The 67,904-nt window shown below is 39.2% G+C and overlaps 1 protein-coding gene and 1 pseudogene across 1 annotated transcript; one reads left to right on the top strand and one right to left on the bottom strand.

Annotated features, from left to right (window-relative positions):
• Positions 1–7,339: 7,339 nt before the first annotated feature.
• On the top strand, positions 7,340–40,764 carry LOC102139623 (pantetheinase). Its single transcript, XM_005551860.5, has 7 exons — positions 7,340–7,569; positions 9,566–9,696; positions 27,879–28,071; positions 28,753–29,044; positions 29,479–29,840; positions 37,830–38,000; positions 39,025–40,764. Exons 1-7 carry the CDS (start codon positions 7,360–7,362, stop codon positions 39,205–39,207), a joined length of 1,542 nt encoding a protein of 513 aa, XP_005551917.3. The 5' UTR covers positions 7,340–7,359; the 3' UTR covers positions 39,208–40,764.
• Positions 22,312–23,407, bottom strand: LOC102139234 (cyclin-G1 pseudogene; annotated as a pseudogene).
• Positions 40,765–67,904: the final 27,140 nt, after the last annotated feature.

Here is a 67,904-nt window from a genome sequence, read left to right as displayed (position 1 = left end):
TCGTGGGATGGAAAAGACCCGACTGTCCCCCAGCCAGACACCCGTGAAGGGTATGTGCTGAGGAGGATTAGTAGAAGAGGAAGGCCTCTTGTAGTTGAGATAAGAGGAAGGCCTCTGTCTCCTGCATGCCCCTGGGAATGGAATGTCTCGGTATAAAACCCGATTGTACATTTGTTCTATTCTGAGATAGGAGAAAACCGCCCTGTGGCTGGAGGCGAGACATGCTGGTGGCAACGCTGCTCTGTTACTCTTTATTACACTCTGGCCTACGTGCACATCCAGGCATAGTACCTTCCCTTGAACTGATTTGTGACACAGTTTCCTTTGCTCACATGTTTTCTTGCTGACCTTCTCCCCACTATCACCCTGTTCTCCTGCCGCATTCCCCTTGCTGAGATAGTGAAAATAGTAATCAATAAATACTGGAGGAACTCAGAGATCAGTACCGGTGCAGGTCCTCCGTATGCTGAGCGCCGGTTCCCTGGGCCCAGTGTTCTTTCTCTATACTTTATCTCTGTGTCTTATTTCTTTTCTCAGTCTCTTGTCCCACCTGACAGGAAATACCCACAGGTGTGGAAGGGCTGGCCCTCTTCATCCCTGGTTCAAGTGATTCTCCTGCCTCAGCCTCCTAAGTAGCTGGGACTTCAGGCACACGCCCCCACACCTGGCTAATTTTTTATATTTTTGGTATAGACAGGGTTTCATCATGTTGGCCAGGCTGGTCTTGAACTCCTGACCTCAAGTGATTTGCTCTCCTTGGCCTCCCAAAGTGCCAAAATTACAGGTGTGAGCCACAGGGCCAGCTAAAATGGAAATTAAAAAAAAAAAAAAAAAAAACTATGTCGGCCGGGTGTGGTGGCTCACACCTGTAATCCCAGCACTTTGGGAAGCTGAGGTGGACAGATCACCTGAGGTCAGGAGTTTGAGACCAGCCTGGCTGACATGGAAAAACCCCGTCTCTACTAAAAATACAAAAATTAGCTCATCGTGGTGGTACGTGCCTGTAATCCCAGCTACTCGGGAGGCTGAGACAGGAGAATCACTTGAATCTGGGAGGTGGAGGTTGCAGTGAGCTGAGACCACATCATTGCAGTCCAGCCTGGGGCAAGAAAAGCAAAACTCCTTCTCAATAAATAAATAAAATAAAATAAATAAAATAAAATAAAATAAAATAAGTTATGTCATTCAGATCACATCTCATTTCCTTCTGAAATTATTCTGTTCTAAAATCTACCCAATCTTGGTTGAGCCCCTCTCAGTGCTCAGGCATTTATTGCAGGCTGTGCCAGGCTGGGAGCTTCCTAGACAGGACCACCGTGTCACCTTTTCCCCAGATACCTCTGGCCCACTGTCCTGGCTCTCTTAGTCATTTTTCTGGTTGGTCACTGATTAACTCTGGAAAGAGACATACTGAAGAGCAGCTGGGTTCTCTGGGTTATGTAGGAGACACCTCTTACGTCCACAGAATGTTTGGCAAATGCATTCCTGAACTCTTCCTAAGTGTTTATTTCTACCTGCTGTAATGCAGTCCAGGACCAGGAAGTCAGAGATATTCTGGGCAGCAGAAAACACACTCCGTTTCCCCCTCCCATCTTTCCTTGATTCTCCCTTCAGGGACTATCGCTCTCAGATCTTAGGTTTGTGCCCCAGATTCCTCTGTGTGCAGGAGGTGGCCATCTTCCCTCTTTATTGCCTCACATTGGTTCCTTCTAGACTTCTTTCTTCTCTTTCCTAAGCCAGTTGTCTGGAGGCTGCATTACGCGCTCTGGTTGCCCCAGTTTCCTCGGCACCTCTCACCTCATGCATTTTTATGTAAGCTGACTCCTGCCCCCCTCTCTTTATTAAAAGGAACTTTAAAATCCAATCTCGGGGCAGGCTACCGTAACTCACACCTGTAATCTCAGCACTTTGGAAGGCCAAGGCAAGCAGATGGCTTGAGCCAAGGAGTTTGAGACCAGCCTGGACAATATGGCAAAACCCTGTCTCTACAAACAATAACAACAACAACAACAAATTAGCCGAGTATGCTGGTATGTCCCTATGGTGCCAGCTACTGGAGAGGCTGGGGTGGGAGGATCACTGGAGCCCAGGAGGTAGAGGCTGCAGTGAGCCAAGATTGTACCACTACACTCCAGCCTAGGCAACAGAGTGAGAACTTGTCTGAAAAAAAAAAAAAGGCAAATCTCGTGGTCAGTTTTCAGCTCTTACTAAGCCTATACTTCTTGGAGTAATTTTCCCCCCACATTTTAATACCTTTTGCTTTTTATTTTCTTTGATCTTTTTGTCTCTTCTCCCTCCCCCAACCACACTTATTTTGTTTGTCATTGATAAAAACGATCGCTCTGCTAGACTCAGCTCTCACAGCTGTATCTTCCTCATCTGAAATCTTTCTACGGAGAGTGAAGCCACTCTTATGGCTTGACTTAATGTTTCTGATACAGCAGAGTATAACTCACTGGTAAGCAAACAAATTTTTTCTTTCATGAGAGCAAGTTCAAGCTACATCATCATGTTTATAGGCTACATTAACAATGCAAAAATAATTTTATTAAGTCCTATGCAACAATATGTATTCTTGTAACATTAACAACTTGTGATATTATAGTTCCCGGCTTATAAATCCCATATCCTTTGTTAGGGTTTTTTTGTTTGTTTGTTTGTTTGTTTTTTTAACATTAGGGGGTTTTAGGCCTCAGGAGCAGGCCTGATGAAACAGCATCTCCCTCTCTGACATTCCCCTGTCCTCCCTAAGGCAGGACTACAATCTGACTGTGGCTCAAAAGACCCTCATTTCAGAGAGGGTCCCACCCCATACCCTAGAGGAAGAAGTGCTACAAAGAGATGTCAAGACAAACCTGAACAGACAAACTCTACTGGGTTTCCCCACTCAAACTGTTAGTATGGGATCATATCCTTTTTGTCCAATCGCATTTCTACACGGTTGTCAATCGTGACTATGTAATGAAGCTTCCATAAAAACCCAAAAGGACAGAGTGCAGAGTTTCCTTACAGCTGAACACGTGGAGGTTCCTGGAGGGTGGCATATCTAGGGGTGCGTGGAAGGCTCTCCAGTCTTTCCCCCATACCTCGCTCTCTGCACCTCTTCATTTGTATCCTTTGTAATATCCTTTACAATAAGCCACTAAAGGTCAGTGTTTCCGCGAGTTCTGTGAACCACTCTAGCAAATTAATTGAACCCAAAAAAAGGGGTCATGGAAACCCCAACCCAGAGCCATTTGGTCGGAAGATCTGGAGGCCCAGACTTGTTACTGGTGGGAAGGAGGGGGCGGTTTTGTGGGACTGAGCCCTTAGTATGCGGGATCTGATGCTATCTTTGGATAAATAGTGTTTGGATTGAACTGGAAGATAGCCAGCTGATGTCTGCTACAGTCAATTACTTGCTTTCTAGTGGGGAGAAATCCCCACCTACTTGGGGGTAACCAGTCTTTTGTGTTAATTGTTGAGGTGTGAGAGCAGAGGAAAAACGAATAGTTTTTCCTAAATATCAACAAAAGAATTGACATCGTGTTGTAGATACTAAACATGAAAATATGTGCATATATTTTGAGTGGCAATGCAGAGGCCGACTGCCAATCAATCTTTTATCGGACACATGTATGTGGACACACTTTTACACGCTGTGCACATGGCTTTTCAGAGTTCACCGGGTGAAGTGCCAGAGGCCGTGCTCACTCCACTCAGTCCTTGCTCTCCTCTCCTTTTCCCTTGTTTCTGATTCTCTCTGCGTAAGCTGGGCAGGACTTTCTTCTGAGTTCCTCTGGGGGTCTGCTGCCTGGGTTGGGGTGATCACTGCTCTGCTAGCAAAATCCAGAACACTGTGGGTCTTGCTCTGTTCTGGACGGTGCGATGTTATGTTTTCCTTGCAAAAGGCAATCTGCTCCATCTATGCAAATTTGGTTGAAGGAGTCTGGAGGTACCAATTAGGGCTTTTGTCTACACTCAAAGTCATTTCCTTGGAGACAATTCTCCCAGTTTCTACTCTGTGTGAGCAGAAGGGTTGCATTTGGGGACCTTGGCAGGCTGTAGCAGCAGGGTTAAGGATCCAGAGAACCACCCTAGGAGTTGTAGTAGAGGCTGTTGGTGCCTCCCAGGTCCATGTCCTGCTGATGATACTCTACTGCAAGAACTGCACTGTTTGTATTTCTATTTATTTTTCTCTCTTTTTTTTTTTCTTTGAGATGGAGTCTCACTCTGTCACCAAGCTGCAGTGCAATGGCACGATCTCGGCTCAAGACAAACTCCACCTCCCGGGTTCAAGCAATTCTCCTGTCTCAGCCTCCCGAGTAGCTGGGATTACAGGCGCCCCCCACCCCACTCCCTCCATCCCAGCTAATTTTTGTATTTTTAGTAGAGACGGGGTTTCTGCATGTTGGTCAGGCTTGTCTCAAACTCCTGACCTTCGGTGATCCGCCCGCCTCAGCCTCCCAAAGTGCTGGGATTATAGGCGTGAGCCACCACACCTGGCCGAACTGCAGTATTTCATCTGAAGATTTGCTCTCAGCTAGTATATGCTAGGTAGGCCAGAAAGGCTAGATTCATGTGGCAGTGACATGCTGGAGGAGGGACAGGGTTATTGGTCCCATGATTCAGTCTCAGTCTTTTAGTGAGCCTGTACCCCTGGGTTTATGAACTTCACTTGGCTTTTTTCTTCTGCCATTAGTTGGCATAAAAACAAGACAGAGCTGAGATTTTCCCTTTCCCCATGTTAAAGATTAGAGTGGCTGGGGTTGGAGTTTTTCCTTCCCCTAGGTAGGTTAGGCTCTGGTAAAATACTTTACTTTGAGGGCAGGCTTTTATTTAGAAGAACAGACCAGAACTCTCAAGGTTGTCCACCCTGAGCCTCCAGCAATTCGTCAATTACAGTTCAAGTGACCCCATGGTACTGGCGCCAGCCATAGAGGACTCTGCTCCCAGTACACTCTTACCCTCTGTGTTTGCCTGTCTCTTCAATTTTGAGGACCGCAGTTTGTCCTGTGATCTCAGTTCTCTGATGCATCTTAGAAAAGTTGTTGATTTTCATTTGTTTAGCTTTTTTCTTGTTGTGAGCATGGGAAAAATGACTGCCAAGCTCTTTATGAGTTGGACTAGAAACTCCATGGGAGGTTCAATATTTTTAATCTAAGAAGGGCAAATAAGTAATTTTTTAACTTCTTGGCAACTCATCTCAGTTTTAACTTTTATTTCAGTGCTTCCTTTTATAAATTGTTACATAATAATGACATCTGTTTGTGAAATATGTGGTATTCCCACCCACCTGGGCATGAAAAGGCCCTAAGAGGTCAGCAAGCAGTCAGAGAAGCTGGTGTTTACCGGAGACTCAGGAGGACCAGCCAAACACAACCGCTGGGTTACCTTGGCAATTGCAGAATAAATGCATTATAGTTACTAAAGTAAAAAATTAGATATGCATGTTTGCATATTGAATTATAAAAATACCATTCAAAGACAAACAGATCTAAAAATAAAATGGAAAAACATAAACACTAATTCTGTAAATATTACCCTTAATGCACAACTGAAACAAAATTTGCCAACTTAGTATCAAAATCTACGAACAGTTTTTCTATTTGATATAATTTCCCTCTCCTCGCTCTGGATCTCCCTCCCCAGCTCCCAGTATTTTATTTTATTGTTTTTGCTCTCATTCTTCGTACACTTCTGTTGCCTCTGTGATAAGCAGCTTCAAAGTTGGTTCCTAATGTTTTATTGGATAGAATAGAGCAAAAGTGATGAAGTGTTGCTTCCCCGATTACATTACGAAGCATCCGTGGCTTCCTTCTCAAGTGGGTTCACTTGCTCTCTGGGAATCTCTCCTCTAAGGGAATCCAGATACCATACTGCTGGCTGCCCTGTGGTGAGGCTTGCATCACTAGGAACTCATGTCTCTGGGTAGCAGCCAATGAGGACCTGAGCTCTGCCGTCAGCCACATGAGGGAACTTGGAGCTTGGAAGTGAATCCTCCTGGAGTCAAGCCTTGGTGTAACTAGCCTTGGCGGCTGCTTGACTGCAGCCTTGTGAAAGAGACTTTGGGCCAGAGGCACCAGCTAAACTGCCCCTGGATTCCTGACCCACGGAAAGTGGGAGATAATGTATGTTTGCTTTTTGAAGTTGCTGAATTTGGGGATAATTTGTTATATAGCAATAGAAAATGTGTAACTCTTTTGTATTCCTCTTTGTCCTGGCTTCCCCATTTTGAGGAAACAAAAGCAAATCCAAGTGTAGAGCTGAAATATTCACATGAAAATAATAATAAAAGTTTTAAAATTATTTGAACGTCTATGTGCTGACATTCCAAAATATATGAATTCCAAAAATTTATAAGTTGAAGTCCTAACTGCCAGTATCTTAGAATGTAATCTTTTTTGGAAACAGGGTCATTTCAGATCTAGTTAATTAAGATGAAGTTATACTGGAGTACAGTGGGCACTAAATCTAATGGGTCCTATGACTCAGTCTCAGTCTTTTAGTGGCCTGTAGCCCTGGGTTTATGACCTTCACTTGACTTTTTTTTTTCTGCCCTTAGTTGGTATAAAAACAAAGGAGGTGGATCACCTGAGGTCAGGAGTTTGAGACCAGCCTGCCCAACATGGCAAAACCCTATCTCAACTAAAAATACAAAAAATTAGCTGGGCATAGTGGCAGGCACCTGTAATCTCAGCTACTTGGGAGGCTGAGGCAGGAGAATCGCATGAACCCGAGAGGTGGAGGCTGCAGTGAGCTGAGATTGTGCCACTGCACTGCAGCTTGGGTGACAAGAGTGAAACTCTGTCTCAAAACAACAACAACAAAAAACAACCAACAACAACAACAACGATAAAAGAAGCTAGAGCTGGGATTTTCCTTTTCCTCATGTTAAAGATGAGAGTGGTGTCCTCACAAAAAGGGAAAACTTGGACACAGACACACACATGGGGAGAATATCATATGAAGAGACACAGGGAGAAGGCAGCCATCTATGGGTCAAGGAGAGAGGCCTGGAACACATCCTTCCCTCACCGCCCTCGGGAGGAACCAACTCTGCTGACACCTTCCTCTGGGACTTCCTCTAGCCTCCAGAACCGCGAAACAATAAATTTTTTTTATATTTTACACCACCCAGTTTATTGTATTTTGTCAGGCAGCGCTAGCGAAATAATGTACACACAGTTCTTGATTTACTCTTCACAAATTACTGCAATAAGGGAGGGTCCTTTGTTAACTAACCATGCTGTGAAATCATAGAGTTTTCTTAATCAACTTCCATAGTTTATTTTTAAGGTACTAACTCTGGACACCACGTGTCTTCTCTCTATAAATACCAGGACATGCTCTGTTTTTCAGCAGTCATTGGACTTCAGCATGACTACTCAGTTGCCGGCTTGTGTGGCAGTTTTGCTTTTCTATGTCTCAAGAACCAGCTGCCAGGACACTTTCACTGCAGCTGTTTATGAACATGCAGTGATATTGCCCAATGTCACCCTAACACCAGCGTCTCGTGAGGAGGCTTTGGCATTAATGAATCGTAATCTGGACATTTTGGAAGGAGCGATCACATCAGCAGCACAGCAGGTACCATCTCTCCACTGTACTGGATTCTATGAGAAAGGAGGGGGGTCCTAGGAGACAGGGCCAGTGTCAGGGTCCTTTATACTTTTAGATGACATATGTATCAGAGTAGCCAAGAACCTTTATTTTACAGTTAGAATTCTAGTTTCCTCTCAAAATTAGAGCAAGGGCACTACCCTAACAGTAAGAACAATGTTAAGAAAAGAACAATTTGCTCATTATCAAGAAGCAGCAGACCTTTGAGGAACTGGCCATAAATTCAACAACTTTGTTCCCTTTTTCTGGTACAGATGGAGGATGGAGGATAAATGGATCAGGGACCAGGTGCTATTTTTGGAGTATTAGTGGCCTTCATGTACTCATGTGCTATTAAGGGTTTGCAGGTTTTGGAATAAATTTATAATCTGAAAACAAACAAGTTTTCAATTCCTTGCCAGCATGCATTATATACTTCATACTTCATTCTAATTACAAGATAAAAGTATATGTAATGCATTGTGAGTCCTTAAGTTGAGTGAAGGTTTCAGTTTCAAGTTAATCATACAGTATAAATTGTGGTTTATATGAATATTATTTTAAAAGCCATTAATCGATTAGGTGTAGACCAGGGATATATGAAGTGTGATAAAAGTCATGGATAAATGTGTATTACATATATCCATAAATATGTATTCTTTTGTGTTGTTGTTGAGACAGGGTTTCACTCTGTCACCCAGGATGGAGTGTAGTGGTGTGATCACGGCTCACTGCAGCCTTGACTTCTCGGGCTCAGGTGATTCTCCCACTATAGCCTCCAGAGTAGCTGGGACCACAGGTGCATGCCACCGTGCCCAGCTAAGTTTTGTATTTTTTGTAGAGATGGCATTTTGCCATGTTGCCCAGGCTGGACTTGAACTCCTGACCTCAGGTGATCCACCCGCCTTGGGCTCCCATAGTGCTGGGATTACAGGCATGAGCTACTGTGCCTGCCCTATATTCTTATATATACTAATATTTAAATGTTATCAGGAGTTCTGATGTTCTTTTTCACCCTTAGTCCAACTATTTCCTTAAAGATCACAGAGCTTTTTAAGGTGACTCTCTAATCAGAAGGTGCCCAGGTTAGCTCAGGCAGTACTTGCAGGCATGGCACAGTTCAAGTAACCAGTTTGTGGCTCCTCTTTTTCTGAGAAGCAGGAATCATGTTTGCAGGGGAAGGCTGGGGCACAGGAGGAAACAAACAGACCATTTATTAGTCAGTCCTGACACAGGCACAATTATCAGCCAAAGTTCAAGGAGAGGCTTGGTTCCAGGACAAGCTAGGTTTATAGTTAACAACTGCCATAGGAAACAACAATGGCAGGATTAGAAAATTAAAATGCTTGACTAAGTCGGGCGCAGCGGCTCATGCCTGTGATTCCAGCACTTTGGGAGGCTAAGGCGGGCGGATCACCTGAGGTCGGGAGTTCAAGACCAGCCTGATCAATATGGAGAAACCCCATCTCTGCTAAAAATACAAAAATTAGCCAGGCGTGGTGGCAGGTGCCTGTGATCCTAGCTACTCATGAGGCTGAGGCAGGAGAATCGCTTGAACCCGGGAGGTGGAGGTTGCGGTGAGCCGAGATAGTGCCATTGCACTCCAGCCTGGGCAACAAGAGCAAAACTCCATCTCAAAAAAGAAAAGAGAGAGAGAGAGAGAGAGAGAGAGAGAGAAAATGCGCCACTAGAAGCCCAAACCTCACCATATCCATGTAACATATCCATGTAACAAACCCGCATATATACCCTCTGAATCTAAAATTAGAAATAAAGAAAAGAAAAGAAAAATGAAAAGAAACAACACTGCACTGAAAAAAAAGGAAATTAAAAACCTTTGGAAAAGAAAATAAATTATAAAAATATAGAAAACAAAATAAGATTTAAGGGGTGTGGGGGGAAGCCCAAATGGTTGTTACTCTGCCACTCAGTTCCTCAGCTCCTTTTGCAAGTCCCCCTTTTGATTAAGGTGCATTTTTAACAGGGTGCGCATATTATTGTGACTCCAGAAGATGGTATTTATGGCTGGAACTTCACCAGGGACTCTCTCTATCCATACTTGGAGGACATCCCAGACCCTGAAGTAAACTGGATCCCCTGTAATAATCCTAACAGGTAAAGAAACAACTTGTGAAAAATTCACTAGTGAATATCACCTTGATTTACCGGGGAAAACTTTGTTGATGATCATTGAATAGATCCACGATCAACTCTTAAGTTTCAGTATAGCTTATTTTTCATCTACTATGAGTATATTTACTGGGAGAGTAAATATGAATTATGAAGTCACAGAAATCAGAGCTAGAAGGTAGCTTAGAAATCATCACATTTGGGCCGGACATGGTGGCTCACGCCTGTAAATCCAGCACTTTGGGAGACCGAGGCTAGTGGATCACGAGGTCAGGAGATCGAGACCATGCTGGCTAACATGGTGAAACCCTGTCTCTACTAAAAAAATACAAAAATTATCCGGGTGTGGTGGTGGGTGCCTGTAGTCCCAGCTATTCTGGAGGCTGAGGCAGGAGAATGGCATGAACCCAGGAGGTGGAGCTTGCAGTGAGCCGAGATCGAGCCACCTCACTGCAGCCTGGGCGACAGAGCGGGACTCAGTCTCAAAAAAAAAAATAAAATAAAATAAAGAAAATAAAGAAATCATCACATTCAATGTGAACATCTCTGGTCTCTGACTCCTCACCAGTGAACAGAAAAATATTTCCCTGTGTGGGTCTGTGATTTGAAAACTATATGAGTAAATGGCAAAATAGAGTCACATCGGTTTAAGATTAACAGTTTTCTTTTCTCATTGATAAGATAGCTGGTGAGATTAATGTAGTAAAGTCCTTAAAGTGTAAGCTGATTGTAACCTAAGAGGTGATATGTCAGGATTGTAAGTGGTTTAAGTCAGGTCTAGACTAAAGAGATATTAAGTATGATGAAAGCAGCACTATTAATTTTAATGTAAGGAAACCAACATCTTATACACCTAAGAAAATCATGTCGGTTCACATACTTCTTTCTGAATACACAAGGCTAAAATTGTTTTAGGAATTCCTCTTTTGGAACTATTCTCAAAACCACACAATGCCAGTTAGAATGGTGATCATTAAAAAGTCAGGAAACAACAGATGCTGGAGAGGATGTGGAGAAAGAGGAACGCTTTTACACTGTTGGTGGGAGTATAAATTGATTCAACCATTGTGGAAGACAGTGTGGTGATTCCTTAAGGATCTAGAACCACAAATACCATTTGACTCAGCAATCCCATTACTGGGTATATACCAAAGGATCATAAATCATTCTACTATAAAGACACATGCACACTTATGTTTACTGCGGCACTATTCACAATAGCAAAGACTTGGAACCAACCCAAATGCCCATCAATGGTAGACTGGATAAAGAAAACGTGGCACATAACACCATGGAACACTATGCAGCCATATAGAAGAATGAGTTCATGTCCTTTGCAGGGACATGGATGAAGCTGGAAACCATCATTCTCAGCAAACTAACACAGGCACAGAAAACCAAACACTGCATGTTCTCACTCATAGGTGGGAGTTGAACAATGAGAACACATGGACACAGGGAGGGGAACATCACACACCAGGGCCTATCAGGGTGTGGGGGGCTAAGGGAGGGATAACATTAGGAGAAATACCTAATGTAGATGATGGGTTAGTGGGTGCAGCAAACCACCATGGCACATATATACCTATGTAACAAACCTGCACGTTCTGCACATGTATCTCAGAACTTAAAGTATAATAATAATAATAATAATAATAATAATAATAATAATAATAATAGAAAAAAAACCACAGAAACTGGCTGGGTGCGATGGCTCACGCCTGTAAGTCTAGTACTTTGGGAGGCCGAGGTGGGAGGATCACCTGAGGTCAGGAGTTCGAGACCAGCCTGGCCAATTTGGCAAAACCCCATCACTACTAAAAATACAAAAATTAGTGGGGCGCAGTGGTGGGCACCTATAATCTCAGCTACTTGGGAGGCTGAGGCAGGGAGAACTGCTTGAACCTGGGAGGCAGAGGTTGCAGTAAGCCAAGATAGTGGCACTGCACTCCAGCCTGGGTGACAGAGCTAGACTCTGTCTCAAACAAACAAACCAACCAACCCACAAAAACTACTTACAGAGACACCTTGATTTTGATAAGATGGATTTTGACAAATTCCAGTGTTATATATCATAATCTTGTACTCTATTCTTTTTTTTTTTTTTTTTTTGAGACGAAGTCTCGCTCTGTCGCCCAGGCTGGAGTGCAGTGGCCGGATCTCAGCTCACTGCAAGCTCTGCCTCCCAGGTTCACGCCACTCTCCTGCCTCAGCCTCCCGAGTAGCTGGGACTACAGGCGCCCGCCACCTTGCCCGGCTAGTTTTTTGTATTTTTTTTAGTAAAGACGGGGTTTCACCGCGTTAGCCAGGATGGTCTCGATCTCCTGACCTCGTGATCCTCCCGTCTTGGCCTCCTAAAGTGCTGGGATTACAGGCTTGAGCCACCACGCCCAGCATACTCTATTCTTATTTAATTGTAGCATAATTATTTATTATTTAATCATGTCATATGTCAGTGCTTTAGTTTCTAGAAGGCAAGCACTCTATTATTACTTCCACTATGAACTAAATTGACTTATTTCCAAATGGCCTTTCCCTACAACCTCATCTCCAAGGGCCTCCTGAACATCCCCACAAGGATGTCCCATTCACTTCATTTCAAGGAACCCAGTCGCCCCTTTATGTTTTCCATCAACTAATGATGTCTGAATTTCTTGCCTCCTTAATTCTCTCACTCTCTCCACTTTTTTTTTTTTTTTTTTTTCCGAGAGAGAGACTCTGTGTCACCCAGGCTGGAGTGCAGTGGCATGATCTCAGCTCACTGCAACCTCTATCCCCCAGGTCCAAGCAATTCTCATGCCTCAGCCTCCTGAGGATGACAAGTGTGAGCCACAACGCCCAGCTAGTTTTTCGTATTTTCAGTAGAGACAGGTTTCACCATGTTGGCCAGGCTGGTCTTGAACCCCCGGCCTCAAGTGATCCACCTGCTCGGCCTCCCAAAGTGCTGGGATTACAGGTATGAGCCATCACACCCAGCTGCCTTAATTTATTAACTCTGCAATTTTTTTTGACTACCTATTATGTCTAGACATTGTTCTTGGCAATGAAGTGAACAAAACAGATTAAAAATTCCTGTCCTCTTGAAATTTATATTCTAGTGTGGGGAGGTAATACATTTTTTTAAAAAGATAATTATCTATCTATCATCTATCTATCTATCTTTATATAGATATCTTTCATCTGTCTACCTATCTACGATATGAGGTGGAAGTAAATGTTATGGAAAAAATAAAGTGGGGAAGGTGAATAGGGTGGCAAGCATGGGGCTGAAATTTTTAAAAGGTCATCAGAGGGCATCGCAGTGAGATTTCAGTGAAGACCTGAAAGAAATTAGGCGACAGATCATATGAGTACCCAAGAAAAGTGCATTCCAGGCTGAGGGAATTCTAAATTCCAGGATCCTGTGGTGAGAGTATGTGTCTAACCTATGGAACAGAAAAAGGGTTAGTGTGGTTACAGTGATGTGACAGAAGAGGAGAAAAGCAGGAAATAGAGGCAGAAGGGCAGGAGGATTGCAATGTAGAGAATAGATTCCAGGGTATAGGTCACCAAAGAAGCAGAGGACAGTTAAAAAGCTGTTGTGATAATTTTGGCAGAGAGATGATGGTGTCTGAGATCAAGAGACGGTAGACGTTTAGGTATTGAGAAGTGGACAGATTCCAAATAAAGTCTGAAAGTAGCACTGGCAGGTTTTGCTGAAAGACTGGATGTAGGATGTGAGAGAAAGGGAGGACTCAATATCCTTCCCTGCTCTCATAGAATCATATCTCATCCTATTGAGTATGTTTGAAGTATGCACAGAGTCGATTGCTTCCTCTTCTCATAGACACCAAACTTTTGGGACCACATCACCTCTTAGACTGAGTGTTAAAGGAACAGGCTGTCATCACTCTTCTTTTTTATTTAATTAATTTATTTAGCATTTATATGTCATATCATTCCAGAATGATTTGAAGTTTCTAATTATATCTAATATAATTAAAAATAGGATAGTTTAGTCTTAACAACAAACTAGAAACCATATGAATAGAGGAAGCAGTTGTTATGAGGCATCATGGTTAAGAGCTGCTCATTACAATTGGACATTAAGTATAGTTCTAAGAGTTTCTGAGCAGTTAAGAGAAGTACAATTTTGTTCAGACATTTTCATTGCATCATAGAAGAAAGTTTGCATATTTCTTCAGTGACAAACTATGTCTAATAACCTAACTTAAAGATGAATTTACTTATTCAACTTTTTTTTGTTAATTATTTTATTCTTAACTTTCATGGGTACGTAGTAGATGTATATATTTACAGGGTACACGAGATGTTTTGATGTTTGTACACAGGCATGCAATGGTAATAATCACATCATGAAGAATGGGGTTTCCATCCCCTCCAGCATTTATCCTTTGTATTACTAACCATTCAATTATACTCTTCTAGGTCTTTTAAAATGTACAATTATTATTGATTATAGTCACCTTGTTGTGCTATCGAATACTAGACCTTATTCATTCATTTTAACTATTTTTTTTGTACCCATTAATCTCACTTTCTCCCCCACCCCTCCCCTAACTACCCTTCCCAGCCTCTGGTAACCATCTTTCTATTCTCTATCTCCATGGGTTCAATTGTTTGATTTTTAGATCCCACAAATAAGTGAGAACATGTGATGTTTGTCTTTCTGTGCCTAACTTATGTTATTTCACATAACCTAATTATCTCCAGTTCCATTCATATTGTTGCAAATAACTGAATCTCATTCTTTTTGTGGCTGCATAGTACTTTATTCTGTGCATGTACCACATGGTTGTTTCCAAATTTTGGCTATGTGAACAGAGTTGCAATGAACATGAAAGTGTAGATATCTTTTCTATATACTGATTTCCTTTTTGAGGGGCATACACCCAGCAGTGGGATTGCTGGATCATATGGTAGCTCCATTTTTAGTGTTTTGAGAAACCTCCAAACTGTTCTCCACAGTGACCGTACTAATTTACATTCCCACTAACAGCATACGAAGATTCCCTTTTCTCCACATCCTCACCAGCAATTTTAACCGGTGCGAGATGATATAATTGTAGTTTTGATTTGCTTTTTTACTTTCTTATTTTTTTTTTTTTTTTTTTTTTGCAACAGAGCCTCACTCTTGCCACCCATGCTGGAGTGCAATTGGTGCGATCTCAGCTCACTGCAACCTCTGCCTCCTGGGTTCAAGTGATTCTTCTGCCTCAGCCTCCTGAGTAGCTGGGATTACAGGCGCCCGCCACTACACCCAGCTAATTTTTGTATTTTGAATAGAGACGAGGCTCCACCATGTTGGCCAGACTGGTCTCGAACTCTGAACTCAGGTGATCCGCCCGCCTAGGCCTCCCAGAGTGCTGGGATTACAGGCGTGAGCCACCGTGCCCTTGTTGATTTGCATTTTTCTGATGATCAGTGATGTTGAACACCTTTTCATATGCCTGTTTGCCGTTTGTATAACTTCTTTTGAGAAAAGTCTATTCAAATCGTTTGCCCATTTTTTAATTGGATTATTTGATTTTTTTCCTATAGAGTTGTTTTAGCTTCTTATATATTCCGGTTATTAATCCCTTGTCAGATGGGTAGTTTGCAAATATTTTATCCCATTCTGTGGGTTGTCTCTTAACTTTCTTGATAGTTTCCCCTGCTATGCAGAGACTTTTTACCTTCATGTGATTCCATTTGTCCATTTTTACTTTAGTTACCTGTGCCTGTGAGGTATTACTCAAGAAATCTTTGTTCAGACCAATGTCCTGGAGAGTTTCCCCAAAGTTTTCTTTTAGTAGTTTCATAGTTTGAGGTCAAATATTTAAATCTATAATTCATTTTTATTTATATGGTGAGAGATAGGGGTCTACTTTCATTCTTCTGCCTGTGGATATCCAGTTTTCCCAGCATCATTTATTGAAGAGACTGTCCTTTTCCCAATATATGCTCTTGGCATCGTTGTTGAAAATGAGTTCACTGTAGATGTTTAGATTTATTTGTGGGTTCTCTATTCTGTTTCATTGGTCTATGTGTCCGTTTTTATGCCAGTACCATGCTGTTTTGGTTACTAGAGCTCTGTAGTATAATTTAAAGTCAGGTAATGTGATTTCTCCAGTTTTTTTCTTTTCGCTCAGGATGGCTTTGGCTATTCTGGATCTTCTGTGGTTCCACATAAATTTTAGAATTCCTTTTCTATTTCTGTGAAGAATGTCATTAGTATTTTGATGGAGATTGCACTGAATCTGTACAATGCTTTGGATAATATGGGCATTTTAACAATATTGATTCTTCCAATCCATGAACATGGAATATCTTTCCATGTTTTGTGTCCCCTTCAATTTCTTGCATCAATGCTTTACATACTTCATTTTAGAGAGCTTTCACTTCTTTGGGTAAGTTAATTCTTAGGTATTGTATTTTATTGATAGTTATTATAAATGCTATTCCTTTCTTGATTTCTTTTTCAGATTGCTTGCTCTTGGCACATAGAAATGCTACTGATTTTTGTATGTTGATTTTGTTGTCTGCAACTTTACTGAATTTGTTTACCAGTTCTATTAGTTTTTCGGTGGAGTCTTTAGGTTTTTCCAAGTATAGGATAATAGCATCTGCAAACAAAAATAATTTTACTTCTTTCCTTCCAATTTGGACGTCTTTTATTTCCTTCTCTTGTCTGATTACTTTAGTGAGGACATCTACTACTACGTTGAATAATAGTGGTGAAAAGGGACATCCTGTCTGTTCCAGATCTTAGAGGAAAGCTTTCAGTTTTTCCTCATTCAGTATGATACTAGCCATGGGTTTGTCATAAATGGCTATTATTGTGTTGAAGTATGTTCCTTCTATACCCAGTTATTGAGGGTTTTTATTATGAAGGAATGATGAAGTTTATCAAATATTTTTTCAGTGTCAATTGAAATGATCATACGGTTTTTGTTCTTCATTCTGTTGATATGATGCATCACATCAACTGATTTGTGTATGTTGAGCCATCCTTGCACCCTTGGGATAAATCCGACTTGGTCATGATGAATAATTTTTTAATGTGTTTTTGCATTTGGTTTGCTAGTATTTTGTTGAGGATCTTTGCATCAATGTTCATCAATAATTTTGGGCTGTAGTTTTCTTTTTTATGTGTCTTTGGTTTTGGTGTCAGGGCAATACTAGCCTCATTAAATGAGTTTGGAAGTATTCCCTTCTCTAATTTTTGGAATAGTTTGAATAGGATTGGGATTAGTTCTTTAACTGTTTGGTAAAATTCAACACCAAAGCCATTAAGTCCTGGGCTTTTCTTTGCCGGGAGAACTTTTATTACAGTTTCAATCTTATTATTTGTTATTGATCTATTCAGGTTTTGGATTTCTTCATGGTTCAATCTTGGGAGGTTGTATGTGTCTAGGAATTTATTCATGTCTTCTAGGTTTTCCAATTTATTGGTATATAGTTGCTCATAGTAATCTCTAATGATCTTGAGAATTTCTGCAGTATTGGTTATAATGTCTAACTTTTCAACTCTGAGTTTATTTGTCTTCTCTCTTTTTTCTTAATCTCACTAAAAGTCAATTTTGTTTATCTTTTCAAAAAACCAACTTTTTGTTTCGCTGTTCTTTTGTATTTTTTTATTTCAATTTCATTTATTTCTGTTCTGATGTTTATTATTTTTCTTCTACTAATTTCAGATTTGGTTTGCTCTTCTTTTTATAGTTTTTAAATGCATCATTATGCTGTTTATTTGAAGGTTTTCTTCTTTGTTAATGTAGGTACTTATATCTACAAACTTTCCTCTTAGACTGATTTTGCTGTATCCTGTAGGTTTTGGTATGTTGCATTTCCATTTCCATTAGTTTCAATAAAATTTTTAACGCTCTTCTTAATTTCTTCATTAACCCACTGGTAATTCAGGAGCACATTCTTTAATTTCCATATGTTTGTATAGTTTTCAAAATTCCTTTTGCTATCGATTTCTAGTATTATTTCATTGTGGTTAGAGAAGATACTTGATATGATCTCAATTTTTTAAAAATGTTTTAAGATTTGCTTTGTGACCGAGCATATGGTCTCTTCTTGAGAATGATCCATGTGTGGAGAAAATGTTTATTCTGTAGCCATTGGATGAAATTTTCTGTAACTATCTATTAGGTCAGTTGGTCTATAATGCAGATTAAGTCCAATGTTTCTTTATTGTTTTTCCCTCCAGATGATCTGTCCAGTGTTGAAAGTGGGATGTTGAAATCTCCAGCTATTGTTGCATTGGGGTCTATCACTCTCTTTAGCTCTAATAATATTTCCTTTATATATCTATGTGCTCAAGTGTTAGGTGCATATGTATTTACAATTGTTGTATCTTCTGACTGAATTGACCTCTTTATCATTATATAATTAATTTCTTTGTCTCTTTTTATGGTTTTTGTCCTAAAAACTATTCTGTCTGATAAAAATGTAGCCACTCCTGCTCCTTTGGTTTTCCACTTGCGTGGAATATCTTTTGCTATCCCTTTATTTTCAGTCTATGCGTGTCTTTATAAGTGAAGTGTGTTTCTTGTACACAACAGGTCATTGCCTTTTATTTGTTTTTAATCCATTCAGCCACTCTATGTCTTTTGATTGGAGAGTTTAGTCCATTTACATTTAATGTTTTATTGTTAAGTAAGGAAATACTCCTGACATTTTGTTTTTTGTTTTCTGGTTGTTTTGTGGTATTGTCTTCCTTGCTTCCTTCCTGTCTTCCTTTTCGTGAAGGTGTTTTTTCTCTGATGGTATGTTTTAATTTTTGCTTTTTATTTTTTGTGTCTCTGTTGTAGGTTTTTTGATTTGATGTTATCATGCAGTTTGCAAATAACAACTTATAATTCTTATTTTAAACTGATGACAACATAACATTTATCACATAAACAAACAAGCAAAAACTAATAAAAGCTCCATACTTTAACTTCATCCCCCATACTTTTTAATTTTTAAAATTTCTATTTATATCTTATTATGCTATCTATGCCTTAAAAAGCTTTTCTCGTTATTATTTTTGATTGGTTCATATTTTAGTTTTTCTACTCAAGATATGAGAAGTTTACGTCACAATTATAGGTTATAATACTCCATGTTTGCCTATGTACTTACTATTACCAGTGAGTTTTGTACCTTCAGATGCTTTCGTATTGGTTATTGACGCTCTTTTCTTTCAGTTTGAAGAAATTTCTTTAGCATTTCTTATAGGAAACGGCAGTGGGTTCTTTTCTGGCCCACAGTGGGTCTAGAAATGCCACCCAGGAACTAAGTCTTGGAATTGAGAACTTTAGGATTCTGCTTGGTGCTTTATGTTACTGTGGCTAAGTTGGTATCCAATTTGTAAGACAAAGTCCTTTTACTCTTCCCTCTCCTTTCGTGAAGCAGGAGTCTCACCCCATGGCCACCACAGCTGGGAAGGTGCTAGGTCACACCTGAAGCCAGCATGGTACTTGGACTCACCCAAGGCTTGTAGTGAGTACTGCCTGGCTATCACTGATGTTTATTCAAGGCCCAAGGACTCTTTAGTTAGCAGGTGATGAATCTTGCCAGGACTAGGACCTTCCATTCAAGGCAGAAAGTTCCCTTATAGCCCAGTATATGTCTAGAAATGTCATCAGGGAGCTAGGACCTGGGTTGGGGGCTTCAGTACTCTGTTTGGTGCTTTATTTTACTGTGGGTGAGCTGTTATCCAAGTTGCAAGACAAAGTCCTTTCTATGCTCCTCTCTTCTTTCTTAAGGTAGAGAGATGGAGTTTCTCTCTCAAAGCTGTGAGCTGTGCTGCCTGGAATTGGAGGAGGGGTGATGCAAGCACTCCTTTGACCACTCCAGCTGGTGTCTCACTAGGTTATGGCACTCCAAGGCTACTGGTTCGGAGCTCAGTACAGCACTAGGACTTACCTAGGAATTGTAGTCCTCGTGGCTTAAATCAGTGGTCCCCAACATTTTTGGCACCAGGGACTGGTTTTGTGGAAGACAATTTTTTAATGGGCAGGGTGGAGGATGGTTTCTGGGTAAAACTGTTCCATCTCAGATCGTCAGACATTAGTTAAATTCTCATAAGGAGCATACAACCTAGATTCCTCAGATGCACAGTTCGCAACAGGCTTCCACTCCTATGAGAATCTAATGCTGCAACTGATCTGACAGGAGGCGGAGCTCAGGCAGTAATGCCACTCACCTCCTGCTGTGCAGCCGGTTTCTAACAGGCCACCGACTGGTACTGCTGTGCAGCCCAATTCCTAATAGGTCACAGTCTGTGGCTTACGGATTGGGAACCCCTGGCCTAGACTGCCTTTCGAGTTTATTTAGAACCCCAGAGAACTTTAACCCACACTGGTGATGCTTGGTGGAACTCAGGTTCTGACTGCTGGGAAGGACAATTCCCCTCTGGCTAGAGCTGTTCTAAATGTGCCCTCTGTGGGCACTGGCTGAATTCTGTGCCATGTTGCTTTCTGCTGTTACACGGCATCACTGACTTCCAGTGCAAAGTCCCACAATCACTGTACTTTCCTTCTCCCAAGGGCACAAATTTTCCCTCCACACCATGTGGTGACCTGGAGGATGGGGGAGAGTGGTGTTGGCAATTAAAGACTTTCTTTCCTACCTTCTTCAGTGCCTCTTGTCTTGATATGATTTTAAAGCAAAGTATTGTGATTACTCTTCTGATTTTTGGTTCTTATGAAGGTGCTTTCTTGTGTGGATGGTTGTTCAGTTTGGTGATCCTGCAGGAAGACAATCGCTGGAAGGTTCTATTTGGCCATCTTGCCCTGCTTCCTCCTCATCCTTTATTTCTTTCTCTTGCCGATTGCTCTGGCTAGCACTTCCAGTACAATGTCAAATAGAAGTGGTGAAGGTGGGCTTCCTTGTCTTGTTACAGTTCTTAGAACAAAGGCTTTCAGCTTTTCCCCATTCCCTAGGATGTTAGCTGTGGGTGGTGACATAAATGCCATATATAGCCTTTATTATGGTGAGGTATGTTCCTTCTGTATAATAAAGTGCACATCTCTGAATTATGTATTACTTGCATGGTGGGTGCCAAGAAACTATTTATACTGCCTAGAATATTAACCTTTATTATGCCTAAAGAGTTCGTTAGTCAAATGTTGGTTTTGATGTAGACCTCATAATTTAAAATTCAACATTTAAATTAAATAGTTTAGCATTTTTTAATACCACCTAAATACAATATATTGATCTAGAAAGTTAGATCAATGTTAGAAATGAAGTTTCACGGTGTACCTTTCCAGACTCATCATTAGCATTTCATATTTTTACTTTTAGCTTCGATTTGAATGTTTCACAGATGAATTTAAATCTACACATGGTTACACCATAGCATAATATTAATAGGCAGTTCCCCTAAATTTGGGAACATCGCCTTAATGTAGTTGTGATGTTTTGAGGCTTCATAGTTTAAGCCCATTATGCTATTATGGAGTCTATAGAGCAGAGTTATGGGGAAAGGCTTCAGAGAAGAGCTTTTTGTTGCTACTATAACCTTATTTACAGAAACAACAAAAAACCCAAACTTATTTGAAGTCTGCTTAAATATTACTGTTAAATGTGAAGTATTTATATCTAAGATTCATAATCATATGAATGTCAACATTTAGTTTTGAGTAGAAAAAGATAAATCATTACTGTGGGTTAAGAAATTTAAATGGCGATGCGTGAGGGAGCTCGTAGCATGTCCATTCCACCCTTTCCATCTCCACCCTCCCCAGAGTTTCTTCCCCAGGGTGCCCTGCTTGTTGCTTTATTTTGGTATCTCCAAGATGGTTGGAGATACCTGTCCGGCCTCTGGTGTTCTGCATGGGGTCTTGTCTTCTTCCCATTCCACTCAGGCTCAACTCCAGACTGGAACATGGTTTGGGAAGCAGTGGGGATAGCCAAGATGGTTGTCAGTGGGTGGCCCAGCAGTTCCTGTCCCAGGAGTGGCCACAGACCAGGAGTAGTGGTGGCTGTGCATGTGGCCAGCCTGCTGCCATTGTCTCATCCTTGTCAGGGCCCTCTCTTTCACCTTACAGCATCTGAGGGGCACAGAGAGGGTTGGGGCCGACAATGCCCCTGCAAATTTTTTTAAAATAAAATTTAGATGACAAGTATATATCATATATGCAGTGACCAAGCATATAACTACTTTACAGTCATCTAACTGCTGTAGCAATGATATGTAAGTACAGTGTCAAAACACCCTGACAGTTTTCGGAAACCCAAAGTGGAGACCATCTGCCATATCTTACTTTTTCTTTAGGTACAATACCCAAATTCATATTCATTTTGCTTACACATGAATAGTTTCAAATCTGTTCACATATGGTTTAAAGTTTTTGTCCCTATTGTCTTAACTCAGGCTTGTGTAACTTAAAATGAGCCTGAGTGTGGGTCTACATACAGCAAGATGTGCAATAAAAACACAATTTTAGTGCTACTTTCAAAATTCATGCTATTAAGAAGGATGCTGTTTTCAAAGCTGAAAAGATCATGAAATGGCTGACTTACATATCAGAGGTTGGATAATTCCTTACTATTGAGGTGTTATAGTTTCTATGTAGTAAATGTCTTCAAATATTAACTGAAAGATCAGTGAAGTATTTTCTCCTTTGTAATTCCAACTTCATTTTGTTTATTCTGAAGATAATTAATATTTTAATTGCAAAAGAAATTATAGCATTGGAAAATTTTCTCTATATGGAGAATAACAATGAACCAAATTTACCAATTAGGGAACCATTTCAGGAATTGTTGGTCGGTGAATTTTTCTGCAGTAACTATGTTTCAGTTGCAATGCAGTATGCCCAGAAACAATCCATTTCAACTTCCGAATGTTTGATTTGGAAAACTTGTTTGATGAGTATTCAGTTAAACACTTGGATACAAGCCCTTTCCAGAAGGTCACATCTCTACCATTTATTTTGGAATGTTTCTGAAGACATTCTACTCATTTTATTAACTCTACATACTTCTGTTTTTGGATCTCCAATATGATTATAGACAATATCAACACAGAAGGCTTTGGTTTAGACTCTAAAGGTTAGAGCTTTTGATCTTGACATGCCCTAAGTTGGGCTTCCAGTCAAAATTGAGGTCACTTCTCCTTTCAAATGGCAAGTTCTCTTGAATGAGTGCATAGTGGAGTTGCAGAAATTGAAAGGCAGTAGCAGCTTTCACTTTACATTACACCTTCTCCAATACAATCTTTTCCATTCTCATCAAGTCTGAAACTGTGAACCTTTATTCACTTATTTGGAACACATCCGTTGCCAATGGGACATTCCCTTCCTCTTCTATTGATTTTACCGCCAAATAGAAGCAGCTCAGTCCAACACATCCAAGGTGCTTGGACTGTACTTTCATTTAACACAGGAATCTGTCCAGTAAATTCACAGAGAAAATGCCTTTATGTTAAAGTCAAAGAACTGAGTTAGACTAGCATCTTGTACTTCAAAGTCCTGTAGCCTTGCAATCATTCTGAGGCTATTGTCTATCATGTGCAAATTCAATTGTCTCAAGCCACAGATCTTTAACTGACATCCAGACTTCTGTTCCAACAGGGCATTCAGCTGGTGTAGCAGTTTCTGAGAGTCAGGTGTCAGTACCTCTATCATCTTGATAGTGACTGGGGCTCAGTGGTAACCACCCTTCTTGGGCCTGCCCTCATCTCACCTCACGAAATCCAATCTCAGAGGCCTAGGAAACAAAGCAAAGGGAGAGGCCTAGGGAGCGGGAGCCTTCCTGGGTGAATGTCTCTGCACAGCCACCAAGATCATATTGCCCTCATCAGGGTCAGCTTGGAGCTGAAGGGCTGAAAAGGCATTTTGATATTTGATTGCGTATTATTTCATACTGTTATTTCAGAGTTTTGTGTGCACATATTGTTTCTTCAGTAAGTCTAATGCTTTATAAGCATAGTAACCACACCTGACATTTCCATGTCTCGCACATTGTGTGCTTGGACAGCTCTGCCTGGAATATTCTTCCCCCGGTTGCCCACATGTCTAATATAGTGCTTTGTGTTGTGTCAAAACCTAATGCATATTTGTTGAATATTTAACACGTGCTGATTTTAGGTTAGTAAATGTCTTTTCGATAATTGATGATTTTTGTTATACCTAGAGATTGAACACTTTGAAAGCAGGCTTAGAAAATGCATTTCAATTATTCTTTTTCACCCCCTCCTTCTGTGCCCAGGACAAAACTCTGCATGGATTAAGAACTTGGTAAATATTACAGATGAAGCAACAGGCAGATTTCAGGCACACATAAGCAAATTGAATTTTTAAACCCTCAATCAGGACATGTGGTTTAATTTTGGAGCATTTTATGTATATGCCAAACAGCCTGAGAAATGTAGCTTGAATTGAAATATATTAGAATACATGAAGACGAATAGAGACAGTAGGAAAATATGTTTGTCATCAGAACTGTTTCAGAAATCCAAAACACCAACCTACCTATTCCACCACTTCAGGTGATCCAAAAAGACTGGGAGTAAACATGTTTCGAGTGGTTCAATGTGTTGTAATTTATATCTATGCATTTCAGATATTAATTGAAACAAAGGTGGGTTAAACTATTGAATGGTTGTTCTGTCTTATAAACACATTTAAATAATACTTTTCTACATGTATTATTATATCCTTTTCTGATCTTTTTCAAGGATCTATTTTATAGATGATTTCTATGGTCTTCCTTATATTAATTATACAAATTTGTTTGTAGATCTAATAACCAAGATTTGATGGCACCAAATTTTTCTTCATATAACAGTTATCTCAGCCTTCTCAGCTATGCTTCAATAACCTGGTGTAAACCATTTACCATTTCAGAGTTTTGCAATGGAGGATAAATATAGCAATATGTTATATATTATTTTCAAAATTGTATTTTAATTGCTTTACTGGGACAATTATTGGTAACTTTGAAAAAGAGTTAAAAAAATCAGACATTAACAAATGCTCCAGGATTTCCATAGTTTCATACTAGCTGGTACTGCCCTAGCCAATCCTTGTTACCTCTTATTTGAATTATGGCAACAGCTTCCTAATGAGTCCCTTGCATTTAGTCTCTCATTGTTCTAGTACATTCTATATTGCGTGTTCCATTTATCTTTATGAAGAAAATTTTGACCAGGTTGTTTTTGTCTTCAAAGGTTTTAATAGTACCTATTTGTTACTAAATTTGGAACAAATCTTAGCCTCTTGTGCAAAGCTCAATATCCATCCTTCCTTCCTTTGTCCCTCTCTCCCTCCCTCCCTTCCTTCTTTCTTTCTTTCTTTTTTTTTTTTTTTTTGAGACAGCGTGTCGCTCTGTCACCCAGGCTGGAGTGCAGTGGCTCCAGCTAGGCTCACTGCAAGCTCCTCCTCCCAAGTTCATTTAGGTCATTCTCCTGCCTCAGCCTCCCGAGTAGGTGGGACTACAGGCACCCTTCACCACGCCCGGCTAATTTTTTGTATTTTTAGTAGAGATGGGGTTTTACCATGTTAGCCAGGACGGTCTCGATCTCCTGACCTCATGATCCACCTGCCTCAGCCTCGCAAAGTGGCTAGGAGCCACCACGCCCCCTCCTCCCCTTCCCTCTCTCTTTCCTTTCTTCTAAAATCTGGTAATATCTTCATTTCTCCCTCACTTTTGAAGGACAGTTCTGCTGGATAGAGCATTCTTGATTGTCAGATTTTTTTGTTCTTTCAGTACTTTAAATATATCAGCTCAATGCTTTCTGGTCTCCAAAGTTACTGATGAGAAATCTGCTGATAATCTTATTGGGGATCCCTTGTATGCATGAGTCACTTCTGTCTTGCTGCTTTCAAGATTCTTATTTTGTCTTTGGCTTTCTACAATTTGATTATAGTGTGTCTTAGTGTGGGTCTCTTCGAATTCATTCTCTCAGAGTCTGTTGAGCTTCTTGGATCTTTTTATTCATATCTTTCTTCAAATGTGGAAAGTTTTCAGCCATTATTTCTTCAAATAATCTCTCTTCTCCTTCTGAGACTCCCACAATGCATGTGTTGAACACTTGATGGTGTTCCTAAGGCTCTATTCAATTTTCTTTACTGTTTTTTGTTGTTGTTCTGCAGACTGAATAATTTCAACTGTCCTGTCTTCCAGTTTGCTGTTTCTTTTTTCTACATGCCTGAATTGGTCTTTGAATCCTACTATAAAATATTCATTTCAGTTATTGTAATTTTCAGCTCCAGATTTTTTAGGTTTTCTATCTTTTTATTGATATTTCTACTTTGTTTTGGTTTTTGATTTTCTCCACATCTTCCTTTATTTTCTTGAGCATCTGTAAAACCATTGTTTTAAAGTCTGTGTTTAGTAGGTCTGTCATGCAGTCTTTTTCAGGGATGATTTTAGTTGGTTTATTTTCCCTCTCCTTTGAGTGAGCCATATTTTCCTGTTTCTTTGTGTGATTTGTGATTTTTCTGTTTGATAACTAGACATTTGAATCTTATCACACGGTTACACTGGGAACCAGATTCTCTGGGTTTGCTATGTTTGTTTTATTGTTGTTGTAGGATGTTTGTGTTGAGTATCAGCTTGAGATGTAAATTTAAGGTCTTCTTAGGCCTTTTATGAGCCTGTGCCTTTCCCTGGGCATGTATGGCAACTTTCTAAATTTTCCTGTATATTTAATTGCTTTTATGTATCTTTTTCCTTAAATGTCTCACTACCCAAAGGAGAAAAAGAGAAAAATAAATAAGGCACTGGCTCTTTAAATCTCCTGGAAGCCACTTCAGCCAGAGAGAGGGCCTGCAAAAATGGTGTGTGTATGTGTGTGTGTATACACAACAATAGCTGCTTGCCTTTGTGTTTGTACCTCCATGATCAGAAGCAGCAATTAGTGATCAGAACACAGATCTCATATATTTGAAAGACAAGGTCATTATTGTCCACCCTGTTCCCATATGCTGCCTGCAAGCTGCTTTAGGAACACAGACATGGCAGCCTGTCACAGGGACAGGGGATGAGGAATTGGTAACCACTATTGAGCTGAGAGTTAAAATGAACTGAAATTAACTGTAAGTTACCTTCCAAGCATTCCTCTGGAAGTTGCAAGCACTAGAGCTCCAAAATAGCAATATCAGACAGATTTCAACCGTGCAATTGTTATCTAGGTGGGGGAGAAAAATTCCCTGCTCTGCTATCTTCCTAGGATCCCCCTACCTCTAAATTAAATTTTTTTGAGATGGAGTCTCCCTCTTGTTGCCTAGGATGGAGTACAATGGCGTGATCTCTGCTCACCACAACCTCCGCCTCCCAAGATCAAGCGATTCTCCCGCCTCAGCCTCTCGAGTAGCTGGGATTATAGGCACGCACCCAGCTAATTTTGTATTTTTAGTAGAGACGGAGTTTCTCCATGTTGGTCAGGCTGGTCTCGAACTCCTGACCTCAGGCGATCCACCCACCTTGGCCTCCCAAAGTGTTGGGATTACTGGCATGAGCTACCACACCTGGCCCCCGCAAAGTTGTTGTTTTTTTTTTTTTTTTGAGACAGTGTTCAGGGTTTTGCTCTGTTGCCCATGTTGGAATGCAGTGAAACTTACTGTAGCCTCAAACTCCCAAGTTCAAGCAGTCCTCCCACCTCAGCCTCCCAAATATCTGAGACTACAGGCACACACCACTATGCCTGGCAATTTTTTTTTTTTTTCACTTTTTGTAGAGAGACGCTCTTGCTTTGTTGCCCAGGCTGGTCTCAAACTCCTAGGCTCAAGCAATCCTTCCTCCTTCTACTCCTAAAGTGCTGGAATTATAGGCATGAGCAACCACACCCACCCCAAAATATTTTTTAATGCCTCTCTTCTGTTAGACATAAGTTTAGTAAACAAGATATGTAAGTCTTTGACCCATGATATCTACAGGATGCTGCAGACATTATAAGACGAACACATGAGTGAAAATATGATTACAGATTACGATAAATGCTATGAAGAAAAAATATGTGATCTGGTATCTTATCCTACAGTAGATAGCTACAACCAATTTTACTCAAGCATGGGATTCCTCTGAACTCCTTTCTTGTCTTAATCCTTCTCTTCTAATTATTGTTATTTAGAATTTATTTTTGCATATATCAAATAATAAGTTTCGGCAACTATCATTCAGGATTTTCTTAAAAGCTAAGATTGATTTACAAAGATTTTCTTCCTCCAATAAACATATATCAGATTTGGCCAAACCCCAGTACAAGAAAGACTCAGCTGCTTGGCCAAGAACAACTCTATCTACGTTGTGGCAAATATTGGGGACAAGAAGCCATGCAATACCAGTGATCCTCAGTGTCCCCCTGATGGCCGTTACCAATACAACACTGATGTGGTATTTGATTCTCAAGGAAAACTGGTGGCACGCTACCATAAGGTAAAATTAATTTGCAAATAATCCAATTAGTTAATATCTAAGGAAATAAAGCGGGCAAGGAGAAAAATACGTTATTGATAATGATAAGCATACTTTAGAAATCAAGTAGAGGCAAAGCATAGAAAGTAATGATAAAGTGTGGAAAGCTCCTATAAAGAGGCTTAAGGGGTTCCGTGTGCATGTAAGAACACAGGAGTGTGTTTTTAGGAGTGTGTGGGAGTCAGAAAGTGCTACATGCATTATGCTGCACAATGTTGCCTTTTGGACTTTGTTTTTTTAAAGACATACCCTGGCAATGGGTCTAGGCTAGAACGAAAAACTGCTTACCACATAAACTCTGTCTTGAGGAGAATGGAGCAAACAAAGTTCCTTGCCAAGGAAAACAGTTAAGTATACTTGGCAAACAGAAGTAATGTATTTTACTCCCATGTCTTATAAGACTCCAAAGGGTCTTTATAGATAAAGATACCCATGTACACATCTGTAATGTGGAGACTGAACCAAAGGCTCAGTTTAGCTGGAATGGCCTCTGGTTCTCTAAAGCAAACTCTTTTCCCATGAAAACAGTGATCATAGATTAAATTGGTACTAAGATGTGAGCTTGCACTTTTTCCAACACTGTGATGTCCAGATCAACTTCCTAAAAGAATTTTTTTTCTCTTTCCCTTCTGTTTATTGCAGCAAAACCTTTTCATGGGTGAAGAGCAATTCAATGTTCCCAAGGAGCCTGAGATCGTGACTTTCAATACCAGCTTTGGAAGTTTTGGCATTTTCACATGCTTTGATATACTCTTCCATGATCCTGCTGTTACCTTGGTGAAAGATTTCCACGTGGACACCATACTATTCCCAACAGCTTGGATGAATGTTTTGCCACATTTGTCAGCTGTTGAATTCCATTCAGCTTGGGCTATGGGCATGAGGGTCAATTTCCTTGCATCCAACATACATTACCCCTCAAAGAATATGACAGGTAATGTGTGATCTTAAAGATATGCAGGCTGATGTAATCAGAAAAAAAAAAAAAACATGTTTTTCTAGCTAATGCATACTCCTTAATACAATGTTTTCCAGCTCTTAATTTTTGAACATCTAGTTGTTAATATGCTATAGAATCAATCTCAGTCTAAATTGTTTTGTAGATTTATTTGGTTTTATTTATCTTGATTTTTTTTTCCAAAATATATGACTTCTTACATACATCTCTCCTTTCTTGGCTTCTTGGTGTCATACTTTAACTGATTTCCTCTCACTTCTCTGTCTTTATCAGCATGTTTTACTGAAATTAATAAAACATATAACTTAGAGAGAGTAAAATGTGAATATGAGTTTAAAATAGTAATAACAATCATGAAATCCCTTTTTACTTTCCCATTTCAAATGATATTTTCAATTTATTACTTCCAGGAAGTGGCATCTATGCACCCAGTTCTTCAAGAGCATTTCATTACGATATGAAGACAGAAGAGGGAAAACTCCTCCTCTCACAACTGGAATCCCACCCATCCCACTCTGTAGTTGTGAATTGGACTTCCTATGCCAGCAGTATAGAACCGCTCTCGCCAGGAAACCAGGAATTTAAGGGCACTGTCTTTTTCGATGAATTCACTTTCGTGAAGCTCGCAAAAGTTGCAGGAAATTACACAGTTTGTCAGAAAGCTCTCTGCTGTCATCTAAGCTACAAGATGTCTGACAACCTAGCAGATGAAGTGTATGCCCTGGGGGCATTTGATGGACTGCACACTGTGGAAGGGCGCTATTATCTACAGGTAATATTTTGATGTCAGAAGAGTTACTGGATAAAATAAAGACACTCAGTTAAATATACATTTTAGATAAATAATGAATGATTTTTTAGTATACGCATATCCCGCTTTTGGTGATTTATGCATCCTAAAACTTTTGTTGTTTACCTGAAATTAAACTTGAGCTGGGAAGCCTATAAATATAGGCTAAATTTATTTGCTACATCTTTTTTTTTTTTTTTTTTTTGAGACAGAGTCTCACTCTGTTGCCCAAGCTGGAGTGCAGTGGCACACAATTCTCATGACTCAGCCTCCCAAGTAGCTGGGACTATAGGCAAGCGCCACCATGCCTGGCTAATTTTTTTTTTTTGTATTTTAGTAGAGACTGGGTTTCACCATATTGGCCAGGGTGGTCTTGAACTCCCTGAGCTCAGGCGATCCGCCCACCTTAGCCTCCCAAAGTATTGAGACTACAGGGATGAGCCACCAAGCCTGGCCTATTTGCTAAATCTTGAAATCTTAGATGTCAGTTAGATGTCAGTTCGATTTTAAGCTGATTGGGGAAAGGCAGAACATTTACTTGCAGTAGCAGTATTAAAAATAAATATTTAAATTACAGATAATTATAACAGTTCATTGAAAACCTGTTTTATTTCCTCCTGAACAAATTAAACCATTTTCCCTATATGTTCACAAATGCCTATCTTGCTTTATAAAGAGTTTGACGCTAAGTGTATCCTGGACATGAATGGAGTTGACCACCAAGATTGTTCAATGGAATGATTTATTGCTGCAAAGATCCAATCTCTCACGCTCACAAGTGGCCTCCATGGTCCTCTAATTCTACTCTTCTCTTCCTTGGTCTGGCCCTCATCTTATCTCACTTAACAGAGCTTCCTGTTGACAGTCTGACAATCTCAGCTCCATCCAGTCAGTTCCCTACACTGTCGTTACAGAAATCACAAAAAGCTGTTTTTGATTATAATACTGTCTGGCTTAAAATTCTTCACTGACTTCTAATTGACAAATCAAATTTCTTAACATGAAAGATACACGAAGTCTAGATGTGTGGTCCCTTCCTATTCTCCATCCTCTAATTTCACTTCTACTTACATATATCCTGGTCTTTTGCAATATTGAGATATTTTCCTATTTCCTATTTGCTAGCACCTGCAGAACCTCGAGGTGTTTGCACAGATTGTTTGGTCCTTTATCCATGGCAAGCCCCACCTACTCATTTTCATAGCACTTTTCAGGTGTTATCTTTACCAAGGAGCCTGCCTGGATATTTCCCAAGGAGCTACTCCTACCTCCCCAGCTGAGTTAAGTACCTCCTTTGTGTGCTCCTAGAACACCATATGCGTAGCTTTATCAAAGACATACTATGTCATAGTATTCACATACTTATTTGAGACTGAGAACCCCTTGAGTGCTGAAATTATGCCAACTGCACAGTATTTTGTTTGCTCTATGATAACTACTCTATCAACACTTGTTCATTTTAGCAAGTGAAGGCCTACTATATGCCAGGTATTTATTTAGTGTTAATGATATGAAGATAAATAAGCATAGATTCTCCTCTTGAGGAATTAGTAATGGAGAAAGACATTTGAACAGATAATTTCAGCATAGGTTGGCATGTGATAGTCCGTAGAATGCACATTTTGCTGCAGGAGTACTAAAGAGCTCCACTTAGATTAATTTGGGAATGCAGGGAAGTTTCTGGAGCTGATGCTATTATCCAGGTGAAAAAGAGGAGGAGGGAATTCTTTGTGGTGTGAAGAGCATGAACAAGGGTGTGGATGCAGGCAGGAGCAGGGTCTGCAGGGAAAATCAAGCAGATCAGTGCTACTAAGGCATAGCTTGAGAAGCTGGGGTTGGTGGGAAATAAGCCTGGGGGCAACATCCTGTCCTGCAGGATCTTACCGAGCACACTTAAGTTTCAGCCTTTATTCTGCGGGTGATGGTCAGCTGGTGGAAGTGGTCCAGTGAGGGAATGATGTGGTCAGATCTGCCTTTGAGTGTATCATTTTTACTACTCTGTAGATGATGGAACAAAGACCCCAAAGACTAGATTATTAAAATAGTCTTATTAAGGGTCTGGACCAAGATTGTGTTTGTCAGAATAAAAGCAAAGCATGGAGTCTAGAAATATTTAGAAAACGGAACTCAGTGGCTAATTTGATGTGGAACAGGAAAGCAGAATGAAGAGTCCGGAATGTGGCAGGTTTCTGGCAAGAATGGCTGGGTGGGTGAGATGCCTCTGACAGATTAGGAGGCAAGAGAGGAGCAGACTGGTTGATAGTGGGTAGAGGCTGAGTTCAGTTATAGATACGGTGGTTTTGAAGTCGTTATGAGACATTCAGCTGGACATAGCCAGTTGGCTGTTGAATACTTTGGTGTGATGCTTAATGGAGGTACTAGAATTAGAAATATTGTTTCGAGAATCAGCAAGATACAAGGGGCGATTAAGCACGCAAGAGTGAATGACACTGCAAAGGAGACTGTACTGACAATAAAGAACTATTGACAAGGTAGAACCTTTAGGAGCTTCAGTATTTGGGGCAGGAAAGGACAGAGGACAAGAAACCTGCAAATACAATTGAGAAATAAAAGATAATTTAAAAAGAGAACATCTGGTAGATGCAAGGAAGTAGAGACTCTTGGAAGAAGGAAATCGGGAGGTGTATTAATGCAATACGTTGACCATTATTAGCATTTTTGAGTATAATTTTGGCAGAATTTTCTGAGCTCGTAATGATAGGATGATGGGCAGATTATATTGGGTTGAAAAGTCAAAGGGAAGTGAATGCATTTTTTTCCCCAAGAAGTCTTATCTGAGACAAGAAGAAGAGAAGCAAGACAAGGGCTTAACAGAGACTCATGGTCAGGAGAAATGTGTGTGTGTGTGTGTGTGTGTGTGTATATGTTTCTCAACAAATGAGAGAGCCTTGATTGCCTTTGTAGGTCTAGGAGAAAGAGCTACAAAAGAAAAAATATATAAAATATGAGAGGAATCAGGCCAGGTGCGATGGCCTGTAATCCCAGCACTTTGGGAGGTCAAGGCGGGCAGATCACCTGAGATCAGGAGTTTGTGACCAGCCTGTCCAACATGGTGAAACCCTGTCTCTACTAAAAATACAAAAATTAGCCAGGCATGGTGGCAGGCACCTGCAATCCCAGCTACTTGGGAGGTCGAGGCGGGAGAATTGCTTGATCCTGGGAGACGGAGGTTGCAGTGAGCTGATATTGTGCCACTGCACTCCAGCCTAGGCAAAAGAGTGAGACTCTGTCTCAAAATAAAATAAAATAAAATATAGGAGGAATCAATACTCCTACTCAGTGTTCCAAGGTGCTGGAGGAAAGGGGGAAAAATAGTATCATGAACACAGGTACAAAATGTCTAACAAGTGGAAATTAAATGAATTATATGGTATATTATGGTATATTATATGGTATATTATATGGTATATTAACATATGTAGCCTTATATATGTGACATACATGTGGTATTATATTGCTATATAAATTTTTATAATTGAAGTATAAATTGTGATGTATTATTTTTAAGTTTAAAAAGGTTGGTCACAAAACAAGAGGGTAATAATCTCTTAGCTTTTCTTCCCTCCTTTTCCTTCCTGCCTCCTCTACGTTTTCCTACCTTTTTGCCTCCCCCAGAGTCTCGGCTCTTCCTAAAGAGAGTTGTGGGAAGTTCTTTCTTAGTGTTGTGAGGTAGGTTAGCTTTGTCAAGTAAAACCAAGCTTTCTGTTTATCTTGCTAGACGGTGATATTCCATTTAAATGATTGGTACCAGTTATGTTTTGGAATCTTTCTATTTAAAGATAATAATACGTATTACTTGATATTACCAGCAGAATCTGGGAAAATACCCAGAATCAAGCATATTAATATATCTATTGGAAAACTTGGGACTATTCACCTTAAATAGCTTGAATAAAAATGTTATAGCCTTATGTTAATTCAAGTTAGGTCTTAAGGCCAATGTGCCAGTGGGTTACAAAAATCCTTTATTTTCAGAGGATTTTGGATTTTGGTATTGAAGATAAGGAATTTTGGTATAATATTATATTTATAATTTTTCATAGTCTAACTGTGATGATACATTATGCTTGAAAAATCTTGATTATCACCAAAAGCCACCTCCAATCCAAGTGAAGAGAAACAAAGAGAGGTAAAAGTGAAATAAACCCCTATCTTGCTACACAGATTTTCTAAGCATTCTATAGTGAATATGCATAATTTTGTTTATATCAATATGTCATTGCAAACTTATTGCTTTTATATTTTTTCTTTGTTTTTCCTAAAGTTATTAATTGCCTTATTTTTTAAAATTTAGTTAATTTTCTTTGACTTTTTTTTTTTTTTTTTTTTTTTTTTTTGAGGCGGAGTCTTGCTCTGTTGCCCAGGCTGGAGTGCGGTGGCGCGATCTCGGCTCACTGCAAGCTCCACCTCCCGGGTTCCCGCCATTCTCCTGCCTCAGCCTCCCGAGTAGCTGGGACTACAGGCGCCGCCACCACGCCCGGCTAATTTTTTTGTATTTTTAGTGGAGACGGGGTTTCATTGTGTTAGCCAGGATGGTCTCGATCTCCTGACCTCGTGATCCGCCCGTCTCGGCCTCCCAAAGTGCTGGGATTACAGGCTTGAGCCACCGCGCCCGGCCTGACTTTTTGTTAAAACCCCATATCTTCCAACGGCATCTCAGAATAATTTTCCCACAATATCATTTTCATAAGATTATCTAGAGCTAAAAATAATAACCTTTCTCTGCACTGGTTTCCCTCTAGTCCTTCTGCACAGCTGTCATATAGAGATTTCCTTAACTGTCATCCTAGGAATGCTCTCTTAGCTATTTCCTTGCTTTGGGTTCTCTGTTTTTCTCCTTCTACCTTTATCTGTTCCTTTCTTCTGTTGGAGTCAACACTGTCTAGTTACATTGCTCTAATCTGAACTGGCTGCTCTCCATGCCTTGTACATGATAGGAGTCATCCTGGAATCTCCCTTTATCCTCGTGGTGAAGATTTTCTTTTTTTACCACTTCCCGGTGTGGATTTCCTGTTTTCTGTTCCCCATCTTCCTTGTTTTGGGCTTGTGCCCTCTTTGTTGTTGTTAACAGTTTCTGGAAAGAGAGTGATTGTGATGCAAGATTTTTGAGACTTACCAGTCTGAAAGTGCCTTTCCTCTTAAATTTAGTTAAGTATTTCCCTGGGCATGGAATTCAAAGGTGGTTATAACTTTTCTTCAGGATTGTGAATGTATTATATCCTCACATCTTATGTTGCTATTGAGAATTCTGAAGTTCTTCTGATTCTTGATTCTCTGTATGTGTATTCCTCATTCTGCACCTTCCCCAGAATGCATGCAGAGTTTCTTCCTTTCCATTTTCTTTTTCTCTTTTTCTGAAACTCTTATTATTGGGATCTTTTGCCTCTTGGATTGGTGCTCTAATTTTCCGACATTTTCTCTGCTATTTTTTACTACTTTATTTTTTCCTTCTACTTTCTGAGAGATTTCCTCCTCTTGATCTTCCAAATCATGTACTGAATCTTTTATTTTTGTTAACATGTTCGTAATTTCCAAGAACTCTTTTTTCTTGTCTTCTGAGTTTTACTTTTTCTTCAACACTTGTTTTTTTGTGCATATATTATTTCTTCTTCTCTCTCTGAGGCTATTTAGAAAACTTTTTATTGAATCTCTTTCCCCCTGCTTCCTTTAAGTTGCTTTTATCTGCTTTTTTATTTGCTTTTTCATGCAATAAGTTTTTCTCACATATCTGGTAACTCTTGGGGATTATCAAAAACTCATAGAAAATTCTGAGCATGTGAGTAACACTTGCCAATTTTGAGCTTCATGATAGAATGACCTAGCTGGACCTTTTGCTGGGGGGAAAATTTAAGGTAAGTGTCTTTAGAGACTTCCTCTTGGGATGGTCATGTCTCGCAGTTTTCAAGATTCTTCTAATTTCCTTCTTGAATCAGTTGTCTAGTTTAGGAAATAAAAATACAGGATCTCCAGGTAAATTTGAAGTTCAGATAAGCTTTTTTTTTTTTTTTTGGTTGAGATAGTCTCTCTCTGTTGCCAAGGCTGGAATGCAATGGCATGATCTCCACTCACTGCAACCTCTGCCTTCTGGGTTCAAACAATTCTCCTGCCTCAACCTCCCAAGCAGCTGGGATTAGAGGTGCATGCCACCACACCCAGTTAATTTTTTATATGTCTGGTACAGATGGGGTTTCACCATGTTGGCCAGGCTGGTCTCGAACTCTTGACCTCAAGTGATCCACCTGCCTCGGCCTCCCAAAGTGCTGGGATTACAGGCGGGAGTCACTGCTCGCAGCCCAGATAAACATCTTTTTTTTTTTTTTTTAAAGTGTAAGAATGTCTCATTCAATATTTAAGACATACTTATACTAAAAAATTATTTGTTGTGTATCTGAACTTCAAATTTAACTGGGAGTCTTGCCCTGTGTTTTGCCTGGCAACCCTATTCCTGAAAGATAAATCCCTGCTGGCAGCATTAGGGAGCCAAGTGGGGAAAATGGCCTTGCAAGGTGTGGGTGGGGGTTGAGGGGGAACGTTTTCAACATTCAGTATTATTTATTCAGGTAATTCCCTTCAACTGTGTCTCTTAAACTTTCATCTAAAGAACATCCACTTTACACCCTCTGGAAATACTGTCAGTTATTTACTGGAGTAGGGGAGGATCAGTTACCAAATTTCTTGGAGGACTCAGTATGCAAGGCATCCTTCACAACTTTCTGCTCATTTTTTTTTCCTTTGACTGCCACAACTTTACTCCTAGCTCTAGGTACAGAGCGGTCCCAGTGATTAAATCTTTGAGTACTTTGCAGTGTAGATAGGGTTGATTCTTGGCTCTTTCTACTGTTAGTTTAGGTCTTGGCTTTCTTAGGTCTGCTAAATCAGTTACTACTTTTTCTATCAACATCCTAGTTTTTAAAACTGTGCTGTGGTCTATCCTATTTTCCTATCTTTGTGGGCTAAAAAATTAGTGTTCTTTTTGAAGGATTGTAGAAAATAAAATTGAAGCATGTGTTCATTCTACCTTTACCTGAAAGTTACTTCTATCCCATCTTAATACACTTGCACTGAAGTGATTACTTTCCACCTGCAAAGTAGAAACAATGAGACCAGTTAGTGGCTACTGCTTTAGTCAAGCAAGAAATGAAGGTAACTTGGAATATGCCGTACAGATGAATATGGATTTCCTTTTGGAAACTTTTCATCTGCATGGTGAGATGACTCACATACTTAGATTTTATATTCAATGGCTACATATTATAGTGGAAAAAAAACTTAATGGAGAAGTGTTTCAGTTCTTGCACAGATATAGAGGATATGACTTTTCCAGATTACAGGGGTTGCCTCTAGGTCAACGCTGGGGTTCATTACAACTCTGAAGTTCTTTTATTGTGTGAAACAGGCAAAAAGATATGATTTACACAGGTGCCTAAATTAAACTTTTAAACACATTTTAAATTCTTGATAATTAAAATCATTAGTAACTTGAGAATATTGAAGATATAATTGTTCATGGCTATAGGCCAAGGATCTGATTGCTTTTATGTGGCTAATCTTTTTGACAGTGAATTGCAGGAGGCACTGGGGCTTAAAGTCCTTTATTTTTATTATTAGTTGTATTAATTATTCCGTAATAAGCTGGATGACTCTAATGAAGAAGTAACATTATTTTACCAAATAAAGTGGCATAGGCATTTTTCCAGATCAAGAGAGTATTTCAGTTGACTTTCTCATTTTTTTTAAGAGCATCTAGCATTTTATTTAATTATTTAATTCTATTTTTATCTTTAAAATTTACCCTAGCTTTATTGTCATTAACGAATGAAAATTATATATCTTTACAGTATATGATGTGATATTTTGATATGTGTATACACCATGAAATGATTAAATCAAGCAAATTAACAAATCCCACATGACTTTCTTATGACTTACTGGTTTTCATGACTTCCCTAGATTTGTACCTTGTTGAAGTGTAAAACGACTAATTTAAAAACTTGCGGTGACTCAGTTGAAACAGCTTCTACCAGGTTTGAAATGTTCTCCCTCAGTGGCACTTTCGGAACCCAGTATGTCTTTCCTGAGGTGTTGCTGAGTGAAAATCAGCTTGCACCTGGAGAATTTCAGGTAAGAATCTTTGAATATTGCCAATTAGTTTCACATAAGAGGAAGCACTTTTTGATATAAAAACCTGCTCAAGTGCTTACAAATATCATAAAAATTTCCATTTGGAAAGTGCCAGATTGTCCTTGGGGATCATGAAGGACATTGAGCAGGCTGCTTTCTTGACTGGGAATTCTTAACATAGTAATTAGTGTGTCCTTGAGAATAAAAAGATATATATCTTATTTTGGGGATTATAGGGAGTTTAAGGTCTTCCACATAGAAAGAAGATTCAACGAGAGTAGTTTCAGAACCAGTCCCACTGGAGCCCATTAGGATACTGGGAAATGACGGCCTAGGGAAGTTGAAAGGAGTCCCTCTCATCGAGTGAGTCAAGGCTCTGTGTGACGGTAGAAGGAAAAGAGACAAAGAAAAGCTGAAAAAGAGAGAATTCGACAGTGGCTGATGTTGGCAAAAAAGCAAAAACTTTTTAAAGTTCAGAAAGAATCCCTTGTTGCACATGTGCTCTGCCCAGCCACATTCTTCCGCTGACTTCCTGCAAGTTCTCCTCTCACTTCCCGTCCTTGGTAGAAACCACTGCTGGGGTGAGGGAGGACAACAGAATGATGAGGTGGTTGTAGTGAGCAAGAGACAGGAGATGACAGATGCTCAGTTCAAACCCCTCTTAGTCAATTGCTTCAGGCCATTGTGAGGAGCAATTGTGGGGAGTATTTATTTTGTCTGAGAGGACTAGGTTTCTCTTCTGTATACTGCCAAATCCACTGGTTTGTGTTTATTAACTCTTACGGCGCCTCCACAGGTAAGTAAAGCAGAAGATATTGATTACAGGCATCTCAATAATAAATGAATCAGTGCCAGTTTCATAGCTCCAATTTTTCTCGTACTCGGCAACATTTCAAATTTTTCTGATGCAATAGAATTTGGCCAGCATTTTTGTTTCTTCATTCTGTTATAGTAAATTTTTAAAGTGAGTTATGGGATTGTATAACTTGAATGTAGCCTTTGCCTACTTTTTTGTTTTAATCAGGTGTCAACTGATGGACGCTTGTTTAGTCTGAAGCCAACATCCGGACCTGTCTTAACAGTAACTCTGTTTGGGAGGTTGTATGAGGAAGACTGGGCATCAAATGCTTCATCAGGTCACAAAGCACAAGCAAGAAGAATAATGCTAATAGTTATAGCACCTATTGTATACTCATTAATTTGGTAGAATATTGACATTTTCTGTTTTTTACTTGGGATAATTTAAAAAATGATGGATAAGAAAAGAAAGATTGTTCTGGGTTAATATTGTTCTCTAGTATAAGTGAATTACTGATTTCTCTTTATTTAGACAAACACACACACACACACCAGATAATATAAGCTTAATAAATTATCTGTTAATGTAGATTTTATAAAAAACTGTATTTGAACATTGGTCTTTCTTGGAAGTGAGCTAATTATATCAAATAAGTATTACAAATCTTTTATGCAGAAGAAATAAAAACCGGGTAAAAAACATATCAGAACTATCATAAAATTTACTTACAAGAAGGCTGCTCTTGTTACCACTTTTATTATAATACGTATCACTTATTCAGCTCTGTTGAAAATTTCCAAAGATTTTATTTGTTTGCTATTTTAGTTTTTCACCTAAACAATGCATTTTGATTCTCTTGTGGTTTGAATAATGTCTCTCAAAAATTTACATGTTGAAGTACCTCAGAATGTGATTGTATTTGGAGACAGGGTCTTTAAAGAGGTAATATAAGGTCATTAGGATGGACCCTAATTCAATATGACTGGTGTTCATAAAAGAAGAGGTGAGTAGGGCACAACAGGCTCAAAGGGAGACCATATGAAGACACAAAGGAAAAACAACTCTTTACAAGCTAAGGAGAGAGGCCCTCAGAATAAACCAACCCTGCCAACACCTTGATCTTGGATTTCCAGCCTCCAAAACTGTGAGAAATACATTTCTGTTGTTTAAGTCACCCAGTTCATGGTACTTTGTTAGGCAGCCCTGGCAAATGAATCAAAGACAATTCCTGTTCCTCTCTCCACCACTACTGTTTTCTACCATAATCTGAAGCTTCAACAAAAGGCTTACCTGGTAAGAATATTCAGCTGGTCTGGGTCCCCAAGACTCCAACAGACACTCTTAGAGAAGGATTGCTGATGGATTGATAGTGAAACCATTAGAACATTGAATTCCTCTGGAATTAGAAAATGAGAGAATCCCATTTTAAGAAATTAGGTATTTAATCTAGCATTATGTGTTCTATTTTAGTAACAGCAGAATCTCTTGACATTACACAATTCAGTGAAACAAAGAACATCATTTAAGCCAAAACATCTCGCAAAGTGACTAATAGAATCTGAGCACTAATATCATAGTACTGTGATGATGGACAATTACATAGCACCAATAGCAGCCATGCACTGTGCAAAGCATGCCTTTCTGCACAGGAGAGCAAGGCACTTGCAGCAGTGATCTATGCCAGCAAAACATCATTTTGAGACAAACATTTTTGTGGCAGATGTTCTTCCTAAAAAGTACTATATCATCCAAGAAATATTTGAGTAAAATCCCTTGTGCTTTTGGGTGACATTAACTGACATTTGCTTTTTTTCAAGACCTAATAGAAAATAAGAAAACCCATAATGTATTTAGAAACAGGAATCCACAGAGCAAGTCTCCATACTCTCATATAATTTCAATGTAAAACAGAAAACATATTGATGTGTTGGTGATAGGCTTGAATTATTAAAAACTTCAAAAGAATTCTAAATGTTTCTTTTCTGCTCAACATTGACAACTGTGGTAGGTCTCCCTTGTGGTGTAATGAATTGCCCCCAAACTAATATCTTAAAACAACAAAGATTTATTACCTTATAGAGTTTCTGAGGGTCAGGATCCGGGACTGGCTTAGTGGAGTTGTTCTGAATTAGGGCCTTTGTAAAGTTGTAGTTAACTTGTCCCCAGGGCTGCCATCATCTCAAGGCTTGGGTAGGGCTGGAAAAAATCTGTTTCTAAGCTCACTCACGGTTGTTGTCAGGCCTCCATTCTGTAGGATGCTAGAAAAACTTTCATAAAATGTCATCTGGCTTCTCCTAGAGCAATGATACTGAGAGAGAAAGCACATGAGAGAAAGAACGAGGGAACTTGGATGTAAGCCACAGTCTTTGAAAACCTAATCACAGAAGTGACATCTCTTCTTTCACACGATATTGGTCACATGGACCAACAATGGCACAATGTGGACAGAACAAATAGAGTTGAGAATATCAGGAGGTGGGGCTTCATGGGGGCCATTCTGGATGCTATCACAGTGAATATATGTATTTATATTTACATATGTATATATTGCAAGGTAATTTTAAAAATAGGATTGTTTTCCTTTTCTTTTTGCTGTATGTGATATGTATTTCAAAATACACTCCCAATAGTCATATCTATTAGAAAAGTACTACACTAAAAAACTTTCTATATGTTGTATAATTAAATTAAATAATGTAATAATCTCTACTTTTGGTCAATAGTAAATTTAACTGTTTGCCTTAACTACAGTTTGTGATAAAACCATCTCCTTTTAATATATACAAAGGACTTTTTTTTTTTTTTTTTGAGACAGAGTTTCACTCTTGTTGCCCAGGCTGGAATGCAATGGCACGATCTCAGCTCACTGCAACCTCCATCTCCTGGGTTCAAGCGATTCTCCTGCCCGAGCCTCCTGAGTAGCTGGGATTACAGGCTGGGATTACAGGCGTGCTCCACCATGCCTGGCTAATTTTGTATTTTTAGTAGAGATGGGTTTCTCCATGTTGGTCAGGCTGGTCTCGAAATCTGATCTCAGGTGATCTGCCTGTCTAGGCCTCCCAAGGTGCTGGGATTACAGGCGTGACCCACCATGCTCAGCCCATGGGACTTTTGCATTCATTTTTCCGAAGCTTACTTTGTAGGGGAACATACATTAAAAAGTAACATAAAATAAACAGCAAAAGTTCCAGAATTATTAATTCATGAAGTGCAACCACTAGGAAAAAGGGTCTTAAAAACATTACCCTCTTTACCTAATTGATTCTTTGAAGAAACCAATATTCTTTTTCCTAATAATCTATTTTATATACAATATATATCAAAAGTATATAAATACATATGTATATAACAAAAGTGAAAGAAACTGACTCTTAATCACAATGTTCTGAATATCAAGAGGAACACTAAAAAAGTCAACTAGAAAATCAAGTCAACGTCAAAAGCTGTTCTGAAACACATCACTTTGATTTTATACTGAAAGCTGATACCTCGAATTTCCTCTGCTTCGCTGTCCTGTGGTTGTACTGGGCGTGTTCCAAATGTGTCACTTTTATTTTTATTTTTTATTAAAAAAAATAATTTCAATGGTTATTTTAGATTCAGGGGGTACATGTGCAGGTTTGTTACATGGGTATATTAGGTAATGCTGAGGTTTGGGGTACAAATGTCACCCAGGTGATAAGCATAACACCCAATAGGTAGTTTTCAGCCCTTTCCCTCTCCCTGTTTCCCAGCTGTAGTAGCCCCCAGTGTCTGTTGTTGCCATCTTTATGTATACCAAATGTTTAGCTTCCCTTTGAAAGTGAGAATATGCAGTATTTGGTTTTCTGTTCCTGCCTTAACTCGCTTAGGATAATGACCTCCAGCTACATCCATGTTGCTGCAAAATACATGATTTTGTTCTTTTTTATGGCTGTGTAGTATTCTATGGTGTATATGTACCATATTTTCTTTATCTAACCCATCACTGATGGGCTACTATGTTGATTCCATGTCTTTGCTATTGTGAATAGTGCTATCATGAACATACGAGCGCACATGTCTTTTAACAATTTCTTCTCCTTTGGGTATATAGTTAGTAATGCAGTTGCTGGATCAGATGGTAGTTCTGTTTTGAATTCTTTGAGAAATCTCCAAACTGCTTTCCACAGTGGCTGAACTAATTTACATTCCCACCAACAGTACAGAGCTCCCTTTTCTCCACAGCCCCAACAGCAGCTGTTATTTTTGACTTTTTAAATAATAGCTATTCTGACTGGTATGAGATGGTATCTCATTGTGGTTTTGATTTGCATTTCTCTGATAATGAGTAATGTTGAGCATTTGTTCATATCTTTCTTGACTACTTGCATGTCTTCTTTTGAGAAGGATCTGTTCATGTCCTTTGCTCATTTTTAATGGAGTTTTTTGTTGTTGTTGATTCAAGTTCCTTATACATTCTGGATATTAACCTTTATTAGATCTTTGGTCAGATGCAGTTTGCAGGTATTGTCTCCCATTCTGTAGGTTGTCTGTTTACTCTGTTGATAGTTTCTTTTGCTGTGCAGAAGCTCATTAGTTTAATTAGGTTCCACTTGTCAATTTTCTTTTTTGTTGCAATTGCTTTTAAGGTCTTAGCCATAAATTCTTTTCTAAAGCTGATGCCTAGAATGGCATTTCCTACATTTTCATCTAGATTCTTGCAGTTTCCAGGTCTTATGTTTAAATCTTTAATCCATCTTAACAAAATAACCTACAGATTAGTGCTATTTCTACCAAACTACCAAGGTTATTTTTCACAGAATTAGAAAAACTATTTTATAATTCATGTGAACCAGAAAAGAACCCCCAGAGCCAAAGCAAAATCGTAAGCAAAAAACAAAACAAAGACACAAAAACCAACAAAGGCAGCAGCATCACGTTATCCAACTTCAAACTACATTAAGTCCACAGTAACTAAAACATCATGGTACTGATACAAAAACAGACACACAGACCAATGGAACAGAATAGATAACTCAGAAATAAAGCTGCACACTGATATAGTTTGTATATTTGTCCCCACCCAAATCTCACGTGGAATTGTAATACCCAATGCTGGAGGTGGGGGCCTGGTGGGAGGCATTTGGGTCATGGGGATGCAGCTTTCACAGCTTGGTACTTCTTGGCGATAGTGAGCTCTCACAAGATCTGGTCATTTAAAAGCGTGTGGCAGTCCACCTACTCTCCCTTGCTCCTGCTTTTGCCATGTGAAGCGCCTGCTCCTGCTTCGTCTTCTGTCATGAGTAAAATCTTCCCAAGGCCTCCCCAGAAGCAGATGCTGGCACTGTGCTTCCTGTGCAGTCTGCAGAACCATGAGCCAATAAAACCTCTTTTCATATAAATTACCCAGTCTCTGGCATTTCTTTATAGTAATGCCAAGAACAGTCTAATACACACACCTACAACCATAATTTTTGACCAAGTAGACAAAAATAAGCAATAGGGAAAGGATTCTCTATTCAGTAAATGGTGCTGGGATAACTGGCTAGCCATATGCAGAAGAATGAAACTGGACCCCTACCTTTCACCATAATTTTTGTTTTTGAAAAGATAGTAAAATTCTTAGATGAGGAGAGTATCCTACACTTATAATAATGCTTAGGCAGCATGCTCTAGTGTGCAATGGAATTATTGTTTACAGAAAATGCAAAAACAAATCTATGTTCTAATAATATTCTTACCTATTTGGGGTTTGTGTAATTTAAATGAAACCTAGTGGATAAAAATACTAAGTAAATATGGGACCTAGTAAATCTAAATATCTGTAGCACTTCAAATATGACGATAATGATAACCCAATCTTAAAATATGAGGAAAACACATATAAATTAATAGTGCTGTATTATAATGCTGTTACTGTGTATACAATTTTTATCACGGCAACTTGTAGATTAAACATAAACAAAAGCTGTACCCTTAAAAATTGAGATCTACTGTGTTTTCTTTCTTTCTTTCTTTCTTTCTTTCTTTCTTTCTTTCTTTCTTTCTTTCTTTCTTTTTTTTTTTTTTTGTGAGATGGAGTCTTGCTCTGTCTCCCAAGCTGGAGTGCAATGGCATGGTCTTGGCTCACTGCAACCTCCGCCTCTTGGGTTCAAACGAGTCTGCTGCCTCAGCCTCCTGAGTAGCTGGGCCTACAAGCGTGTGCCACCACACCCAGCTAATTTTTTGTATTTTTAGTAGAGATGGGGTTTCACCATGTTAGCCAGGATGGTCTCGATCTCCTGACTGTGATCTGCCTGCCTTGGCCTCCCAAAGTGTCGGGATTACAGGCATGAACCACCATGCCCAGCAGAGATCTACTATTTATCCAGAGTTCTTAGTGAATCCAAGGAGAGGGTCATGGAAAAGTAACAAGGTCTAACGTGTAACAATTATGAGAGGGAAGGAGTAAAGAAAAGGGGAGGGGAGAACTAATGAGAGTTCTCCATAATAAAATAAAAATCTGGCACTTTCAAATACTAAATATGAAGTTTCTTAAATTGGCAAGGCAGGGGAACATGTGCACACACAGATATACATGTACTGGTGGCCACACACACAGGCCAAAGCATGTTTGGGGAACCACATTTGGACACAGATGCAGACTAAAATGTGAGTCAGCTGTGTTTCTACTTCTAGAAAAGTGCTATGACAGAGGCTGGGAGCGGTGGCTCACACCTGTAATCCCAACACTTTGGGAGGCTGAGGTGGGCAGATCAAGAGGTCAGGAGATTGAGACCATCCTGGCTAACATGGTGAAAACCCGTCTCTACTAAAAATACAAAAAAATTAGCTGGGCGTGGTGGCGGGTGCCTGTAGTCCCATCTACTCAAGAGGCTGAGGCAGGAGACTGGTGTGAACCTGGGAGGCAGAGCTTGCAGTGTCACACTCCAGCCTGGGCGACAGAGCGAGACTCCATCTCAAAAAAAAAAAAAAAAAAAAAAAGAAAGAAAGAAAAGTGCTATGACAGAAAAGTTTGCTTGGGTGTGGTGCTATCAGACAGGAAACAAACTATATATCCCTTCAAAAGCCAGCCTTCAAAAATGCCCTCATATAGGGAAATGCATCTGGCTTGTGGTAGAGGGTTGACTTCTGCTCAACAGTGATGTCCAGGTGATAATCTCATTCTCCTCTAGCCTCCAAGCATCTCAGGAGTATCTGTCTGTTATAGTTTTTTTCTATTCATAGCTCAGTACAGTTGACCCTTGAGCAATGCAGGTTTGAACTGCACACATCCACTTATATGTAGATTTTTTCTTTTTTTTTCTTTTTTTTTTTTTTTTGAGACGGAGTCTCGCTCTGTCACCCAGGCTGGAGTGCAGTGGCCGGATCTCAGCTCACTGCAAGCTCCGCCTCCCGGATTCACGCCATTCTCCGGCCTCAGCCTCCCAAGTAGCTGGGACTACAGGCACCCGCCACCTCGCCCGGCTAGTTTTTTTTGTATTTCTTAATAGAGACGGGGTTTCACCGTGTTAGCCAGGATGGTCTCGATCTCCTGACCTCGTGATCCGCCCGTCTCGGCCTCCCAAAGTGCTGGGATTACAGCCTTGAGCCACCGCGCCCGGCCATGTAGATTTTTTCAATAAATATATTGAAAGATATTTTGGAGATCTGTGACAATTTGAAAAATCTTGCAGACAAACCCCATAGACTAGAAATATTGAAAAAAGTAAGAAAAAGATAAGTCATGAAAGCATACAATATATGTTATCATTTTATCATTTATTGCCATAAAATATATACAAATCTATTATATAAAGGCAAAATTTATCAGAATACACATGCACTTACAGACCATACATAATCCCATTTGCAATGAAGAGAAATGTAAGATGCAGTATTAAGTCATTGTAAAGATTTTATGTGTAAAGATGAAGTATTAAGTCATTACCACATAAAATTTACTGTAGTATTATGTATTGTACTACTGTGAAAATGTTATTGCCCCTTCCTGTTGCTACTGTGGTGAGCTCAAGTGTTGCAAGACTCTGCTTCACGCCCTGTGACAATAATCGTCTTTGCATGAGCAGTTCCTCTTCAGTAAATTGGGGATTGCAGCAAAAAGTGATTCTGGAGTTCTTGTGTATTTTTCATTGTGTTTAGTGCAATACCACAAACCTTGAGTAACACCATGGGACCCATAGGAAGTGCCACTAGTGATGGTGGAAATGCTTCCAAGAAGCAGAAAAAAGTCACAACATTACAAGAAAAAGTTGAATTGCTTGATATGGACCATAGATTGTGGTCTACAGCTGCAGGTGTCCCCATTTCAGACAGACAATTGTATTTTCTATTTTTTATGGCTTTCTTAATACCATTTTTCCTTTAACTTACTTTATTGTAAGAATACAGCAAATGATACAATATGTGCATATACAATATGTGTTAATCAATCATTTATGTTATTGGTAATGCTTCTGGTCAACCGTAGGCTATTCGTAGTTAAATCTGTGGGGAGTCAAAAATTAGATTTGGATTTTTAACTCTGTGACAGATGGGCACCCCTAACACCCACATTATTCAAGAGTCAACTGTACTTGTCAAATTTCCATAGTCAGGTGTGAAGACTTTGGAACTTTCCTAATCCTGGACTGTGGTTTCAATTTAACCTTAGAGAATTTGGGCTTACTGGAGTCGTTCATTTTTGGGGCACAGAGGCTAGAGAGAGGAAGATTTCTCTGGTCTGGCTCATACCCCACAAATCTTCAATAATTGCAGGATCAACAGGACACCGTGTCTGGTGGTGTGCAGACAAGAACACACTAGACTAATAAGGCTTTCTTGCAGTTCTGAGACAGGACATTGGGATGAGTGGAGCCCAGGTGCCAGGACCAGGATAGAAGGGCCAGCCGAGCAGCTGACGGGAGTTCAGGAATGTGGTCTATGATCATGATAACCTAGTGTGAACCTTCGTGAGGAATGGTTTTGTCCCAGAAGGTGGGACCAGAGAATGCTCAGTGGGGTACCATTAGACTGACTCTTCATCCAGCTTTTGGTCCTTTTCTTTATTCTTTACTAAATGCATCTTTGTGATGACAGGAGAGCTTCAAAGCGTTCTCCAACAGAGACTTAGGGAGCCAGCAGAGGCGAGGGAAAGGAGATAACGTGGGCATCAGCTCAGGACGTTTTCTCCATCTCAATTCACTCTTTTTTGTTTATTTATCTCAAAAAATGCCAAACTTCCCCAAAAAATGCTGTGGTATTTTCATCCTTCTTTTGCTAAAAGTATTCACCTTCAAGTGAATGGAGAAAACAAGGGAGAGGAAAAGCTTCTTTTATCTCTACAAATACATCTGTATAAAAGTTTAAAAAAATAAAAAACACAGAACTTTGAGGTTCCTAGAGCACTCAGTCCTTGGAGAGGGTTCCAGTTGCCCGAGTCCGTTGGTGTAGTGAAGGATGCTCTCACTGGCTCTAAACCCCTGGTCTTGCAAAATATTCAACATTGCAAAAAGGAAAGAAAAAGATCAATTGTGAAGTACAAAAATGCCCCCACAGTATTCCATGACCCCCTCGCCCTAACATTCTGGAAGCAAAGCAAGCTCCACCTTTCACACCCTCAAAAGGATGGCTGCTCTTTTCCTATGCTGGGCCAACCCCTCAGTACCCTGCTCAGTGCCTTCTACCACACTTGTGTAGTGGCCCTAACAAGAGTTATTGTGTTTGTTTTAAATATACTTGTAGTGTGTTTTAGTGTTGCTGAGGTATAACAATAACATGCACTTTTCAAGTACCTACTAAAACCAGGAACTTTCTCACACAAAACAATCTTGTTAAGGAAGCACTATTTATTTCATTTTAAAAGGATAATGCTTGATACATATACACAACAGAATACTATGCACCCATAAAAAAAGAACAAAATCATGTCCTATGCAGTAACATGGAAGGAGCTGGAGGCCATTATCCCAAGTGAGTAAGAAGAGAAAACCAAATACCACATGTTCTCACTTATAAATAGGATCTAAATATCGGTTACTCATGGACATAAAGATGAGAACCACAGACACCAGGAACTACTGGAGGGGAGAGAAGGGAGGGGGCAAGGGTTGAAAAGCTAACTATTGGGTGCTATGTTCACCACCCAGGTGATGGGATCATTTGTACTGGAAACCTCAGTGTAACCCAATATACCCCATGTCACAACCCTGCACGTGTACCCCCTGAAACTAAAAACAAAATTTGAAACTGTTTACAAAATAAAAAAAACTAAAGCACAACATTCGGACTTACAGAGGCAAAGGGTTATGGTCCCCTACTTATAACATTTTGACTTACAAATTTTCAACTTACAATGATGCAAAAGTCATATACATCTAGTAGAAAGTGTACTTTAAATTTTGAATTTTGATCTTTTCTTGGGCTAGCGATATGTGGTATGATATTCTCTCATGATGCTGGACAGTGGCAGCGAGCTGAGCCGCAGCTCCCAGTCAGCCACGTGATCACAACAGTAAAACATTGATACCATACTCCACAGTGTATTCAATACATTACACGAGCTATTCAACACTTTATTATAGGCTTTGTGTTAGACTATCTTTCCCAACTACAGGGTAATGTTAAGTATTCTGAGCATATTTATGGTAGGCTAGGCTAAGCTATCATGTTTGGTAGGTTACGTGTATTAAATACTTTCTCGACTTAAAGATATTTTCAACTTATTATGGGTTTATTGGAACGTAGCCCAATAAATTGTAATATATGCATCTGTAATATGCATATACTCAAAGTTAGCCAATAAGTGGTTGAGCTGGGATAAAAGGTAATTGTAAGCCAATACCACCTGTTCCTTCAAGGACAACGCTAACATAAGACTATACATTCCCTATCCTTTCCATGGATCTGAAGGCAATTTTATCTTTATCTTCTCGCCTTATTAATACTTTGTTTATAATGCTTTATAGTTTTTACAAGACATTTTAAACATACATTTTACATATTTCACAAGGTAGGCACATTTTTCTCCATTCTGCTTTAGAGAGCAGAGTGTCACGTTCAAAGTTCCTAACTTATATGTATCAAATCCTCAAACCAGAATAATTTAACTTCATGCTTACTGCTTTCCCTACCACTTTATGTTGCTAGTATTTTCTTACTAGCAACTACCTGAACGCTACCCTGTGCTTCTTGAAGAGCTCATTGTCAAGCCTATTTAAGTTCTGGATATTGATTTATTGTTTAACGATTATTAAAGCCAAATTTATATTGCAGCCTTAGCTTTTAAGAGAGACATACCACATTCCTCAAAGTCAATCTTGTAGCTTTAACAGCACAGAATTCGATACAATGCAGTGTGAGGGTTAAGGTGAAAGTACGCAATTAATATTTAAACATATATGTGGAAGGCCATCATAATGTGCCCGGAATTGGTGGGTTCTTGGTCTCCCTGACTTCAAGAACGAAGCAGCAGACCCTCGTGGTGAGTGGTACAGTTCTTAAAGATGGTATGTCCGGAGTTTGTTCCTTCAGACGTTCAGATGTCTCTGGAGCTTCTTTCTTCTGGTAGGTTCCAGGTCTCACTAACAGGAGTGAAGTTGCAGACCTTTGTGGTGAGTGTTACAGCTTTTAAAGGCAGTACGTCTGGAGTTGTTCATTCTTTCTGGTGGGTTATGCGGTCTCAGTAGCTTCAGGAGTGAAGCTGCACACCTCTGCGGTGAGCGTTACAACTCACAAAGTCAGCGTGGACCCAAAGAGTAAACGGCAGCAAGATTTACTGCAAAGAGCAAAACAACAGCACTTCGGAAAAATGACCCACACGAATTGCCGCGGGCTGGTAGCCTGCTTTTATTCCCTTATCTGACTCCACCTACATCCTGATGATTGGTCTATTTTACAGAGAGCTGATTGGTCCATTTTACAGAGAGCTGATTGGTCTATTTTGACAGCATGCTGATTGGTACATTTATAATCCTCTAGCTAGACGTAAAAGTTCTCCAAGTCCCCACTAGGTTAGTTAGATACAGAGTACTAATTGGTGTGTTTACAAACCTTGAGCTAGACACAGAGTACTGATTGGTGTATTTACAATCATTGAGCTAGACACAGAGTGCTGATTGGTGGGTTTACGATCCCTTAGTTAGACATAAAAGTTCCCCAAGTCCTCACCAGACTCAGGAGCCCAGCTGGCTTCACCCAGTGGATTCCTCACCAGGGCTGCAGGCAAGCTGCACTGCTCAGCTCCTGGTTGGTTGATGGGGACCCAGCCAGGGGGCAGCACTTGTCGGGAAGGCGCTGGCCACGTGAGAGCCCACGGCCATGTGACAGCCCACCACCAGGGGGTGGGGCTCGGATATGGCGGGCTGCAGGTCCTAAGCCCTGCCCCACAGGGAGGAAGCTGAGGACTGGCGAGAATTTGAGTGCAGTGCCAGCGGGCCAGCACTGCTGGGGGACCCAGGGCAACCTCCGCAGCTGCTGGCCTGGGTGCTTAGCCCGTCACTGCCCTGGGCCTGCAGCGCCGGCCGGTTGGCTGCTTCGAGTGTGGGGCCCCCAGCCCCTGCGCCCGCGGGAACTCGTGCTGGCCCTCGAGCGCCACGCGCAGCCCCAGTTCCGGCGGCGCCTCTCCCTCCACACCTCAGGGCAAGCAGAGGGAGCCGGCTCCGGTCTCGGCCAGCCCGGAGAGGAGCTCCCACAGTTCAGTGGCAAGCTGAAGGGCTCCTCAAGCCCCTCCAAAGTGGATGCCGAGGCCGAGGAGGCGCGGAGCATGAGGGCTGCTAACACGTTGTCACCCCTCAATAATTAATCATGTCTGTTGACGTGGTGTGGAGAATAAGAATTTTCCTTGGGACATTGGGAGAAGACTGGCAACATAAAGAGAATTTTTCTGGCATGGAAAGTAAGTTTAAAGGGATCAATGAAAATATATAAACAGAAGAGTGAGCTCTTTTAATCTCGCCATTTTGAAATTCTGTTTGGTGGTCCAGTTATAGAAATACAGCAAAGGTGCTTATCAGCATGAAAAGCTATTTAATCATCCACACTTCCTGGAAACTTTGGACTCCTGCCAAAGCAAATAGGACCCAGGTGTCACCATGGTAGCAGATTATCTGATAAATAGTTAATGTTTGGACAGTATGCGTTCTAGACATGTTGATTGGATAAAATTTGATTTGAGATATAAAAAATATTAGAATCAGAAATTCTGTTTTAATAGATTATGATGTTGATTTAATGAAATTGGTTTTGAACCAGTTGACTTTTTTTCTTCCTGTTTTTGGTAAAATTTTGTTTTGCTCCATTAAATAGAACTAACCAAGGGTTTGTTATCTCAATATTAGTAAAAATTAATTCAAAAGCCTGCTGTCATGTGTACCTAGCTAGTACTGGAAAACTAGCTTTTGTGGACATGAATTATAAAAGCATTGTGGTAAGAAAATAAAATCTGATAGCCTGACAATAACTTCCTAAATACACACATATAATTTAATCTTACTGGAAATAAATATGTGGAAATTATCTTCAGAAACTGCTGATAAAATGTTATACTATTTTTATAGATTAAGACAATTACAAATACTATTTTGAAAACGTTTTGAAATTAATGTTACTATGTTGTCTCATCTGCTTAGCATTTAATTAATAGTAGTCTACCCATTCATTCATAGACAGGTGTTAAGTAAAGTTCTCATTCATGTAGTAGCCTCATGTAGTTTCCCTCTCTAGGTATTTTAAGGGTCTGTGAGAGAAATCAGCAAAAGAGATGGGAAACCCTTTAATTTAAATTATTATTATTATTATTTTTTCTTTTTGAGACAGGGTCTAGCTTTGTCACCCAGGCTGAAGTGCAGTGGTGTGAACACTGCTCACTGCAGCCTCGACTTTCTGGGCTCAAGTGATCCTCACACCTTACCCTCCCAACTAGCTGGGACTATAGGCATACACCACAAAAAACGCAGCTAATTTTTGTATTTTTTATAGAGGTGGTGTTTCACCATGTTGCCCAGGCTGGTCTTGAACTCCTGAGCTCCAGCGATCCACTGGCCTTGGCCTCCCAAAGTGAAGGGATTACAAATGTAAGCCACCACACCTAGCCTGATTTAATTTTTATTTGCAAATTCTTGGTAGTGGTTAGGAGCTAGAACTCAAGTCAGACAAATCTGGAATCAAATTCTACAGCTGCTTCTTAGTAGTAACTGATTTAATTTTCAGTTCCCTTTTTTTTTTTTTGGTAAAGTAATGGTTAAAAATAATATCTATTATTTAGAGGTACTGTAAGAATAAACGTGGGATTTCATGTAATTCCCTTGGCCTAGAGACTAGTACAGGGTTAGTCAAAGATCTTCCTCCTCCCCTTCCTTCCTTCTTTTTTTTCCTTCTCTTCCTCTTCCTTATTTTCTTTCCATGTTTTCTCTCCCTCCTCCTCCTCTCCTTTCCCCCTCCTCTTCCTTCCTCCCCTCCTCCTTCTCTTCCTCTTGCTTATTCTTCTTCTTTGTTACTTGTTACTTTGTTATTACTGACAATTGCCAAGCTTAGGCTGCACTTGCACACGCAGTATGTTCAGGCTCTGCCGTCAAGAGTTCCCAAGATGCACAACAAGGGTCTGAGTAACACATGGTGGAAAATCTGCTATTGTAGATTGTTCTAGTTTCTTCCAAGCAAAGGCAAAGTTTGTTTCATGCTGGGTCACTCCCTTCTGGAGCATTTTGGGAGGAGGAAGGAAGGCTAAAAATCCACATCTTACAAAAATTTGTAGAAGGCTGCCCTCTACAGGTACATATAAATATAATATCTGGGTAAGAAATTCAAAGTTCAAATATAAATTAGCATACAAGGTGTAGTGTCGTAGGGATGTTTCAGAATGAGAAAATATTCTTCCTGAAATGTATAAGTTGAGTGGCTTGTTGACATGCTCTTCTATTTCTGGTTGCCAACGAATGGATATATAGACAATCTTCTAACACTCTACTCTGTAATAATTCAGAGTAGGTGGTATCACAATGAGTTTATTTATCAGTCAACTTGTTTTCTGAAAGGAGCTTTGGGAGATGCATGAGACCTGCTAACAATTGGTCTGTCCTCAGGGCTCTGAACTGAACACAATTTTTGAAGCACCACTTTGCTTTTTAGCCTCCATATTATTATTAGCTTCCTTAACTATTATTTACTGAGCTTCTACTGGGTTCCAGGGACTGTGATAAACCTTTTATATATATTTATTCCAAATATACTACTTTGATGTAAATGCTCTTAATGTGCTAAGCTATTTAGATAGACGCACCCCTGATATAATATTTTATCTAAAATGTAGGGATCTACATGAAGTTCTCTACACAGTGAACTAATTCAGTAGCTGTTTGATTCCTGACCCAGAGATGGTTTCATATCTTTTGCAAGGTTAGTAGAAGACATTATTGTCATGTTCTGTACTTATACACTCTCTAGTAATCATCATAATTATTAGTACTGAACTGCATTGTAGCTTAATCTTTAAAGAAATATATCATTTACTACCCTTTGTAGTCAGGAATAGAGTGTTACAAAGTTGTATTACATAGGGAATCTATTTCGGTTCTGGTTCTCAATACTTTACGTTCAGAAAATCATTTCTCTTACATTCCATCAGATACGATCAGACTATTAGAAACTGAGCCACTTTTTTTTTTTTTTTTTTTTCCAGGCAGAGTCTCTCTTTGTCACTCAGGCTGGAATGCAGTGGTGTGATCTCCGCTCACTGCAACCTCTGCCTCCTGTGTTCAAACAATTCTCTTGCCTCAGCCTCCTGAGTAGCTGGGACTACAGGCATGCGCCACCATGCCCAGTTAATTTTTGTATTTTCAGTAGAGATGGAGTTTCACCATGTTGGCCAGGATGGTCTCGATCTCTTTACCTTATAGTCTACCCACCTCGGCCTCCCAAAGTGCTGGGATTATAAGCGTGAGACTGAGCCACTTTTAACAGAACTCACCAAAGATGATTTATAAACCAGAATGAGTCTAGTCATTTACACACATGGGAGAAATAAAATAGCAGCACAAGGAGATAGAACTTTGAAGACAGGCCTGCGTATAATTACCAAATTCCTTAGCTTCCTTGAGCATCAGTCTCTCTAACAAAAATGGGATTAATGTTTCCAGACTCTCAGTATTGGCAAGAAGATTAAATTTGAAAATGCAATACAGAACCCATATCCAGTAAGCACCCCGAAAGTGATTGATTGCTTACTACTAAGCCAGTCGGATATACTTATTTCAGAACAGCAGTACCTTCATGTTATAAAACTACTTGGGAAACCTGATATTACGTATAAGTTACTTGCTAAAGATTATTTTAAAATCAGAGTAAAGGGAATTTTATCTGCTTTCAGAATGCTTTTTAGAAAGTCATGATAGTGCTGTTGGATCATCTTTATCCACAATAGGAATAGAACTGTGCAACTGACTATATGCCATGTCCCATGCCAGGAAGCACTTAGTTCTGAACAAAGCCAGGTCTATGCCAATCTGATTTCAGGGGATTTAAGCCACATTCTTTGTATCTCCTGCCAGCCCCGAATTCCACATGTGGAGACATTTCTTTATGTATTGAAGACCTCAAGATTTGCCTGTGTATTATTATTATTATTATTATTTTGAGACGGAATCTCTCTCTGTCACACAGGCTGGAATGCAGTGGCACGATCTCGGCTCACTGCAAGCTCTGCCTCCCTGGTTCACGCCATTCTCCTGGCTCAGCCTCCCCAGAAGCTGGGACTACAGGCGCTCGCCACCACGCCCGGCTAATTTTTTGTATTTTTAGTAAAGACGGGGTTTCACCGTGTTAGCCAGGATGGTCTCTATCTCCTGACCTCGTGATCCTTCCACCTCAGGCTTCCAAAGTGTTGGGATTACAGGCGTGAGCCACCATGCCCGGCCTTGCCTATGTACTTTTAATGGTGAACATCTCTAGGCATGGTCATGTTCAATTTGCTACGGAAACGTTGGGGCCCCTGGCAACTGTATTCCTGAAAAGATGGACTCTTCAATGAAAAGAAGAGAGCATCTGAAGAAAGGGGAGGTGGAAGGAGGTCAGACAAAATCTTCACTAACTTTGCTGTAAAAAATTGAGGGATGAATGGGAAAGAGTAAGGACCCTCATAACAGAATTTTCCTGAAGCCTGAAACACTTTTGGAACAGTTTCCAAGAAATAACCAATTACATCCCTGGTAAGCTTATAAGGAAGTTTATATACAGTGTTTTGTGGAGATAAGACTGTTTTCTTTTTATGCCAGCAGAAAATAGCTAAGCCTAAATGTAAGCATCAAATGCAATTGTAAAGACTGATATCTTTTTCCTTATTTTTGCCTCAGTCAACTTTTTTTTTTTTATATTGCAAATTGTATTTTTCCTCTAGCTGTCTTTTGTATTTTTAGCAGAATGGACAGAAGAATCTTACCAGGAAAATGACTTTGAATTCCCATCTTGTTGATTTGATTGATGGTAGGAAATTCTCGTAGTATCTTTTCCATAGTTTATATCGGGGTCAGTAAACTATTTGTTATACATAATGTTTTATTGGAACACAACTGCACTCATTTATTTGCTATTGCTATTGACTATGACTTATTTCATGTTACAGTGGCAAAGTCTAGTAGCTATCACAGATCTGTGGCCTGCAAAACTTAAGATATTTATTTTCTAGAAATTGCTGATTCCTAGTTTGTGTAATAAGCAAAACCTCTATAAATATAAAAGTAAACATTTTAATCCTTGGTTATGCATTTCACAATTTATCATCATCTGTAAGGATTTGATTTTTTTTGTAGTGATGGCTGATTATGCTACTTTTCTTCCATTATGATGGAAAACAGTCAATATTTGTGCCAGTTACACACTGTCCTGTGCATCTGCTTTCAGTACCTTTTTAACAGAGCATTTTAAATACACCTGTGTTGATATCCAATCCCCACAATGGAACCAACCTGTTCACTTGTAAGGCATCAAACTTCTTAATCACCTGAGACTGATTTCAAAAATAAAAAATGAAAAGTGCAGCAAGCTCCAAATTTATCCCAAACTCTTCTTATGTTAATACTTTGTTACCCATAAACTCTGTGGTCATAAGCTAACTCGTTCTAAAATATCTGTTAATATTAGTGGGTGTAGTCCTTAGAGAATTTCTATTTCATTTATTGCTTTACACTGAAGGCACTGTGGGAAGTGTGAAATAAAGGATACAGCTGCAATCAATCACTATAATAAAGTACAACAGGGGATATGATATCCGCATTTTAAAAGAAAACTTCCAGAAAAAAATACCTTAATCCAAAGAAGCTGTTCTAAAGAGGTAACTTCGGGTACACTTGCCTATTATTGGGCAAGATGAGTTGGGGCAGATATCTTAGGTTCATGGGGTATTCAAGTCATATCACATGATCTCTCTAAATGTTTAATTGTGGTATAGTTGTATTGAAGTGATATGTAGAGGTGTGAGGACTGCAGTATATTTAGACTGTGGGAAAAACTGAAGAGACTGACCACAAATAAGCTGGGAGGAAGGTAGTCTAAAAAAGACTCCCTGCAGCATGACTTTGCAAAATGGGCCTTACGATGTGGAATGCTGGGGAACAAGAAGGGCAAGACAAACTCATCTGAATTTGACGGCAGGTTAAAATTAGAATGTCAACTATTTGACCTGGAAGGTAGAAACTTGGTCTTGTTCATTGTTTTCAAAACACTGAGCACTGCCTCTGCCATCTAGGAATAGAAGATACTTCTTTGATAATTCCTGAATGGATGAGTAAGAGAGTGAATGAAATAATGGATGGATGGAATAGTAGAGATAAAAGAAACAAGGAGATTATCTATGCCAATCTGCTAACTTTACAGATAAAGATTCTAAGGCCCAGATAATCTTCTAATGAGAGGTAAGTAAAGATCCAAGTAAAGTTAACATCATCAAATATCAGTTCCATTCACACAACCATTAATACAGCTAATATTGTATATAAGTATATGCAAGAAAATGTTTGTAGAATATAATGATTTATATTCTAAATCATTATTTAGAATATAAAATACATTCTTAAGAAATAAAAATAGTTAACTGTATTACAAGGCCATATGAAAAAGAAAAACAAAATTCTAAGGAAATGAAAGCATGAGAGAAACTGACTTCAATTTTAAGGTGAAAGTAACAAGTGAATTGAGTTTTCAAGGCTGAGTAGAGTTGGATACATTGGCATTATGGGTTGAATAGTATCCCCCAAATTTCATACATTGAAGTTTTAACCCCCAGTATATCAAAATGTAATTGTATTGGAAGATGGGGCCTTTAAGAGGTGATTAAGTTAAAATAAGACTGCTAGTGTGGGTCCTAATGCAATCGCACTGGAATCAGAAGAAGAGAAAATTTGGATACACGAAAAACACCAAAAATGTGTTAGACCATGCAAAATCACAGTGAGAATGCAGTCATCTGTTAGCCAAAGAGAGAAGCCTCAGGAGAAATCAAACCTGTTGACACCATGATCTTGGACTTCCAGCCTCCAGAACTATGAGAAAATAAATTTCTGTTGTTTAAGCCATTCTGTGTTATTTTATTATGGCAGCCCCAGAAAACTAACACAGTTGGGAAGAGGAGAAAGAGCAAGAAAGGGAAGGGTTTCTCTTCCTTTCAAGGCTTGTAGCCCCCTGTATTTCTTGTAACATCATCTTCCATTGCCCTGAACTCATGCTCCATCAAATATATCTTATTTGATCTTCACTTTTTCTTTCCTTCTGGTTCATCCTGCTGTGTGACAAACACTTTCACATTTACTCTAATCAAACTTAACAAATGCAGCTGTTGGGAAAATATAATTTAAAACCAAATCTCCTCCCAACCCAGAAAACCATTCCACAAAGGTAGAAGAGAAAGAAAACATTTGTATTATGTGATGCACGTCACAGGCAGTCCACTAAGATATTGCAAAGATAAAATATACCTCATTCTTTTTTTGTTGTTGTTGTTATTGTTATACTTTAAGTTCTAGGGTACATTATATAGGCAAGCAGACACAATCCGTTCCAGACATTGTGATGATTAATTTTTGTGTGTCAACTTGATTGGGCCACAGGGTGCCCAGATATTTGGTTAAACATTATTCTGAGTATTTCTGTGAGGGTGTTTTGGGGTAAGATTAGCACTTAAACTCTAATGCAGATTGTCTTCCTAAGGTGAGTAGACCTCATCCATTCAGTTGAAAGTCTGAATAGAGCAAAAAGGTTGACCTTCCCCCAGGTAAGAGAGAATTTCTCCTGAGTGACTGGCTTTGTACTAGAACATTGGCTTTTTCTTACCTTCAGACTCAAACTGAGACGTTGGCTATTCATGGGTCTCAGGCCTGCTAGTCTTAGGACTGGAGCTACATCATCAACTCTAATGGGTTTCCAGCTTGCCAACTCACCCTGAACAATGTGATACTTGCCAGCCTCCATAATGCATGAACCAGCTCCTTTTAATAGATCTCTTTCTTTTATTTCTCACCATTCTGGAGGGTGGGAAAACCAAGAACAAGGTGTTGGTATATTTGGTATCTGGTAAGGGCCTGCTTTCTGGTTCATAGATGACATTTTCTCTCTGTGTCCTCACAGAGTAGAAGGGGGGAGCTGTACTCTCTCTGGCTCCTTATAAGGGAACTAATTTCATTCATAAAGGCTCCACCTTCATAACTTAATCACCCCCAAAGTTTTAATTAGTTCCACCTCCTAATACATCCCATGAGGAATTAGGTTTTAACAAATGAATTTTGAGGGGCACAAACATTTAGACCATAGAAACATCCTATTTGTTCCGTTTCTCTGGTGAACCCTGATGAATACACACATTTTCTTCAAATAAACTATAACTAGTGCTTATGTAAGAGGACTTGACAGCACCATATGTTACACATAATTCATCCTAAACCCACATGGTAGTTGGGGTAACCATCTGTGTTAGCTTACTGGCTTTAACCAAGGTGAAAATCAACTGCTCTTTATGACAAGAGGGAGTTTTGCAACTTGGAGCAAGTAGTAAGCTAAGGCTAGTTTCCTACCATCCCACAGAATCTGGGAGATAGGGTGCTGTCTTCCTTAATGTTTACATTTCCAAGAGATGGTTCCCAGTCCTTGAGAAAGACATTTCTGGGTCATAATGCTGACAAGAGGCTGAGTTAGCATTAAAAAGATTTACCTACATTTTAAAGAGACAGGGAAAGACCTTAAAGCACAAGTTTTCTAATACAAAGACTCTAAGGGAAAGCAAGGAAAATCTCTTTTCTTATTTTCTACAGGGAAAATGAAACCTCTTGTTTTTAATTTGTATTTGCTCTACGTTTCCCTGGACTTCCCATTCCTTCAAACTGTTATTCCATTTCTCACTTTCTTTGCAGTGTTATAGGTCTCAAAAAATTTATTTACCCTGGCTACCTTTATTTTCTTACCATACACTATCTTCTCCATGGTCCATAGTACTCCACTAACATTGCTTCCAAACCACTAATGATACCTTTTTAAATCTTTGACCTTATGCTTGATCTCTATCCTTACTCTAACACTCAGTGGCATTTTACTCCATAACTTCATTAAACTCTTCTTCCCCTCTTGGCTTTGTTGGTCGATTTTTTATCATCCCAGTATCTGGAAGTATTTTACTTATATATTGACATTTCTTACAGTTCCATCTTCCTTCCTCTTTCCCCTTCCTGGATTTCTTTTATCTTCTGTCACAGACAACTTCAACTATTACCACTAGGTGAATGCCTTCTGAATCAATACCGCAAGCTCTGAGATTTCTCCTTTGTGCTAGAGATGTGAATATTCAGCTAATCTGGTAGAAATCTGTCAGTCAACCAACCAGTAGTTAGGGATCACCTGCTATATGCTAGGCCCTGGGGTTATAGCAGTGAACAAAGCATACAAAGTCTCTGTCTTCAGGCAGGTGTGGTGGTTGACTCATGCCTGTAATCTCAGCACTTTGGGAAGCTGAGGCAGGTGTATCCCTTGATCCCAGGAGTTCAAGACCAGCCTGGGTACTATGGCCAAATCTCTTCTCTCCAAAAAATAAAAGAAAAAAAAAGAAAATACAAAAACTAGCTGGGTGTGGTGGTGCATGCCTTTAGTCCCAGCTACTCAGGAGATTGAGGTGGGAGAATCCCAGGAGGTTAAGGTTACAGTGAGCCATGATTACACCACTGCACTCCAGCCTGGGTGACAGAGGGAGACCCTATCTCAAAAACGAAACAACAAAAACAAAATCTCTGCCTTCATGGAGTTCACAATTCTGCAGGAATATCCTATTCAATCGTCAAAGCAGTAGAGAGCAGGCACGCATGTCCAAGGATGTAGATCATACCGTTACTTCACTAAGACCCATTTGGTGATGGAGCTGATAATTAGCTTGAAATTCACTGGGTTCAGAGAGTGGGAATTAAGATATTTTAAGTTTTATTTCTTTTTTTAGGGGTGTGTGTGTGTGTGTGTGTGTATGCTTAATAGAAAGGAAAAAGAAGCTTTATTTCAAATGCCCACAGTAAACATTCAAGACACTTTTGTTGATTAAAAAAAAGATGCTGGAATAAGAATAACATTTTAAAACAAGATTGTTACTAACTAAAGGACTTTAATTGTCCACTATGAAATTAGTTTATTAAGATTAAACAAGAGTTTTTGTGTGTATTTTCCTATTCTAAATTTAGCTGGTTTGTGAAGTCTCTGAGGATTATCTTTGCAGATTCAGCTTATATGTGGCCTCATGCATGAAGCCTGTTCTGGCTGCCACAAGGGGTTTTCAAATCCTTCTGCTCTCCCATAACACAGCCTTTATATTTCCATTTAGCAGTCCCTCTATTGTGCAATAAATATTTATTTGTATGTCAATCTCACTATTAACTGTATATTCCTAGAAGAAAAAATCATTATCCAATTAGATAAGTTCTCCAGATGAAAGAAAGAGCAGGAGATGAAGAGAATATTTACTGCCTGTGCAGTTTTGTAATTAGCACAGTGAAACTAAGAGAATTCCATATCAATGTAATCCTTTGATTAAAAGGCTTTTAAAAATGAATAATTAAAATAATTAATTTATCCAGTAATTCAGTGTTATTCAGTAAGCCAGTATTTATTAAGCATCTATGGTTTATCAAGCACTGTGTTTTTTTTTTTTTTTTTTTTGAGATGAAGTCTGACTCTGTCACCCAGGTTGGAATGTGGTGGCGTGATCTCGGTTCACTACAAGCTCTGCCTCCCGGGTTCACACCATTCTCCTGCCTCAGCCTCCCGAGTAGCTGGGACTACAGGCGTCCGCCGCCACCACCACGCCCGGCTAATTTTTTGTATTTTTAGTAGAGACGGGGTTTCACTGAGCCAAGATGGTCTCGATCTGCTGACCTCGTGATCCGCCCGCCTCGGCCTCCCAAAGTGCTGGGATTACAGGCATGAGCCACCGCGCCCGGCCTGTCAAGCACTGTTTTAAGCCATGGGGAGAGACTAGTGAATAAAGCAGATGAGAGCCTTGATTTCCTAGAGCTTGGTAAACTTTTATACATGAGGTACTGTGCTTGCCTGCAAAGAAGATTGATTCGTGATAAGACAGGAATATGTATGATTCAGGCAATATTAAACTCATTTTGAGAAAAGTGAATGACATTTTCTATGTACTATTAACAAGATCTGAACCTGGATATTATTTCTTGAATCAACCTTTAATATCTGGAGACTTCGGAAGCAGCAGTTATATTCATTTAGTAAAGGATAATTACACTGTATGCCCTTTTGCTTGTTCTATCACTGCTTTTAATAATGGCTATTTAGGTCACAGTTGACTCATTGTGGGGTGTCAGTGTTTCTCTAGTGATCCCAAGGCAGGAGAATGGGGCAGCAGACCCCCATGGCTTCCTTCAAAAATACAATTGACACAGTTAATATTGCTTTGATCCTGCTGTGTAACAAATGATACCAAAATTCCATAGCTTAAAATAATAGCAACTTGTGCTCATGAATCCATGGGGTCAGCTAGGGTGGCTGCCACGTGCTGCAGGTCTTCATGCCCTGGTCTGTTCCACATGTCTCTCATCTTCCTTGGACAAGTGACTTAGCTGGGTACGTTGTATTCCTGGTGATAGGATAAAGGACATTCATAAACATGTCCTCCCAAAGACTAGGTTTGGAGCTGGAACATTTTTATTTCTGTTCACGTTCTTTTGGCCAAGACATGTCAAATGCAAAGTTCAAATTCAAAGGGCAAAAAAAGTACTTTCTACCCCCAGTGAAGGAAAGACAGAGGTGTGGACGTGAGGAGGGTGAAGAACTGAGACTGATAATCAATGAGTCATAATGATGCTTTAATCCTATGCAGAGTAACAGATAGAAATGGAAGAGAAACTGCCCTTGTGCAGCTCTTCATTTTGCCATATTGGAGGATCTGGTTCCATGTAGAGAGGGTCATTTTGGAAGTTTTATATATAAAACCATTTTTTTTTATATTTGGTTTTTGATTTACTTATGTTTCCTGATTTTTATTCTTTGCTTTATTCTTATATATCTTCGTTTAACTTTTTTCTCTTTTCTATTTTAAAGTAATTTTTATTTAATCAACTTTTATTGTATTCAGAAGTCTAAATGTAAAAACTGATAAGATAGGACGGGCGCAGTGGCTCACGCCTGTAATCTCAGCACTTTGGGAGGCCTAGGTGGGTGGATCACCTGAGGTCTGGAGCTCGAGACCAGCCTGGTCAATATGGTGAAATCCCATCTCTACTAAAAAAATGCAAAAATTAGCTAGGTGTGGTGGCAGGCGCCTGTAACCCCAGCTACTTGGGTGGCTAAGGCAGGACAATTGCTTGAACCTGGGAGGCAGAGGTTGCAGTGAGCTGAGATCGCACCGTTGCACTCCAGCCTGGGCGACAAGAGTGAAACTCCTCTCAAAAACAAACAAACAAACAAAAACTGATGGGATAAATGTGTGTGACCATATAACATTTAAGACAGTGCTTTTCTATTGTGGTTGATAACATTATTGGGTTGTAATTTCCAGTAATTAAAAGAAGAAATAGAATAAAATAGGAAATATCAGAGTGACTTAAACAAAGTAAGGGTATTTTTTAATGAAAACATTTGTTATGGGTGCTACCTACATATGTACTGAATAAAAATATAAAATGTATTTCTTTTTGTAGTTGTGGTTCAAAAGTAGTTGGAAAGCCATTGCTTTAAAGTATTTTCTAACTATAATATGTTATGGGGTTTGAGTACATTCTATTTTTAAAAAATATTCATTTGTTGGGTACAAGTCATCTCTTTTTGAAAGCAAGTTTTTTTTTTTTAAATGCTAGTTATTTTCTTTGTACAGATGTCTAATAGAGAAGTACTTTTCTTTCAAATCAATCAACAATTAAGTCAGTTTTAATGGACACGTGTTTTCATATATATACTGTTAACGCATCGTTGTGGTTCCTGGTGACCCATGCTTGGAGTTATTTTTAAAGTAGTGGTAATATTTACCTTCCCTATTTAGCTTGATCACTGCTAGCTTCCTGATGCTGGTTCAGAATAAAAGCTCCTCCCAGTTATATTTCTTGATAACATATTGTTAGCTTGTTTCAGAAAGATTTACTGTCAGCTTTTTTTTTTTTTTATTATTTTGTTTTAATATTTGCGTCATTCTGTCTTTGTTAACTGTGGCCTATCATAGAGCAGCAGTGGGCTCTAGCCCGCAGCAAGTATACAGGAGATTGATGCAGACTGGTCCCAAAGGCAGTATTCCTGCTGTCTGCTCATCCACTGACTATGCTCACTCTTACCTGAGCAGGTAGGTCTGAATTTGCTCAACAGCCAAACCAAATCCTAGAGACTAACCCAAAGGCCTAGAGTAGTATTTTACAGGAAGAATGCTAAAGATAAGGAGATTTATCAATGGCTTGGTACTTATTCATCTGTTAAAATTTAGGATGATTTAGTGTGAAGATTAACAAGGGTTTTCTGTAATTTAGTTGCTTAATAGCCACTTTAGTAAGAGAAGCTAAAAGAATGGTTATATATTTTTAAATAGCTTGCTTTACATGTCTTTTAAAAAGAGTTGTGTCTCTTTTATTAAAAATTCATTTATGGAAAGCTAGGACATATAAAAAGTTGAAACTTTTAAAAAATCTCCTTTTCTTGTTAATGAAGAAGGAAATTCTATGCTGGGTACAATGGCTAGTTTTAACATCATATATAAGCAGTCTTTATAGATATTTTTTAGGTTTTATAATTACAATATGTCTTATTGTCACTGTATACAAAACTAAACTGCAAAATCATAATCTTATTTGCACAAATATTATTTGTACAAATATATTTGGTAGGAAAATCCCAGTACATTTTCAAATGTATTGTGTCATATCAACATAATCCCTTTCAATTTAAACTAAATTCAGTGTGTGTGTGTATACATGCCATGTATTAGATCAATTAACTGAAGAACCTTTTAGTTATATTACCTAAATCTGATTCGTATTACTTTATGCATGTCAAACTAGCAGAAACACTTTCATGTATAGTACATTTACCATAATATTGCTGATGACTGTTTTACTCTTTTTTTTGTTAGTCTGTGTTGATGTAGGAGCAAACAAATGAGTTTTGTCCCATTTCCTGTTTCTTTGAAACAGAACTGGTTCACTTCCAGCAATATTTCATCTCAAGAACCATGACTTAAACATTTAAAAATGCTGTTTCTCCTCACCCTGGTCTCTTTCCACCTTTAAAAATAAGTATTTTTCAAAAATATTTGTAGTATGTTTATTAAAAATACTGGATAAATTACAGAGCTGCAAGTATAGTTTTGGAATAAAATTATTACTGTCTATTTTACATTTTTTCCCAAATTTTTATAATAGAACAAAAACAGGAAATGAGTTCAGTTCAGAAATTTAGCAAAAGTTTGATTTTAGTACAAAGGTAAAATAGATAAATAAATCATGCAAAGAATTAAACAAGTCAAAGAAACACAAAGAATACAAATTTATTGATAATTATTCACCAATAGTTTTTTTAAAATGAAATTCAATTTATAAACAATACACTTACTTTTATTAAAAAGTTTTCTAGTTATGAAAGTGAAACATTCCCATAGAAAGAAACTTAGAATATATCATAGAGATGGAAAAGTAAATAAAATTCGCCCATAATTCACCATTCAGGTAAAAATATTGCTAAAATTTTGTATTATTTTCTTTTTGTTGTTGTTTAATTTTTGGTTTTGTTTTTTGAGTTTCAGTCTCACTATCGCTGAGTAAACAATATTGAGAATTGGAGTACTCCATTCTATACCTTTTTCCCATAATTACATAAACATATGTAACTGTGTATCCCTATGTATGATGTCTTTAAGTACTCTGCAGATGTTTTCTTTACTTAACAATATATTGACATATGATATTTTAAAATACATAATTGTATATTTTAAAATAATCTGTAAATGTTTTTTCTTTACTTAAAAATACATCATTGACAACTTTCTGTCTCTATATAGAAAGAACCAGCTCATTTTAACATCTTGTTAAACACATATAATATGTCTACTGATATATATATCTAAGTCTGACATAAAAGTTGAGACTATTTTACTTTTTTCTTTCGTTGCTATTGCAAAAACAATTGCACTGAACTGAGCTGATTCAAACAACGTGAGCGTTTTAAATCTTAAAAAATGCTGCTAGATCAACTTTCCAAAATTAAATTATAACTGCGCATCTTTCCATCTAGTCAAGAAGTTTAACTTGCCGCCCCTCAGCACCTCTGATAACAACTAGGTGTTATTAAGATAATTAGAATTTAAGTTCCAGGCCAATATTAAGTGTTTCCTTGAAATTTATTTTTTTTTCATTTTGAATATTCTTTTAACAAGCATTGTATTGTGTCATATTAACATAACCCCTTTCAATTTAAACTAAACCTTAATTTAGATATTACTCGTTGTTGCTTGTATTTTCATCTCTTGCTATGTAGAAATTTTTGTTTTGATTTAATTTTTATATTGCTAGAGTATTTGCTAGAATTTCTCAGCAGGTGGTCATAAATGTATTTTTACTGTCATTCTTTCACTCTTATATGATCACCCTTTTGGCTGCATATAGGATTGATGAATTATCCTATTTCCCTCATAATTTCTAACTTCATTCTATTGCCTTCTGGCTCCCAAAATTACAGATGAGATGTCCTATGCTAGCCTGAACTTCTTTCTTTTTAAAATAACCAGTTCTTTCTATTTGGATGCTTATACAATATTTTCCTTGATACTCAGAATTCAGAACCAGGCTAAGTATATGTGCATGAATTTTTTTATAGGCTCCACAAGGCACAGAAGTGAGCTAATGAACTCCTCAGTTCATTTGTTCATTCATTCAATTCTTTATTCCCTTTTGTGCTCAGTACATGTTGTAGACATTTTCAGGCCTTGTAGCTTCAGCAGTGAATAAAACACATGCCATTCCCTTCTGACATCCTACTTCTATATATGTATTTCATCTTATTGTCTCTCCCTCCCCCTATTTATCTCTGTTTCTCCTTTCCTTCCCTTCTGCCTATAGTGATCCATTAGAGTGCATCTACTTAAATTTAAATATATGTGTATTCTTGAAACAGCACCTCGATTTCCCTTGCGTTACTCTTGGATGTTTACTTAGTTGATGAACACTGTCTACAATATGCTATTATAAGCACTTTATAAAAATTAACTCATTCCAGCTTCATAAGAGCTCCAGAAAATGGGTTGTCTGTTTTTGTTTTCTTTTTGTTTGTTTTTCACATGAGGAAACTGCAGCCTCCAGAGGCTGAGTAGTATGTTCAAAGCCATAAGACCAGTGAATGGCCTAGCTGGGACTTGAACCAAAGCAGCTGAGCACTAAAAGGCCTTTCCTTCTTCACATAGCTCCAACCTCACAAGGGCAAAGCATTCCATTTCCCCTGCTTCTTGTCCTTCGCCAGTCACCATCTTCCCCATCTCTCTAACTAGTACCTCCATCTTTCAAGCTGCTCAACCCAAAGCCCTGTTACTTCCCTCGGTGACTTTCTCCAAACCCACAGTCAAGTCTATCTGCAATTTCTTCATGGCCGTATCTTCAAAACATGTCCAAACTTGATCTGTCCTCTCCATGCTGACAACCACTGCTCTGCTCCAAAGCACCATC

Source organism: Macaca fascicularis, chromosome 4, assembly GCF_037993035.2.
Source record: "Macaca fascicularis isolate 582-1 chromosome 4, T2T-MFA8v1.1".
Taxonomy (NCBI): Eukaryota; Metazoa; Chordata; class Mammalia; order Primates; family Cercopithecidae; genus Macaca; species Macaca fascicularis.
This window is presented reverse-complemented; position numbering and strand designations above follow the sequence as displayed.

Coding starts and splice junctions, on each gene's coding strand:
- LOC102139623 (XM_005551860.5), top strand. CDS start 7,360: ATGACTACTCAGTTGCCGGCTTGTGTGGCAGTTTTGCTTTTCTATGTC. Junction 7,570..9,565: donor TCACATCAGCAGCACAGCAG/GTACCATCTCTC, acceptor CATTTTTAACAG/GGTGCGCATATTATTGTGAC. Junction 38,001..39,024: donor TTGCACCTGGAGAATTTCAG/GTAAGAATCTTT, acceptor TGTTTTAATCAG/GTGTCAACTGATGGACGCTT.